At 47.0% G+C, this 60,599-nt stretch overlaps 2 long non-coding RNA genes across 5 annotated transcripts; both read left to right on the top strand.

Annotated features, from left to right (window-relative positions):
* Positions 1 to 6,854: 6,854 nt before the first annotated feature.
* LOC140622026 (uncharacterized) lies at positions 6,855 to 33,797 on the top strand. 2 transcript variants are annotated; one of them, XR_012021753.1, is made up of 6 exons: positions 6,855 to 6,965; positions 8,893 to 8,973; positions 31,852 to 32,005; positions 32,387 to 32,645; positions 32,775 to 32,880; positions 33,418 to 33,797. It is a non-coding gene; the product is annotated as an uncharacterized lncRNA (long non-coding RNA). The 2 variants fall into 2 exon arrangements; XR_012021752.1 differs by lacking the exons at positions 31,852 to 32,005; positions 32,387 to 32,645; positions 32,775 to 32,880; positions 33,418 to 33,797 and adding an exon at positions 15,486 to 15,831.
* Positions 33,798 to 51,305: 17,508 nt separating this feature from the next.
* On the top strand, positions 51,306 to 57,743 carry LOC140622025 (uncharacterized). Of its 3 annotated transcripts, XR_012021751.1 has the most exons (7): positions 51,306 to 51,685; positions 51,794 to 51,907; positions 52,117 to 52,243; positions 52,553 to 52,628; positions 53,853 to 53,885; positions 54,319 to 54,408; positions 57,495 to 57,743. It is a non-coding gene; the product is annotated as an uncharacterized lncRNA (long non-coding RNA). The 3 variants fall into 3 exon arrangements; XR_012021750.1 differs by having other exon boundaries at positions 53,853 to 54,408; XR_012021749.1 differs by having other exon boundaries at positions 52,553 to 54,408.
* Positions 57,744 to 60,599: the final 2,856 nt, after the last annotated feature.

Genomic DNA, 60,599 nt, shown 5'->3' with positions numbered 1-60,599 from the left:
CTTGTAGGTTAAGGACTGTCACCACCCCCACCGCTTTCAGGATTCTAACCTTGCGTGTGTATTTTGTGAATTTGATTCTGATGTGCCTTGGCGATGGTCCGCTTTTGTTGAATTTCGTGGGAGTTCTCTGTGCTCCTGGTTTCAGTGTCTGGGTCCTTCCTCACAATAGAAAAGTTCATATACTTTGTTCGAATAATACTTGTGCCCCTTTTCTCTCTCTTCATCTTCTGAGTCTCCTGTGATATGAACGTTATTGTTTCAATCAGTGGCTGTGTTCCCTAAGTCTGCCTCTGTGGTCCATTACTTTTCTTGTGTTTAGGGTTTCCATTTCGGACTGCATCTCAGTTATAGCATTTTTAATGTCGGCCTGACTACATGTTAGTTCTTTTATATCGACAGTAAGGGAATGCGTTGTATCTTCTAAGCTCTTTTTCCAACCCACCTACTATCTTTATAATCATTGTTTTAAATTCTAGTTCAGACATCTTACTTATATCTAAATTGACTAAGTCCCTGGATGTGAGTACTACCTCCTCTGCTTTTTGGAGGCAAATTTCATCATATCATTGTGTTTCCCAGAATACACGGAAGAAAGAAAAAGAAAAACAGGAAAAACAACAATAACCAAAATCCCCCCAAAAATCTTAGATATTGTGTTTTTTATGCTGCTTTTTAATTATTAATTAATTATTAAGAGAATCTAGATCGCAAAATAATAAAGAAAATTTAAATACAAAGAAAGTAATAAAAATAATAAATATATGTCTGTAATAAATACAATTAACACTTAATAAAAAAAAATTGACCAAAATAAATGAAACATAATTATACAGAACAAAGTACAAAGGAAGCTAGATCCTACTTCTCCCGTTGATCTGAAGCCTTGCAGGCCTCTGTGATCAGTACTCTTGGTGGGAGCCAGTGGTCTGTGCAGGTCCGTCTGGGGGAGGGGCCATTGCGCTGAGTGTCAGGTGCCACTTGCCTTAGTGGAGATGCACCTGCAGGGCTCAGAGTCAGGGCTCTGTGAAGGCTCATCTGGCCTCCACCAGGTGGCGCTGTGCTGCTCCCTGAGCTCTCTGAGTGCTGATGGGCAGGATGAGAGAGGGGGCATTGGGTTCCCTGGCTCTGGATCTGAACATCCCAACCCCCTGTCTGCAGTGAGCCTTCACAGAAGAGCCATCGAGCCTTCTTGTCTCCGCAGTTTGTGTCAGAACCCTGCGTCCACCCTGCCTGTGTCCGAGCTTGCATAGCATGCCACCTATAGGTCATCAGCTGGGCCAGTGCCCAGAAGGCATCCTCCTTATTTTGGGACATCAGCAGGATGGCCACGATCTGGCTCATGCCCCAGCATTGGCCCACCTCCTGCAAGAGCCAGAGCCCGACAGAGGGTAGCCACCGCCGATGCCCCCCTGAGCCCTCCCCACTTGGACATCAGGCTCCCACGGCTCCCTCACAGCCGAGGTTCCCAGAGGGTGCTCCCAGAGGGCGAGGAGAGCAGGGTGGAGGGGCACCAGGATGAGCTATAGATCAATTCAACCCCAGGTCTGGGGTTTGCTGTGACACACTTGCTACTGAGCCCTTGTGGTTAGGGTGGGCCCTCGCTGGACAGGGGACGGCATCTGGGGGCTCATCATACTAGGTTTGTTAACAAGCAGTGAAAATTGTCTAAAATTAAATGCATGACATTCAGAAATACATAAAAACACTGAGGGTGGGTGTCACTTTGACCCATCCGACTCTCATTGGGTCCATGTGTGTCCTGGTTCAGCGGTGGCAGTGCTGGCCAGCTCCCAGATCACTTTCCTGCCCCCACTTTCCGGCCTCCACCCTGTACCCTGCCCTTCACAGGGTAGCCTCACATGTGAGTGTGTCCTGCAGAAACCTCCTTCCTTCCCCGGTGAGGCCAGGCCAGGGATGGCACAGGTGCCCACCATGCGTTCTGGCCTGTGTGAGGGCTTGTGCTCAGCTGTTGATGGGGAGGGGACTGAGGTCAGTCCTGTGCCAGGAGCAGGATGGCAGGTAACCCTGGGTGGGGAGGGGACACGGAGGGTCAACCCTGTGCAGACAGAGGACATTGGCGTTAAGCTCTGGTGGTGAGAGGACATTGGGTGTCAGCTGGGTCTGGAGTCCCTCGGTCCCCTGGGCTCCAGGCCCCCGGGCTGAGCCCCACTCTCCCCCAGATCCTACCCGCTAGGGCGTCGAGAATCCTTCACATGCTGGTGCAGGAGACGAGGCAGCACAAGGTGTGCCAGCTGAGCCCGCCTGCTGAGGGGGCCCAGGTACATGAGCTGCAAGTACCTGCTGTCCTGACGTCCCATCCAGGGCCACACTGACCGCCCTGCTGGCCTGCTGTGCTCCACAAGCACAGGTTCAAGGCGAAGAAGGTTAGAAGCATCCCCAGAGCCCAGCCAGTCCAGGTTCCGTGGACAGAGGGAGCACAGATCTCCCAGGGCGCTTTGCACAGTCCAACATGAACTCAGGCCACCAGTCCCCAGCTGTCACTCTCTCCCAGCCCCGTCCTGGCCCACGGGGAATGGGCTGAGTCCCAGTAAGTCTGTGAGGGTCCTGACCTGGAATTGGCCGAACTTGGAAGTCATAGGGGCAGGTCAGTTTGTGTGCCTGGTGGCACCTGTGCAGGGGCTGGTAGGGGCTGGGTAGGGCTCCCTCCTCCTTTCTGGGGGTCTGTCCCCACTGCTTGCACAGAGCTCTGGGAGACGCAGAAATGGGCTGGCCATGCATTTTAACTCTCAAGACTTTATTGAACTTTCAACAACAAACAGGGGCTCCGACATTAGGGTGCGCACCTTCCCCGGGGGAGCGGGACCATCCTGTCCTTTAGGGAAACCCGAAGTCACATGGGGGTGTGGGTGCTAGAGTCCCCTAACTTGGAGCCTGGGAAGATTCTGAGTGTGGGCACATTTCCTGAAGTTGGAGCCTGAGAGGCAGTATTGTGGACAGCAGACCTGACCTATACCTGCAGCTTAGGGGTCCCTGCTCTGGGCCCCTACAGCTTAGGGGTCCCTGTGCTGGGTCCCTGCATGTCAGCTGGACCCCGGCTTCTGGACCACTGGTTCCAGGGGACTGACTCCCAGAGACCAGGATGTGGAGGAACCTGCCTCCTAGTGTGGGTGAGGATATGGCCCAGTGGCCTGCCCCTGCTGCCCCTGCCCTGGAGTATCCTGAAATTCCCAGCATTGTCCTAGGTCAGCGACCTGGATCTGTGGGGCCCACCCAGAACCGAGGAAGACACATCCTGCTCTGAGAGGGTCGCCGAGCCTTGGGGCAGAATCCAGAACTGGTCAGGGCCACGGCGGGGCTCAATCTATCAATCTGCATTCTGACCTTGGGGGGGCTCAATTCGAACCTGCCTCCCCAGTACCCTGGGAGAGGCCAGCCCAGGTACCTCTGGCTCAGGGACTCTTTTCCTGTTGTGGGGGCGCCCTTTATGAAGATATGTGAGAAGAAGCAGGGCATGGTGTCTGCTGGCCAGAGCCTCGGGGCCCATATCCTTACCATCACGCTCTGTTCCAGAGGCCCAGGTGCATGGAGCTTCCCTGTGGAGGCAGAGGTCAGATGGTTCCAGGATTGTGAGGGGTCTTGGGGTAGTGGGTTCAGCACTGCCCTGGCTCTGGTCTGGCCCTGCCTATCACTCCCCAGAGAGTGGCTTGAGCTGCTGTGGCCTCAGGGCAGGAAGGGTATCTGGATCCCTACAGTGTCATCTTAGTGGGCTGGGTGGACCGCGTGATGGGAGTCCCAGGGGGAATCTGTTGTCTGGTTTGCTCTCTGGCCTGTGATGTGGCCCAGGCAGGTGCCAAAGGGAAGGAGACCCAATGTTCTGGCTTCAGGTCCCTGTTCGGGTGCCACCTGCCTGCACTCTCCTGGTTCCCTGGGAGCATGAGGAGGGAGTTCCCTGTGGGGCATCTGGGCCGGCCAGGGGTCCTGGGCTGAGGGCCCAAAAGAGTTAAAAATAGATCTGCCCTATGACCCAGCAATTGCAGAGCTGGGGATTTACCCCAAAGATACAGATTCAGTGAAACGCTGGGACACCTGCACCCCGATGTTTCTCGCAGCAATGTCCACAATAGCCAAACTGTGGAAGGAGACTCGGTGTCCATTGAAAGATGAATGGATAAAGAAGATGTGGTCTATGTATACAATGGAATATTCCTCAGCCATTAGAAATGACAAATACCCACCATTTGCTTCAACGTGGATGGAACTGGAGGGTATTATGCTGAGTGAAATAAGTCAATCGGAGAAGGACAAACATTTTATGTTCTAATTCATTTGGGGAATATAAAAAATAGTAAAGGAGGAAAGGAGAAAAAAATGAGTGGGAAATATAAGAAAGGGAGACAGAACATGAGAAACTCCTAACTCTGGGAAATGAGCTAGGAGTGATGGAAGGCAAGGTGGGAGAAGAGTGGGGGTGACTGGGTGGCGGGTACCTCGGGGGGCACTTGACGGGATGAGCACTGAGTGTTGTTCTATATGTTGGCAAATTGAACACCAATAAAAAATAATTTAAAAAAAAAGAAAGCTCTGATGGTCAATGACCTTCCACAGTGAGGGGTCAGCATCATCCCAGGTCCCGTGGACACTGTACTTGGCATGCTGAAACAATGGGACCCCGTGGTGGGGACCGATAAGCGCCAGTGACATGGGGAAAGAAGGGAGCAGAATGGCTCCTCTCCCCTGAATCCTGAGGGAGATCAGGACCCTCGGAGATTGGCCGGGCATGAGATGATGGGCCCCTCTGCCAAGTGGGAACAGCCTGACAACCTTACCTGCTCCTACCAGCGATGATCCCAACCTGGGCCTGACCTGACCTGGTGACTCTGGTCCCCACCAGAGCCTCACATGGACCTGGTGACCTTGGTCCTCACCTGGGCTCTTTGGCTACCGATCACTACGAGCTAAGATGGACCCTCACTTCTACTGATGCCTGGGAATGTTCCCAGGGTCTCACATGTTCCTGGTGACTATAGTCCTTGTCTGTGCTGACCTGGCTCATTCTTGGCTCTGACCCCTATTGGGCCTCACCTGGCTCTGATGCCTCCAGCCTTTGACTCGTGCTCTGCTCCTCTGATTTTCATGTCTGCCTGGGCCCTCTCTGATCAGCTTAGACTTGGATCCATGAACTGGTCTCACCTCTACTTCCTGGCTAACACACCATCTGGAAATCTGGTGCACCTGAGGACAATGATCCCCACCTGTCCTTACCTGCTCGTCTTGGCAACAACACCCACTTGGTTGTCATTTGCTGGACTCTGCTATGATCCTCACCCGGGAAATAATTGCTCTTACTCCTTATGATACCATTTGGGCCATACCCTTTCCTACATACCTGAGTATATGCTCACTACCTGGGCCCCATCGGAACCTGGTGACTATGATCCCCACCTGGGCTCATCGGCTACTGATAACTAGGATCCCGGATCGACCCTCACTTGCTACTGATGCCTTGTCCATCCCCAGAGTCTCACTTGTTCCTGGTGACTATGGTCCTTGTCTGGACTGACCTGGCTCATGCTTGGCTCTGAGCCCCTCCTGGCCTGCACCTGCTCTTACAGATGTGGTCCCCACCTCTAGGGGGTGTCTAGTGCCTATGGTACTTATCTGGGCCTCAGCTGATGGTATTTGGCTATGATATCAGCCCTTTCCAAGGCCAGCAGTGTCTCCAGGTCCTCTTGCCTGGTGATTTAAAACAAACACATCCAAGGATGACACTGAATGAAAACCTTCAGAAGACACATGTGTCTGTGTGCACCCTGTGGGCAGGTCCGCATCCGTCTGACTGGAGGGTGAAGACAACACCATACTTCCGAGGGGGACATGCTGGGTAGGAGGATCACTCACGGGAAGTCACTGTCTTTGGCTCGCTGACCTACAGTCCACCTTCCCAGCCACTGTCCCAGTAAATGCTGTCATTAGAGGACACAGGTCTCCACACCTTTATCAGTTACACAAGGGGGACCAGGAACCTGCTGGGAACTGCTGACCTCATGCTTGGGGTGACATCTCCCAGCCAAGGACTGGAGCTGCCATGGCACTGGAGGGGCCTGTCAGAGAGTGTTCCTGCAGGCTTGGGGCAGACAGGAGGTTCGGTTTCTCTTAGGTTCCACAAGCACAACAACCAAAGGGAAAAGCAATGAACTGGGAATCATCCAAATTAAAAACTTGTGGAAGCAAAAGTGTGACCAAACACCCCATCCTGAATACAAGGATTTGTGAATAGTCTGAATGGGGCACTGGGCGGGAGCACGAGGGCCTCCATGATCCAATACATGAAAAGCAAGCCTTCTCAAGGGCCAGGAGGACCCAGAAGCCCTGACCGTCCACTCCGGACCAGAGTGTCGGGCCTTGGTCATCACATGCTGGGGTCCATGCACCTAGATTGCACTGGAATGTCATGGTTTGGGTATGCCTTGTATACAACAGGGCTTACAGGGGAGCGTGGGTCCCAGATGAGCAGCCAGAGCCCTGCCATAGACTCCTTCCCTGGCCTGGGGCAGCAAGGAGGCAGCCCTTACCCCGTGGAGCTGCGGAAGGGTACAGGAGCTGCCTCATGGTCATCACATGGGGTTTGGTGTGTTTTCACCCAAGCCAGGAAGCCAGAGCGCCCACTGGGAACCACAGGCCCCATCCTGGCCCAAGGGGGGCAGGGATCAGCTCCCACTCACATGTGACCTGTCGCTGTGTGAGCACCTACACTTTATACACTGGGGTACTGGGGAGAGTGGGATAGTTCTGGCTCTGTGAGCCACATCAGGAACACAAGGGCCTCCAACTGCCTGAGGATGCAGAGTAGCGCCAGGCAACGGTGGAACCCTGGGGCGCCACAGTTCTGCCCACAATACTGTCCCGTGTCATCACTGTAGGTAGATGGTCCAGTCAGCACTTAGCTCTTCACCCGGAAGGCAAAGGGTGTGAGGGGAGTTCCTGTCACCACGCTGCATGGGAAGGTATGCAGGCACCCTCCCACGTCCTTAGTTCCCACCCTCCAGGCCTCCCACCCTTCTCAGTAGACTAGTGTCCCAGCTGTCCTACCACCTCCAAGGGTTCACAGCATGGATTTTGCACTTAAGAACATTCGAGGGGCTCCTGTGTGGTTCAGTCGGTTAAACGTTGACTCGATTTTGGCTCAGGTCAGGATCTCGAGGTTGTGATGTGGAGCCTCACATGGGGTCTGGACCCAGCTGTGTGGGTAGTGTACTTGAGAGTCTCCCTTTCCCTCTGCCCCTCTCAATGCAAGCTTTGTCAAATCTTTTAATAATCAATATTGAAGATATTTGAGAAATCTTTATCATCTCTGCAGAGGTGCCTTCATATGTATAACAATTGTATAAAAGTCTTTCAGGGATCCACTGTGATTTCTATCAGAAACCCCTAATAATATTTATTGAAGTATAGTCAACATGTAATGGTACACTAGTTTCAGGGCCACAGTTTAGTGGCTCCATTCCGTACATTACTCAGCTCTCCCCACAAGAACTGTAGTCAGCATCAGTCCCTGTACAAAGTTAGTACAGTAGTACTGACTCCATTGCCTAGGCTGTACTTTTTAATTTCTGTGGCTTATATATTTTAGAACCAGATTTTTATAGCTCTTAGTATTCATCTATTTTGCCCATCTCCAACCTACTTCCTTTCTGGCAAGCAGTCAAAGTGATCCACCACATTAACGAGAAAAGGACAAAAACCATACAGTCATCTCAATAGTTGCAGAAAAAGCATTTGACAAAATACAACATAATTTTAGTGGGTTAACAAACAAGGGGTGGTGGTAAAGGAGGTGGGCGGGGGGTCGGGCTGACTAGGTGACGGGCATTGAGGGGGGCACTTGATGGGATGAGCACTCGGTGTTGTGCTATATGTTGGCAAATTGAACTCCAACTAAAAAATATGTAAAATAAACAAAGGGGAGGTGTGCGGGGGGATAGGGTATCGGTGATGGGCAGTGAGTGGTCACTTGATGGGATGAGCATTGGGGGTTATACTATGTGTTGCCAAATAGAACATAAATAAAAACAAATGTAAAAAAAAATCATAGTGGGTTTTGAAGATATTTCCATCAACAGAAAAAAGGCCGTTAGGTAGGCCCGGAGCTGACATCATACTCTGTGATGAAGACCTGAAATAGTCTCCCCTAAGAGCAGGAACAAGACAAGGAAGTCCCCTCTTAGCCCTGGCAGTCCTACCATAGGAAACAGACAAGGAAAAGAAAAGGCATCCACACCTGTAAGGGGAAGTCAAACTGTCCCTATTGGCAGAAGACACAGTAGTAGAAACAGGAAACCCCGAGTCTCCACCAGAAAAGTTAGACTTAATGAGTGATTTCACTTGGGGGACACAAAATGAACATAGAAAGTTGGTAGCCTTTCTATACCAACAATGAACACTCAGAAAGGAAATTAAGAAAATAACTCCATTCTCAGTAGCAACAAAAAGAACAAAATATTAGATTGAACCAAGGCAATGAAAGGCTGTACACTGAAACCTGGAAGACTTTGGGAAGACATCCTGTGCTCATGGGGTGAGAGCCTTCATCCTGTTAAAATGTCGATAGTACCTTGAGCGACCCTCATTTTCAACGGAATTCGTATCAAAATCATGGTGACAGATTTTAGAAATAGGAAAAAAAAAAAACCCTAACAAGTGATTTTGTTCAGGATTACATCATCAAAATAAAAAAAAAAGGATTACATCATCATGAATGGTATTGATATGTCTTAGTATTTTCTGTTTCTGGTCTTATTTTAAAGTTATTAGGATAATAAACTGAATTTTGGAATGCTTGTAACTTTCAATATTTCCCAAAATGTAAGTGTGGAATTAATCTACTTTGACCGTTTGTAATAGAGTTCACCATGGTGTTTTCTGGTTCTGCAGTTTCCTCCTGGAAGCGTTTTGGCGACTGTGCTGTAGCGGGTGCTTCATAGGAATCCAACTTAGGACATTGGTCCTTCAGAGGTAACTTTTCTTCTGCTTGAGAAACATTCTTTAGAATTTCCATTTGTGGGATCCCTGGGTGGCACAGCGGTTTGGCGCCTGCCTTTGGCCCAGGGCGCGATCCTGGAGACCCAGGATCGAATCCCATGTCAGGCTCCCGGTGCATGGAGCCTGCTTCTCCCTCTGCCTATGTCTCTGCCTCTCTCTCTCTCTCTCTCTCTCTCTCTCTCTGTATGACTATCATAAATAAAAAAAAAAGTTTAGAATTTCCATTTGTATTGACAACAGTAGCTTTGGTGTGTGTGGTTATGTTTTAGCATATGTTTCTGAAAATATCTTCCGTGTACCTTTACTCCTAGGAAATATTTTCACTGGTATTTAATTTCTAGGATAGGTATTTTTTTAGATCACATTAAATATACCAATCTAGTCTTTGTGATTTCCTTTGGAAGTGTTGAAATATTCTCAAGAATGATAATATGTCTCAACTTTGAGCTAAATAATATTTTGTCTTCATATTTTTTCTGTTAAAATACACATAAAATAAAATTTACCTTTTGACCATTTTAAGGTCTACGATTCAGTGGCTTTACGTACATTCACAATATCAGGGGACTGTCACCACTCTCTAGTTTGGGAACATTTTCATTATTCCAAAATAAAACGCTATGCCATGTAGGTGGTTCCTCCTCATTCCCTCCCCACCCCAGTCTCTGGCAACCACTCCTCTGCTCTTCATCACTGTGGATTTACCTCTTCTGGGTATTTATATTTATATATGTTTATATTTCATGGAAATAGAATCCTACAACATGGACGCTTTTTGTTTGGCTCCTTTTGCTCGGCATAATGCTTGCAAAGCTTGCCTATGTTGCAGTGCGTATCAGCTCTTTGTTCCTTTTTATAGCTGAATAATATTCCATCACATGAGTGCGCTACATTTTCTAATATTATACTATGTTAACAAACAGGAACTCAAGTAAAACTTTAAAATAACAATTGTTAGTATTGTTGACACCAGTGCACACAAGAGATAAAATGAGTATGGAAATTGATTTCCAAATAAATCGTATTTAGAGCCATATATCCCCTCATTATCTCAGCTCAGGAGATGCCGGCCATGTCTATTCTCGCCCCAGCAGAAGCCTAGAGTTTGATTCTCTAGGGAGGCCTCTGAATGGATGGATGCCAAGCAGAAACCCTAACCCAAAATCTAAATAAAACACTTAAAACTAACCCATTGAAGATACTAGGAGTCCCAGTGACAGGAAGATGCCCAGATCCAAACTCTACCTGTGTATAGACAATAACCCTAACCTAATCTTTATCCTAACTTTCATCTAGCCTATCCCTGGACCTATCACTAACTGAAAACTAAACACGAATCACTAGCCCCTATTCCACACACCTAACCATGACTCCAACCATAACCCTAAACCTAAACCCTAATCCTAATCCTTAACCTAACCTCTGACCTCTCATATCTAACCCTAACCCTGACACCAACCATAATCCTAACCCTAATTCTACCCCTAACCTCTAACCCAAACTCTACCCCTAAACCCTAACTGTGACCAATACCCCTGACCATACCCCCTAGGGCTAAACCCTAACTCTACCCAATACCCTAACCCTAGCCCCTAACACCCAATCCAAACCCTAAAACCTAAGCTTAACGTTCTAAACCTAACCCTAACTGTAACCCTAACCCAAAACTCTAACCCTAACCATTAACCCCTCACACCCATCCCTAAACCCACACTGTAACCCCTACCCCTAAAAATAATCCTAATCCTAAACTCTAACCCTAAACCTCACCTTAACCCTACCCTTACTTACCCTAACTCCTAATCCTAAACTCTAAAACCTAACCCAACCTCTACCTGTAACCCTGCCTCGAACCCAGAACCTATCCTAAATCCTAGTCATAGCCCCTAACCATTAACCCCTAACACCCATCCCTAAACAAAACCCTAACTCCTGACCAAACGTAACACTCAATGAAACCCTAACCAAAAGATGTTAGTCAACTAACCTTCCCCCAAGAGGAAAGAATATCCAATGGAAAAATACAGTCTCTTCAAAAGTGGTGTTGGAAAAATAGGGCAGCACATGCAGAAGAATGAAACCAGACCACTCTCATAAACCATACTCAAAGATCAATTCAAAATGGATGAGAGACCTAAAGGTGAGATAGGAACCCATCGAAATCCTAGAGAACACAGGTAGCAACGTTTTGCCCTTGGCCACAAAAACTTCTTGCAAGACACGTCTCTAAAGGCAACAGAAACAAGCAAAAATAACTGTTGGGACCTTCCTCAAGATAAAAATCTTCTGCACAGCAAAGGAAACAGTCAACAAAACTAAAAGGCAACCTACATAATAGAAGAATATATTTGCAAATGACATAATGATAAAGGGCAGGTGTCCAAGATCTCTAAAGAACTTGTCAAACTCAACACTCAAAAACAAAAAATCCAATGAATAATGGGCAGAAGATATGAATGGACTTTTCTCCAAGGAAGTCCTACAAAAGGCCAACAGGCATGTGAAAAAAGCTCCACATCACCTGTCATCAGGAAATGCAAATGAAAACCACAATGATATGCCGCCTCACACCAGTGAGAATGGCTAAAATTAAAGGATAGGAGACAACAGATGTTGGCAAGGAAATGGCCAAGGGGGAAATTCTTGCACTGTTGGTGGGAATGCAAGCTGGTACAGCCTCTCTGGAAAACAGTATGGAGGTTCCTCAAAGCGTTAAAATAGAGCTACCCTATGACACAGCAATTGCACTACTGAGTGTTTCCCCCGAGATACAGATGCAGTGAAACGCCGGAACACCTGAACTCCAATGTTCACAGGAGCAGTATCCACAACAGCCAACTGCAGGAGGAGCCACGATGTCCTTGGACAGATGGATGGATAAAGAATATGTTATATATTATATATAATAATAATATAATAATTATAATATAAATATAAATATATAAATATAATAATATAATATATATTATATATAAATATAACGATTATATATATTATGAATGTAACTCAGCAATTAAAAAGAATGAAATCTTGCTATTTGCAAAGACATGGATAGAACTAGAGGGTATTATGTTAATTGAAATAAGTCAGTCAGGAAAGAAAATAATGATATGGTTGCACTTCTATGTGGAATTAAAGAAGCAAAACAGATGGACATCTGTGAAGGGAAGGGAAAAAAGAGGATGAAAACAGAAAGGGAGGAAAAAGAGTCTCTTAATCATAGGAAACAAACTGAGGGTCGCTGTAGAGCTGGGGGTTGGGGAAACAGGGTAACAGGGGGATGGGCATGAAGGAGGGAAGGTGATGTCATGAGCACTGGGTGTTATATCCAACCCTTCTTGAATTCTACCTCTGAAACTAGTAATACACTATATGTTAATTAATTGGATTTAAAATAAAATTTTCAAAAAACATCAGTTGACGATATCAGAGTGCATTTCCTTCCAGGCTCTATATTCTGCTCAATCTGATTATGCCAGGACCACACCACTGTGGGTTTGATTTTTGTTAAGTAGGCTCCTTCCCCCATTCATAGCCCAGCTCAGGGCTTGACCTCATGACCCTGAGATCAATACCTGAGGTGAGACTGAGAGTCCTATTCTTAACTGACTAAGCCAGACAGGACCCTAGAGTCACACAGTTTTAATTCTGTGGCTCTGTGACATAGTTTGAAATAGAAAAATGCTGCATCCAGCTCTGTTCTGCTTCTCAGTAGTTTTTGCTGTCCAGGGTCATTTGTAGGGGCAGACGAAAGTTAGGGTTCTTTTCCTATGTCTAAAATCTGCCACCATGATTTTGATAGGAAGTCCATTGAAAGTGAGGGTTGTATCAGCGACTGTCGACATTTTCACAAGAGGAAGGCTCCCACCCCAGGAGCCCCAATGTCTTCCCAAAGTCTTCCGGTTTTCAGTGTACAAGCCTTTCACTGCCTTGGTTCAGACTCATTGTTTTGTTCTTTTTTATGCTACTGAGAATGGAATCATTTTCTTAATTTCCTTTCTGAGTGTTCATTGTTGGTACACAGAAAGGCTACCAATCTTTCTACGTTCATTTTGTGTCCCCAAGTGATGTCACTCATTAGGTCTAACAATTCTGGTTTTCCTGTTTCTAGTACTGTGTCTTCTGCAAATAGGGACATTTTGACTTCCCCCTTACAGCTGTGGATGCCTTTTCTTTTCCTTGTCTGTTTCCTATGGTAGGACTTCCAGGGCTAAGAGGGGACTTCCTTGTCTTTTTCCTGCTCTTAGGGGAGACGATTTCAGGTTTCATCATAGAGTACGATGCCAGCTACAGGCCTTCCTACATGGCCTTTTTTCTGTAGATGGAAATGTCCTCAAAACCCTTTATGCTTTTTATGTTGTATTTTGTCAAATGCTTTTTCTGCCACTATTGAGATGACCGTATGCTTTTTGTCCTTTCTCTTGTTAATGTGATGGATCACGTTGACTGATTGCCAGAGAGGAAGTGGGTGTGAGATGGGCAAAATAGATGAATATTAGGAGCTATAAGCATTTGGTTCTCAAATATATAAGCCACAGAAATTTAGAAAGTACAGCCTAGGCAATGGAGTCAGTACTATTGTAACTTTGTATGAGGACAGATGGAGACTACACTTGTCATGGGGAGAGCTTAGTAATGTACAGAATGGAGTCACCAAGTTGTAGCACTGAAACTACTGTAACATTGTATGGTGACTATACTTCAATAAATATTAATAGGGGTTTCTGATAGAAATCACGGTTTGTCCCTAAAAGGCATTTACAGCGGTTACACATATGAAGGCACCTCTGCAGAGATGATAAGATTTCCCAAATGTCTTCAATGTTGATTTTTAAAAGATTTGAGAGAGCATGCAGTAGGAGGGGCAGAGGGAAAGGGAGATTCTGAAGTAGACTCCCACCAGCCGGGGCCCGATCCCCACGTGAGGCTCCACACCACAACCTCGAGATCCTGACCTTAGCCAATATCAAGAGTCAACGTTTAACCAACTGCAGCACCCAGGAGCCCCTCAAATGTTCTTAAGTGCAAAATCCATGCTGTGAACTCTTGAGGTTGGGAGGACAGCTGGGACACCAGTCTACTGAGAAGGGTGGGAGGCCTGGAGGGCCAGAGGTTAGGAACTAAGGATGTGGAAGGGTGCCTGCATCCCCTCCCACCCGGCATGGTGACAGGACCTCCCCTCACACCCTTGGCCTTCAGGGTGAAGGGCTAAGTGCTGACTGGACCACCTACCTACAGTGATGACACGGGACACTATTGTGTTTAGGGAGCCTATGGTATTTTGGATATAGAGGAGTGCTACTAGGAGGGGTAAGGATCCTATTAAAGTATAAAATAGGAAGTATAGTCCTGTTTTTAGTCGTTCGGTTTGATTTCCCCATCGGGTAATAATAATAAGGGTTGGAATTAGTGTAGCTTCAAATAGGATGTAAAAGAGGATTAGTTCTGTGGTGGTGTATGTTATGACTAGAAATAATTGAAGTATAATTAGTATCGAGATATATAGTTTTTTTCCAGGCTAGGGGTTCTTTTGATAGATGGAATTGACTTGCTATGAGGGGTAAGAGTCATGTTGTAAGTGCTAGTAGGGGTGCTGATAGGGAGTCAGAGAAAAATAGTAATGAGGAATTGAGGGTGTTGTCATTAGGCTGATTGAGATAGGATAGACTGATTAAACTGATTAATAGACTATATATTGTTGTGTTAATTCAGATTATATTAGGTTTTGATATTCATGCTAGTGGAATAAGTATTGTAGTAGGGATGATAACTTTTAGCATTGTAGAAGATTCAGATTTTGTATGTAATTGGTGCCATAGGTATTAGATACTATAACTAGTAAAGACAATCCTCACGCTGCTTCGCAGGCAGCGAATACTAGTAATACAATTGGTATCATGCTGGCTAATGTGAGGTGATTATTTAAGATGGTTACAGATATTATTATGAATAGTTGTAGTATCATACCCTCTAAACATAATAGGATGATATTAGATGGGATCAGTAAATGAGTATGCCTAGTAGGGAGAGGATAAATGCCAGGAAGATGTTAATGTATACTATGGACATATGATAATTATGAGTTAAATCATAATTTAATGAGTCGAAACCATTTGTTTTAGTTTAGACTAATTATCATATTCAGTTAATTCCAATCCTTTTTCAGTTCATTCATAAGCTAGGCTGCGGCTAGTAAAGAGGTTAGTAGAAGTGCCATGAGTATTGTTCTTAGTTTGTTTTGTGATGCTCAGGGAGGCGGGAGGAGCAGTGCAATTTCGAAAAGTAAGAATGTGATGGCCACTAGGAAAAATTTTATGGAAAAGGGTAGACGTGAGGATCCCATAGGGTCAAAGCTGCATTCATAGGGACTTGCCTTGTCTGCATAGATATTTAGTTGAGGGAGTCAGAATGCAATTATTACAAGTAGGGATGCTAAGGATACATTGATTATTAGGGTTAATATTATGTTTATTACTTCTTTTCAGGGTTAATCTGAAACTAACTGATTGGAAGTCAATTGTACTGATTCTACTAAAGAAGTAAGATCCTCATCAGTAAATAGAGACATACAGGAATAATCAGACTATGTCGACAAAGTGTCAATATCATGCGGCGGCTTCAAATCCTAAGTGATGATTTGATGTGAAGTGGTAATATAATTGTCGGAGAAAGCAGACAATAAAGAATGTAGAACCAATGATTACATGTAGTCCGTGGAACCCAGTAGCTATAAAGTGGAGCCATAGACTCCGTCAGAAATTGTAAAAGATGTCTCATAATATTTGGAGGCTTGAAGGAGTGTGAGTATACACCTAGGGAAATTGTAATAAACAGGGCTTGGAGTATGTGTTTGCAATTCTCTTCTATAAGGCTATGATGAGCTCAGGTAATGGAGACTCCGGAGGCCAGGAGAACAGAGGTATTAAGTAATGGGACTTCTAGTAGATTTAAGGGGATAATACCTGTGGGCAGCCAGCAACCCCCAAGTTTGGGGGTTGGGGCTAGACTAGAGTGATAGAAGGCTCAGAAGAATCCTGCAAAGAAGAATACTTCTGATACAATCAATAGGATTATTCCATAGCATAATCCTTTTTGAACAATGGGTGTGTGGTGCCCTTGGAATGTACTTTCTCAGATGACATCTTGTCACCATTGGCACATAGTTAATATATTGGTTGTAAGTCCTAGTGTAAGTAGGGATATTGAGTTATAGTGGAATCACATAATGAGGCCTGATGTTATGAGGAGGGCAGAGAGAGCTCCCATCAGTGGTCATGGGCTTGGGTTGACTATATGGTAAGCGTGGGTTTGGTGGGTCATTAGGTGTTGTCATGCAAATATAGACTCACTATTAGGGTAAAAACATAGGCTTGAATTAGAGCAACAGTGAATTCGAGAATGGTGAGTAGGACCAAAATAATAAAGGTGATAAGAGCTGTGGTGGTACTAATGTTTATTAAGGCAAGGGTAGCCCCTCCAATTAGATGAATTAACAAGTGACCTGCGGTAATGTTAGCTGTTAATCGTACGGCTAGGGCTTTAGGTTGAATGAATAGGCTAATAGTCTCAATGATTACTAGTATTGGGATAAGGGGAAGGGGTGTCCCTTGAGGTAGGAAATGTGCTAGAGATGCTTTGGTTTTGTCCCGGAAGCCAGTAATTACTGTTCCTGCTCATAAGGGGATTGCTATTCCTAAGTTTATAGATAGTTGTGTTGTAGGTGTGAATGAATGGGGTAATAGTGCAAGTAAATTAGTTGAGCCAATAAATAGGATGAGTGACACTAGTATGAGAGCCCAGGTTTGTCCTTTTTGGTTATGAATAGATAATATTTGTTTGGATGTTAGCTGAATTAATCATTGCTGGATGGAGATTAGGTGATTGTTAGCTAGGTGATTAGATGAGGGAAATAAGATACATAGGAATATAACAATTAGTATTACAATAGAGAGTCCTATTATTGAGGGGGTAGTGAAAGAGGCGAATAGATTTTCGTTCATTTATTTTCTCAAGGAGTGTGAGTTGGTTAGTTGGCTTTACTGTTTTTGGTTCTGGATTTTCTGGGTAGTAGTGTTTTGAAATTTTTAATTGGAATATAATGAGTAGAGTTCAAATTATGGATAGAGTTGTAATAAATCAGGTAGATGTGTCTAGTTGTGGCATTTCATTAAGGAGAGACTTAAACTCTCAGTCTTTAACTTAAAAGGTTAACGCTTTATAGCTTCTTAATGATTTAGACTGGTTTATATTATACTACTAGGGCAGATCAGGTTTCGAAGTATGATAGGGGGACTATTTCAAGAACAATAGGTATAAAGCTATGGTTGGATCCGCAGATTTCGGAGCATTGGCTGTAATATAGCCCTGGTCGTATGGCTATTAGGGTGGTTTGGTTTAGTCGTCCTGGGATAGCATCAGTTTTTAAGCCTAGTGATGGCACAGCTCATGAGTGTAATACGTCTTCTGATAAGATAAGTATTCGGATAGTTATTTCTATTGGGAGAACAACTCGGTTGTCGACTTCTAATAGTCGTAGTTCTCCTGGTTTTAGTTCCTGCATAGGGATCATGTAAGAGTCAAAGCTTAGGTCTTCGTAGTCAGTATATTCATAGCTTCAATATCATTGGTGGCCTATCGTTTTCACAGTTAGGGGTGGGTTGTTAATTTCGTCTATTATATAGAGAATTCATAGAGAGGGTAGTGTGATTAAGATTAAGATAATGGCTGGTAGAATGGTTCACACTGTTTCCACTTCTTGTGCGTCTATTGTGCTTGTGTGAGTTAATTTAGTAGTAAGTATTAGTGAAATAATGTAGAGTACTAAAGAGCTGATTAGAAATACAATTACTAATGTGTGGATATGGAAATGAAATAACTCCTCCATAATAGAGGAGGTTGCGTCCTAAAGTCCGAGTTGAAAAGGGCACGCTATAGAGATATATAGGGGTTTCACCTATAATTTGACTTTGACAAAGTCATGTAATGTTTTACTAACATCTCCTAATTGATAAAGACATAATGTTTATGACAGTGGCTTGAAACCAGGTTTAGGGGGTTCGATTCCTTCCTTTCTTATTTTTGGATAACATATGTAGGTTCTTCAAATGTCTGATATGGAGGGGGACATCCATGTAATCACTCGATATTACTTGTGGTGAGTCCTACTATTGCAACTTCTTGTTTAGCTGCAAAGGCCTCTCAAATCCTAAAGATTATAAGTATCACTGCTGTGAGTGAGATGAATGAACCTATAGAGGAGACAGTATTTCAAATAGTATAAGCATCTGGATAATCGGAGCAATGATGAGGTATTCCAGATAGTCCAAGGAAGTGTTGAGGAAAAAAGGTTATATTAACTCCTACAAATATAATTGTAAAGTGGATTTTTGCTCAAGTGTCATTAAGAGTGTACCCTGAAAATAAGGGGAATCAGTGAGCAAATCCACCCATAATAGCAAGTAGTGCTCCTATTGAGAGTACGTAGTGGAAGTGGGCTACAACATAATATGTGTCTGAAGAACAATGTCTAGGGATGAGTTAGGTAAAACAGTGCCTGTTAACCCACCTACTGTGAACAGGAAAATAAATCCTAGAGCTCATAGTATGGTGGGAGATCATTTGATATTTCCTCCATGAAGTGTTGCTGATCAGCTAAATACTTTGACCCCTGTTGGGATGGCAATAATTATAGTAGCAGATGTAAAGTATGCTCGTGTGTCTACGTCTATTCCCACAGCAAATATATGATGTGCTCATACAATAAAGCCTAGGAACCCAATGGATATCATTGTGCAATCCATACCCATGTAACCAAAGGGCTCTTTTTTTCCCTGAATAATATGTAACAATATGAGAAACTATTCCAAATGCAGGTAAAATTAGAATATAAACTTCAAGGTGTCCGAAAAATCAAAATAAGTGTTGGTATAGAGTGGGGTCTCCCCCTCCAGCAGGGTCAAAAAATGTTGTGTTTAGATTTCGGTCTGTCAGAAGTATTGTAATTCTGGCAGCTGATACAGGTAATGATAATAGCAATAGGACTGCTGTAATTAGTATGGATCGTACAAACAAAGGAGTTTGATATTGGGACATGGCTGGGGGTTTTATATTAATAATAGTAGTGATAAAATTAATTGTCCCTGGAATGGAGGAGACCCCAGCTAAATGCAAGGAAAAATTTGTTAGGTCTACTGATGCCCCTGCGTGGGCTAGGTTGCCGGCTAGTGGGGGGTATACAGTTCACCCAGTTCCTGTACCTGCTTCTACCATAGAAGACACTAATAGGAGAAGAAAACATAGGGGGAGCAATCAGAAACTTATGTTATTTATTCGAGGGAATGCCATATCTGGGGTGCCAATTATTAGCGGAACTAGTCAGTTTCCAAAGCCCCCAAGTATAATAGGTATAACTATAAAGAAAATTATTACAAATGCATGGGCAGTTACGATTAGATTGTAGATCTGGTCATCTCCTAATAGGGTACCGGGTTGACCTAGTTCGGCTCGAATTAGAAGGCTTAAAGCAGTGCCTACTGTACCGGCTCATGCTCCAAACAGTAAATATAAAGTACCAATGTCTTTGTGGTTAGTGGAAAATAATCATCGGTTAATGAACACAGGTAAAATGGCTGATAAAAGCACTAGACTGTAAATCTAAAGACAGGGGTTTAAGTCCTCTTTTTGCCATGTCCTGTGGTGAATTACTCATTTTTTTATAATAAATTTATTTTTTATTAGTGTTCAATTTACCAACATACAGAATAACACCCAGTGCTCATCCCGTCAAGTGCCCCTGAATTGCAAATTCAAAGAAGCTGTCTAGCCACTGCCAGGGCTTCTCCACCTTTTTTTTTCTACACAGCGGGAGAAGATAGATTGAAGCCAGCTGTTAGTGTATTTAGCTGTTAAGTAAAATTTCGTGGGGTAGAAGCTCACCAATCTAGTAAGGGCTTAGCTTAATTAAAGTGTTTGATTTGCATTAAATTGACGCAGGATAGAGTTGCATTTTTAAAAATATTTTATTTCTTTATTCATGAGAGACACACAGAGAGAGGCAGAGGCATACACGTAGGCAGATGGAGAAGCAGGCTTCCCAAGGGGATCCCAATGTGGGACTCGATCCTGGAACCCCGGGATCACAACCTGAGCCAATACTAGATGGTAAACCACTGAGCCACCAGGTACCCAACGTTTGGTTTCAAATCTAATTTGTCTGATATAAATATGTGTCCTCCAGCTTTCTTTTGAAGTCCATTAGCATGATACATGATTTCCCATCCCCTGACTTTCAATCTGTTGGTGTCTATAGGTCTAAAGTGAGCATCTAGAAGGCAGAATATAGATGGGTCTTGTCTTTTCATCCACTCTGATACCCTCTATCTTTTGATTGTGGCCTTTAGTCCATGTAAATTCAGAGCGATAATTGAAAGATAAGAATTGAGTGCCTTGGTGTTACCTGTAGAGTCGGTATTTCTGGTGATGTTCTCTGGTCCCTTTTAGTCTTTGTTGCTTTTGGTGTCTTTTTTTCCCCCACTAGAAGAGTCCCCCTTAAAAATTGCTTGCCGGACTGGTTTAGTGGTCATGAACTCCTTTCTTTGTTGTCTCTCTGGGAAACTCTTAATGTCTCCTTCTATTCTGAATGACAGCCTTGTTGTATAAAGAATTCTCGGCTGCATACTTTTCCCATTTAACATATTGAATATTTCCTTCCACTGTTTCTGGCCTTTCATGTTTGTGTGGACAGATCTGCTGTGAACTGAATTAGTCTTCCCATGTAGGTTAAGGACTCTCACCAGCCCACCGCTTTTAGGATTCTAACCATGATTGTGTATGTTGTGAATATGACTCCGATGTTCTTGGCGATTGTCAGCTTTTGCTGTATTTATTGGGAGTTCTCTGTGCTCTTGGTTTCTGTGTGGGGGGCTTCCACACATTAGAGAGGTTTATATAATTTGTTCAAATAAAACTTGTGCCCCTTTATCTCTTTCTTCATGTTCTGAGTCTCCTATGATGTGGATGTTATTGTTTTAATACAAGCCTGAGTTCCCTAAGTCTGTCTCTCTGGTCCATTTCATTTCTTGTTTTTAGGGCTTCCACCTTGGACTGCGTCTCAGTTATAGCATTTTCTATGTCAGCCTGACTAGATGTTAGTTCTTTTATCTCTACAGAAAAGGATTGTGTATTGTCTTTTCCAAACCAGCTCTATCTTTTTCCAAAGCTCTTTTTCCAAACCAGCTACTATCTTTATATTAGTTGTTTTAAATTCTAGTTCAGACATCTTACTCTGCATTGATTAAATCCCGGGCTGTGAGTACTACCTCGTGTTCTTTTTGGAGGTAATTTCTCCACTCTATTATTTTCCCCAGAAAAGAAGGAAGAGAGAAAAAGAAAAAACAGGGAAAACAACAATAACAACAAAAACGCCCCTAAACAAGATCCTGGGTGTGTTTTAGCCTGGTTGTTAATTATTAATTATTAGAAGAATCTAGACCAAAATAAGAAAGAAAATTAACGTACAATTAAAGTAATCAAAAATAATAATTATATGAGTATGTACATAACAATTAAAATTAAGAAATTAATAAAAAATAATTGACGATAATACATGAAAAATAATAAATAATGAAAAGTACAAAGGAAGCCAGATCCTACTTTCTCCTCAGAGGTGAAGCTTTGCAGGCCGCTGTGATCAGTACTTGGTGGGAGCCAGTGGTCTGTGCGGGTCTTCTGGGGGAGGGGCCGTCCCCCTGATTGTCAGGTGCCCACTTGCCTTAGTGAAGATGCACCTGCCGGCTTTTGAGGCGGGGCTCGGTGTAAGCGTTTCTGGCCTCCACCAGGCGGCGCTGTGCTGCTCCCTGAGGACTCCGTGCTGTTGGGCAGGATGAGTGTGGCGGCCCTGGGTTCCCTGCCCTGGAGCCCCCAGGTCTGCAGTGAGCCTTCACAGAAGACATCAAGCCCTCTTGTCTCTGCAGTTTTTGTCAGAACCCCGCGTTCACCCTCCCTGTGTCTGAGCTTTTTTATTTTATTTAAATTTCAGATCAGTGACTAAGTTTCAAAAATCCAAAATTTAGGGCCTCCCCTGGAGCTGAACTCTGCTCTCCCTGCCCCGGAGGGACACCTGCTTCTTCAGTCCGAGTAAAGCAGTCCCATGACTGCACAGGTGTTTGCAGTTCTTGACCGCACAGTACAGAAAGCTGGCCTCTAGACCCACTGCTCTCAGCCGGTTTCCGCATTCCTGCTCCTGGGAACAGTTGGTGCCACTGTCCTTATGACCCCAGGACACTAAGCATACCCAATGGGTCTTGGGGCTGCCCCTCACTTCGCCACGTGAGCACCCTTAATGCTGGTGTGTCCCCTACACTAGCCGACTACTGAAAGTTCTGAATTTGTGCTCTGCTGCTTATGATCCTGTGTATAGACCTGTAAACTAGCTCCCTGCCCCTGTGGGATCTGGAACTGTGTCTCCCCAGATCAACTGATTGATTGATTATTTTTAATAGTTTCTTTTCCTGTAATCTCTACACTTAACATGGGGCTTGAAATCAGTAACGGGAGATCAAGAATCGCTGCTTCTTACCAAACACACTGAGCCGGCCAGGCCCCCTGTGATGGATTGATACCTATTAATTGAACCAGACATACAACGTGTGTCAGGGCAGAAATTGAGCCCATGCTCTCAGGTTTGGTGGAGTCCTTTGGATCTTGATAAATGTTAAAGAAAGCATAGCTTCCCTGGGATCGAGGGAGCAGGGCCAGCACGTTAAAAGTTGACAATATCCTCACCAGTGGTCATTTTACTGAAGATTGATTTAAAATGCTATTCAATGGCAAACATCATAATAGGATTTGGATAAAGCAGGTGGTTCTGGGATTTGAAGGAAGCTAAAGCTCCACCATTATGGACTCAATGTTCCAGTTGGATGCAGAGATAGGCAAGCAAGCAAAGAGTTATAAAACATGGCACAGGGGTGCCTGGCAGCCTTGGTCAGTGGATCCTCATGTCAGGGTTGTGAGTGTGAATTCCATGTTGGATGTAGAGGTTACATAAAAATACAATATTTTAAAACTAATAAATTGATGAAGATATAAAACATGATATCGAAGGTAAGTGCTTGCGTCAGGAAAATACTCGAACCAGACTATGGCTAACCTACAACCTATTCTTACCCACTCCCGCTTTCACTACTTTGCCCAGATGACGTTCCCACAAGTGATAGTCCCACCCGAGTGGGAGTGGGCTTCTTTCATTGTAAGACCTGTGTTTCCTCTCCTTCTGCAAGGAGAGAAGAACTGTGAAGGCACGAGTTAGGTGGATCAGCACAAACCTGGGCAATAATCATTTCTGAACCTGGTAGGGAAAGATGTGCCTCCTTGTGGGACCCAATGTCCTAAAAAAGCCTGTATGGTCATTGGCTTGGATGAAGGGTGGAGGCTGAAATAGAATTATGAAGAACCAAATAGTGGGAAAACCAAAAATAGAAAGAGGACAGATTTCACCATGTATCGTCTTCGAAGGGTTCTGGTGTCCTTTGCTAAGAGGGAGCCCACCGTCTGTAAGATGTTTCCTACCGCTCCTTGCTCACTGTCAGAACCCAGCAGACATATCTCCATGCCTCCTACACCTCTGTGCAGTCGTGATTTGCAGGATCTTCAATGTATTCTCCCGAGTGACCTGAGCATCGAGTATGTAACCATTCTGCTGCCCTTTGACAACATCGCAGGGGATTCCGATTTTTGTTCATTTTGGAGTGTGTGTGTATCTCTCACTGTGCAGCTATGTGACTTTGGGCTGTGCCATCCTAACACCTAACTGGCTGGAATCCACAATCTTTATCACTGTAGGTGCTGGCATCAGGTGGATAGTTGGTACCTCCTCGTCAAACCTGGTCTTGTTCATTGCAGTGAATTTCTGTTGGAGGGTCAGCTCAGTTTGAAAGTCCAACTGGGCCACATTTACATGTCTGACAGTGGGTCCCAGCTGAGTGCCAGCTGCCTCTCCTTCCTCGATGCCTCTCAAGCTGGGAGCCACACGTATGGACGGCCCTCTCGGGGAGCTCCTGAGGAGGAAGCTGCCCGATGGAGGGAGCCCTGGGGATGCCTGTTTGTGGTAGTCAGCATGCGGAGGGGCCTGGGGTTCCCAGCACCAAGGGACCGGGAGTATAGGCCACGGGGAGACTTATGGGTGGGCATGGCCATCTCTGGGACTTTGGAATCAGGATGGGGTCTCCTGGGAGCGGGGAGATGCTGCACTTGATTTGGTCGGCTTTGGGTTAGAGGGGGGTCCTGGGGGCAAGAAGGCAACCAGAGACAGGGCTGAGAGAGCAGCAGGAGTGCAAGACTAGTCTGCAAATGGTGGTGCAGGTGGCCGTTGCTCCAGGAAACCAAGGGCCACCTGGGGAAGCAGTGCCCATGCCAGTGGGGAGGCAGGCTAAGTGGAGGTCCCCTCCTGCCCCATGGCTGGAGTGGCCCTGCAAGGAGGCCGTTCTGAGCTGTAGTCCGGACCAGCGGCCCATCCAGCCCCTAACTTGCATGGCGTGCCTCCCATAGGTCATCAGCTGGGCCAGCGCCCAGAAGACATCCTCCTCAGTCAGGAATATCAGCAGGATGGCCACGATCTGGTTCGTGCCGTGGCAGTAGCGCACTTCCTGCAAGAGCCATTGCCTGATGGAGGGTGTTTACTCCTGAGGCCCCTCAGAGCCCTCCCCTCTTGGGCGTCAGGCTCCCACGGCTCCCTCACTGCCCAGGCTCCCATAGGATGCTCCCAGATGGCAAGGACAGCAGGGTACAAGGCCACACAGATGAGCTATAGATAAATTCGACCCCAGGTCTGGGGTTTGCTGTGACACACTTGCTGCTGGGGACCTGTGTGGTCGGCTCAGGACCCTGGCTAGACAGGGGATGGCATTTGGGGGCTCATCATACTAGATATGTTTATAAGCAGTGCAAATTGTCTAAAATTCAATGCACAACATTCAGAAATACATAAAAACACTGAGGCCGGGTGTCCCTTTCACCTGTCCGACCCTCATTGGGTCCGAGTGTCCTGGTCCAGCTGTGGCGGTGCTGCCCCGCCCCCAGGTCCCCTTCCTGCCCCCACACGGCCCCTGCCCCTGTGCCCTGCTCTTAACGGATCATCTCCAAACCCGCTTGGGGTTCAGCTCACACAGTGACACCTGGAGGCCCCGTCCTGGTGGCCTCCCCATCCCAGAGACCCAGGCGGGAACACATGGGTCATCCCGAGCACTTTACCACATGGCAGTGTTTTGTTTGCCAGCGCAGATCCACCTGGCCGCAGACACCCCGTGTTCTTTACCCAGAAGCCCTTGGGCCTCCCCTGGGGGCCCCAGAAGCCCGCTTGCCCAGCAGCCTCACCCGACCCCAAAGTAGTCCCAGAACATGACCGTGATGTGGTTGGGGAAGCTTCTGCTGATATCTAGATCTATCTGTTTGATGTCCTGGGAGGAGACCTGGGCCTCCTCCTTCATTTCCTGTGGCGAAAACCGGGGAGGAGGAGCCAGCATCAGGGACACAGAACACTAACTGTCACCAACAACCATCCTAAGCAGGAGCACGGCTGGTCACCATGTGAGTGAGTCCTGCAGAAACCTCCTTCCTTCTCCTGTGAAGCCAGGGACAGCACAGGTGCCCACCGTGCCTGTGGGTTCTACATGAGGGCTTGAGCTCAGCTGTTCTGGATGCAGAGGGGACTGAGGGTCAGCCCTATGCCGGGAGGGACATGGCGGGTATCCCTGGGGGGGAGGGGACACTGGGGGTGAACCCCGTGCGGACAGAGGACATGGGGGTTCAGCCCTGGTGGTGAAAGGACTTTGGGGGTCAGCTGGGGCTGGGGTCCCTCGGTTCCTTGTGCTCCAGACACCCAGGCTGAGCCCCAGTCTCCTCCATCCCCTACACATTAGGGCGTGGAGGACCTTCCACATGCTGGTGCAGGAGATGCGGTAGCACAAGGTGTGCAAGCTGAGCCCACTCGGTGAGGCTGTGCTATGACCAAGGGAGGGCCCTGCCTGCTGCTCACTCAGGGAGTCCTGATCAACTCGCCTGCTCAGCCGTCCCCCCGTCCCCAGGCCTGGGTGCTGCTCAGAACAGGGGGTCAACACCCCTGTCCCCTCACCCCCAGCCTCAGGCAAACCTGGGCTCCCAGTAAGTGGGCCTTACTCCTGTGTACTTTGAGGATCATGTAAGCCATGGCTGTGAGCACAGGCTCCATGTCCAGGGTTTAGGTGTCCCAGTTCTTCAGGGCAGGGATAAGGGGTTTTGGGGAGTGGGGGTTGAGAGTAGTTGCCTGAGCAGAGCCCCTTGGGGTCTCCCATCTGCCCATAGCCTCTGCCGACCCCCCCCCCGGGCTACATCCGAGGAGGCACCACAGCCCCTCCTGCACATGCACTCCTCCCAGGGAGATCAGGGCTCCAGGCCACTCTGGGTTCTGATCCTGGCCAGCACTACCGACAGATCTGGGGGCACAGACTCTGCCCCCATTTCTGCCAACATGCCACAAGAACCCCAGGCTGGCTGCAGAATGGCCCGAGGGCTCATCCACAGCCCAGGCTGACCAGGCCTCCCTGGGGGAGCTGAGGCAGGGACAGCTGAGGCAGGGCCTGGGCTGCGAGCCTCAGCCTTTGGGCCCAAGGTCTGGCCTGGCTTGTCTGGAGAGTAGGGTTGAACTCAGCCCTCCCTGGAGTCAGGAGGCCGGATGAGGGAGCAGGGTTCCTCGGGTTCCCTTACCTAACTGATGAAACACTGAAGGAACCACTTGGGATGTAAATGCCTGTGCATGTCAGTTCCTCATCCTGGCAGAAGGGCAGGAGGTGCTCAGGTCCCACGCTGTGGCCCCGTGGAGCCAGGTGGACCTACTTCCAGTGGCCCCGCACAGTCTCAAGGGTGCCCCAGGCTCCCCAGGTGGAGGAACTTGACACCAAACTGGGGCAGCTCAGAAGGGCTGTGCTGGCACCCCCTGCCCTGGGGCCATGGGAATGGAGCCTCTGGGGAGCATCTACTCGCCATGTGCTTCTTCAGCTTGGGGTGAGCTCTGTCTATAACATGCTCACCTAGGACCTCAGCAGTTTGGCGAACCCTGGATTGAAGAAGCCTGAGAAGGCCCCAGACCCCCAAAGATCATGGTCTTCTCCTGCAACAGGCAGGCAGGGGGGCCATCCTGGCAAGGGCCTCCTCCCCCACGCCCTGACCACCAACCCTGATGCAGGAGTCAGACACCTTGTCCTCCACAAAGCAGGCATGGAGGCCCCTCCTCTGGGTGCCCAGGGGCCGTACCCCAGGCCCAGATCCCTTCCTACCCACTTCCAGGGTTTTCTTCTTGGGTCTCTCAGCTCTAGCCCAGGGCAGACATGGCCCTCAGAGAGCCAAAGAGGAAGAGGTCCTGATCTGGGGGGATGTGCCAGCCTCAAGAGAGGCGTTTTGCAACGCCTCCTGAGATGGATGAAGGGGTGTTCAGGGAACTCAATGCAGAAAACTCTGATTGTCCGTGACCTTCCACAGTGACCGGTCAGCAGCATCCCAAGGTTCCTTTGGAGACCATACTCGGCATGCCTGAAACAGAGGGGACCGATCAGTGCCAGGGACATGGGGAAAGGAGGGAGCAGAATGGCTCCTCTCCCCTGAATCCTGAGGGAGATCAGGACCCTCTGAGATTGGCCGGGAATTAGGGGAAGGGCCTTTCTGCCCAATGGGAGCAGCCTGACAGCCTTACCTGCTTCTACCAGAGATGATCCCCACCTGGGCCTGACCTGACCTGGTGACTCTGGTCCCCACCTGAGCCTCACCTGGACCTGGTGACTGTGGTCCCCACCTGGGCTCATTGGCAACTGATGACTATGAGCCAAGATGGACTCTCACTTCTACTGATGCCCGGGGTCCGTCTCCAGGATCTCATTTGTTCTTGGTGACTGTGGTCCTTGTCTGGGCTGAACTGACTCATGCTTGGCTCTGATCCCCTCCTGGGCCTCACCTGCTCTTGCAGATGTGGTCCCCACATCTAGTGGGTGCTCAAGCGTCTATGGTACTTGTCTGGGCTTCAGCTAATGGTATTCGGCTATGATATCAGCTCTTTCCAAGGCCATCAGTCTCCAAGTCCTCTTGCCTGGTGCTGCAAACCACACACATCCGAGGATGACACCGCATGAAAACCTTCGGAGGACACATGTGTCTGCATGATCCCTGTGGGCAGGTCCGCATCTATCTGACTGGAGGGTGGAGACAACCCAATAGCTCTGAGGGGGACATGCTGGACTGGAGGATCACTCAGGGGCACTCACTGTCTGTAGCTGGCCCACCTGCAGTCCACCTTCCCAGCCACTGTCCCAGGACATGCCGTCATGCTGAGAGGACAGAGCTCTCCCACCCCCTTATCAGGAGCACAAGGGGGCCCAGGAGGCTGCGGGAAACTGCTGACCTGATGCTTGGGGTGACGTTTCCAAGCCCAGGGCTGGCCCCGATTTGGCGGTGGATGTGCCTGCCAGAGAGTGTTCCTGAGGGCTTGGGGCAGACCGAAGGTTTCTCTTAGATTCCACAAGTAGAAAGACCAAAGGGAAAAAGCAATGAACTGGACTTCATCAAAATTAAAATCTTATGCCAGCAAATGTGTGACCAAACTACCCACCTTGAATTCAATGATTTGTGAATAGCCTGAGGGTTTGGGTTCTGGCTGGTGGGGAGTGTGGTGAGAGTCTCCCTTACACTCTGCCCCTCCCACTGCACACTCTCTCAAATCTTTTAAAAATCAACATTGAAGACATTTGAGAAATCTTTATCATCTCTGCAGAGGTGCCTTCAAATATGTAATGGCTATGTAATACTTTTTTTAAAAATTTTCATTTCTCTGGAATAAATCCCCAGGAGCACTCTGCTGAATTATGTGGTAATTGTATGCAAAATATATATTTTTTTATAAAACTGCTAAACTCTTTCCCAGGAGTGATTGTTAGATTTTACAAAAACTATGTGGAACCTGTTTTCAAAGCAGATGTCTGGATTCTAGAAGTGTGAGTGTTGGACCCTCAGGTGAGATTAAAGAGCCTTGGAAAAAAACTGCTAAACTCTCTTCCAAAGCAACCGTATTTATATCCGCAGCATGAAGGAGCGTTCCTGTCATATATCACCCTCCAGCAACTAGTATCCTCCTTTTTGGGACTTTAGCCTTTCCAGGGGCTCCTGGGTGGCTCAGTTGCTGGGGTGCCTGCATGGCTCAGTTGGTTAAGCGTCTGCTTTGGCTCAGGTCATTATCCCTGGGTCCTGGGATCGAGCCTTGCATCGGGATCCCTGCTTTGGGGGGAGCCTGCTTCTCTCTCCCTCTGCCTACCTCTACCCCTACTTCCTTGCTCACTCTCTGTAAAATGAGTAACATTTTTTTAAAAAGTAAAATTTCCTACCCATTTCTTCTCCCTTCCCTTCAGAAAGGGAGACAGAACATAAAGACTCCTAACTCTGAGAAACGAACTAGGGGTGGTGGAAGGGGAGGAGGGCAGGGAGTGGGGGTGAATGGGTGGCGGGCACTGAGGGGGGCACTTGACGGGATGAGCACTGGGTGTTATTCTGTATGTTGGCAAATTGAACACCAATAAAAAATAAATTTATTATTAAGAAGAATAAAAATAAAGTTAGGCACTTGTAGGCAGCATATTGATGGATTTTTAAAATATTTTATTTATTTATTCCTGGGAGAGAGAGAGAGAGGCAGAGACATAGGCAGATGGAGAAGCAGGTTCCACAAAAGGAGCCCGATGTGGGACTAGGTCCCTGACACTGGCATCATGCCCTGAACTAAAGGCAGACACTCCATGTTCTGTCTCCCTTTCTGATATTTCTGTCCCATTTCTTCTCCCTTCCCCTCTATTCCTTTCACTGTTATTTGGTCTCATTCCCCAAATGAATGAGACCATATAATATTTGTCCTTCTCCGATTGACTTATTTCACTCAGCATAATACCCTCCAGTACATGGAAGACTCCTAACTCTAGGAAACAAACTAGGGGTGGTGGAAGGGGAGAAAGGCGGGGGGTGGGGTTGACTGGGTGGCGAGCACTGAGGGGGGCACTTGACGGGATGAGCACTAGGTGTTATTCTGTATGTTGGCAAATTGAATACCAATAAAAATAAATTTATTATGAAAAAAATAAAGACACTCAATTTCTGAACCACCCAGACATCCCGTATTTGTTTTTTAATCCGCTCTGATACCTTATATCATTTGATTGGGGCTTTTAGTCCATCTACATTCAGAGTGATTTTTGAAAGTTATGAATTGAGTGCCTTGGTGTTACCAGTAGAGTCGGTGTTTCTGGTGAAGTTCTCTGGTCCTTTCTAGTCTTTGTTGTTTTTGGTGTCTTTTTTTTTTTTTTTTCCTCACTAGAGGAGTCCCCCTTAAAAATTTCTTGCCAGACTGGTTTAGTGGTCATGAACTCCTTTATTTGTTGCCTGCCTGAGAAACTCTTAATCCCTCTTTCTATCCTGAATGACAGCCTTGTTGTATAAAGAATTCGTGGCTGCATACTTTTCCCATTCAGTATATCGAATATTTCCTTCCACTACTTTCTGAACTGCGAAGTGTGTGTGGGCAGATCTGTTGTCTGGATTTGTCTTCCCTTGTAGGTTAAGGACTGTCACTACCCCACCACTTTCAGGATTCTAACCTTGCATGTGTATTTAGTGAATATGACTCTGATGTACCTTGGCGATGGTTGGCTTTTGTTGAAATTAGTGGGAGTTCTCTGTGCTCCTGGTTTCAGTGTCTGGGTCCTTCCTCACATTAGAAAAGTTTATGTAATTTGTTCAAATAAAACTTGTGCCCCTTTTTCTCTCTCTTCATCTTCTGAGTCTCCTATGATATGAGTGTTATTGTTTTAATAAGTGACTGTGTTCCCTAAGTCTGCCTCCGCGGTCCATTACTTTTTTGTTTATGTGGGCCCTTGCTGGGATGCCCCAAGGTCTCTGAGGACTTTCTGGGTTTCAGGAAAGGAGAAGTGATGGCCTTGATGGGTGGGACACTGTGGGAGGGCAGAGCTCCCATGGTGTCTGGGCAAGGGGGCTGGAGAGGGGCTTGCATAGGGCTGCGGTGGAGGGAACCCTGGACTGGGCCGAGATTCCCAGCAGGAGTCCCGCTTCTGTAAGGCCACCAACTGGATCTTGGGGTGCAGAGAGCAGGTCAAGGTGGATCACTTCCTTTGATAGGTTCACGACTGTAGAACTTTCACCTCAATGGACTCACCAAGGGCATGGGTTTTCTTTTTTTTTTTTAATTTTATTTATTTATTTATGATAGTCACACAGTGAGAGAGAGAGGGGCAGAGACATAGGCAGAGAGAGAAGCAGGCTCCATGCACCGGGAGCCCAATGTGGGACTCGATCCCAGGTCTCCAGGATCGCGCCCTGGGCCAAAGGCAGGCGCCAAACCGCTGCGCCACCCAGGGATCCCAAGGGCATGGGTTTTCACATATTCTCTTCATGTTTCCTCGTGGACATGTGGTCCTCTTTGGTTTTCCCAATGGGCTTTTCACCCTTCCCCCGCCCCCTCCTCGACCCTGACCCCCACCAGGATCTCCACTCAGGGTCTTTTCCAAGCCTTGGCCTGGAATCACATAACTAGCTCAAGGCTTCCCTTTCCCTAGATCCCTGACGATCACTCATCCCAAGGGCAGATGCAGAACTGCCTGTGTCCTGTGGAACAGCCCCCTCAGGCTTAGGTGGGACCATGAGTGGCAAAGGGAAGATCATCCCTATACGGGGACATTTTCGACACCCCACAAAGGGGAGTGCTGAGAGCACATCGCCAGTCAATGCTCCTCTGAATGCCTTCCTCCTGTGGCTGCCCTCTTCCCCACACAGGTCCACTTCTACGAGGACCTTGTCGAAGGAGGCACGAGTTGACAGCAAGCCAGAAGGGGGCCCTGCAAGCATTCTTCCAGGAGAACCCTTACCCTGGATCGCTGCCAGAGAACACCTGGCCCAAGAACTGGCCATACCTGAGTCCAGAATCCAGGTTGGCAGACCCAATACTTCTCTCATGGTCTCTGGGGGAGGAGGCACACACACACACGGGGCTAGGACATTGCCCGTCCTTCTGCATAGTCACCTGGGGAGCTCAGAACCTATGGCATGGGAATCTGTGGGCCCTAGGAGCCCTTGCCCTTGGAGTTCCTTCCGAGGCCTTCATTCACTGGATGAGGGAACACTGGGGCCCAAAGCCTGAGGCCTGACGACGGGTTCATGCCCATGGGCTGACTGTCCCCAGAGATCCTGTGTCCTGGCCAATCACTTTTCCCCCATGAAACCCTATGACTCCTCCTACACGGAAGGGGAAGAGACACATAGAGAGAAATAGGTGCCGATCCAGGACGACAATTTTGTCTTTTGCCTCCAGGGGAGAGGAAGCCTGCGCAAGGGTCCAATTGTGATGAGAATGACACCCATTTCCAGCGTCTTCTTGTGTCAAAGTCTCCTCAGCTCCCTCAGGGGACTGCAGCAGGAACCCCATCATCTGTCCATGCAGATGACCAAAGAAGAAATGACTTTTCTACCAACACCATCCATTGTGTGTTTACCTACAGTTTACGCTCCTCAGGGGAGACCAACGCCTTCTTCCTTGTACACCAAAGGGCCATGCAAATACATGTAACAATGTAGGCAATAAGCCAGCTCTGGCTTTCAGTGGGGTGTTAGTTGGTCTTGGGTCCTCGAGTCCCTGCATGTGTGTGGGCTAAGCTGCCCTCCCGTGTTACCTGGCCATTGCTTCTTCTTTTGCCCCTTAGGTCTGGTGCCAAAACCAGCGAAGGAGACAGCGAAGGCAGAGCCGCTGACTGGGCTCCACAATCCGCCAAGGAGAAGGGCCACTGCGTGGACAGGAAGAGCCTCCAGGTGACTCCCCAGCATCCAAGAAGTGTCCCCTCCTGAGCCACTCCTTGACACAGGAATGTGTCTCTGTGTGCTTACCGAGGAGTAGCAAAATCCTCAGGAAGGGCACCATCTCTGCTCTCATGTTCCAGCCACCCTCGTGACCGAGGATGGCGACACCCCACCTGCCATTGTTGGGCAGGCAGCAGGCAGGCTGTTTCTGGGCCAGGAAGGATCTGCGTCTTCCTGTCCTGAACCTGCTAGTCAGGACAGAGGCGTCTTCTTCTATCGACTCACCATTGTTATCCAAAGGCTGGCTCCAGGGGTGGGTTCAGACTCTGGCTCTTGGCCTCAGGGAAGGGAGGCTATGAAGTCAGAGAACAGAGAGAAAAGTGCACTCTCTCTCTCTCTCTCTCTCTCACACACACACACACACACACAGTCACATGCACTCACACACTGTCACACACCACCACATATACCCTGACACCCACTTCTATCTCCACACTGGCTGTGCTACTGGCGTTCAAGCCCTCCTCTCCAACACTGTTTTCTCTTTAGGTCGAGTCCCGAAGGAAGGCAGGAAAAAACTGACATCCATTTCTGCATCCCAAACCAGTATCTTCCTTCAAGCCTTTGAGGAGGAGCGGTTTCCTGGCATTGCTATGAGGGAGAGCCCAGCCAGAAGAACAGGCATTCCAGAAGCCAGAATTCAGGTGAGTTTTTACCATGTGTCATGGGCGTTGTTCGCTGTGGAAGGGACGGTAGCCCTTAGATGTTGTCGGAGAGACATGAACTTCTTGGGGGGTTAACCACGGAGTGTGGAGCAGAGGCACCAGGGGCATAGTGTTGACCATGCCAGTGAGAACCCGTCCAAAGGAAGAATTTCCAAACTCAATGGGTGGTTAACACACATGCTTGTACATATGGTGACCGGACCAGAGTGGGAATACGTCCAAGTTGCCCGCTCTACAGAGAAGCCAAAGTGTCAGGGCTTCAAGAGCTCAGCCCTATTATCCATTGAGTAGGCCCACAAGATGCCGTTACTGTGTGTGGGCTTGCTGTCCTGTGTGTGGAGACAGATATGATGCTGCCCTGGTCCTCTGGACCGTGGAGCAACAACGGATCCTGCCTAGGAGCCACACACGTTGTGTGGATAACCTAATCAGCCTGGATTACAGGCCCTAATCCAGGTGAGGGAGAGGTGTCAGGGAACGCCTGGGCATCAGGGAACGGCAGGGCTTTCTGCCTTAGTTCTGCACACAGCGCTTGCTGGGATGGGAGGTGTAAGGTAGCCTTCAGGGAGATATAGGAAGAGTCTCTGAAAGACTCTCGGTTGGTGCATGCCACTTCAGGTGGCATGCCTCGGCGGTCCTCTGACGCGTCTCGTCAGGGGTCAGAGGAGAACCTCGAGGTGCTAGCCTGAGCTCCTTTTTTCCTCCAGCCAGGAGGGGACAGAGGGCAGATGCTACGTAGCTGTTCTCGATGTGGAAGACTGGCTACCCACACCTTGCCCTCAGCCTAGTACAGATGTGCCTGCAGTCCGGCCAGATAGCAGTGAGGCCAGCCTCTGAGGCAGAGGATGTGGTTTTCCACACATTCACACCCAAGAGTAGATGGGGAAAGAGGTGTTGAGCACAGCTGGAAACAGACCGCAGGATGTGGAGTACAGTGGGTAAAGTGGGGCAGGCCGTCTGCTGAGTCTCAGTCCCTGGAGATTTAACCTTCTGGATCTCCAGCAAACGCAACACACCTGTACGTGCAGCTCGGGCGGGACCCCCTTGAAAACTTACTACACAGCAGCAGAAGGGAAGGCAGCGTCGGGAGTCAGGTCCTGGGCGGCACCTCAGAGCTCAGAGAAAGGGAGGCATCGAGAAGATTGTGGCTTCAGCTACACGGTGTCTACAGAGAGGCTGGGCCTCCCTAGAGCTGGGCCTCGTCATCCATAAGGAGCAGGGTTTTGTGGCCTTGAACTGACGCTCCCCATGCCTCAAACTTTGGACCAGTGGAGGCTTTGCCTCTGGCAGCAGACTCTTCCCGGACAGGGAAATCTCCCACGGACAGGGCAGGAGGAAGCTCTGGGCGGCCCCCAGCTTCCTCAAGACAGAATGCCCTTGGGGGGCACGCGGTGCCCCACCTTCTTGCTTGCTGGTAGTGGCCCCATTTCCTGAGCATGGTTAGCCACTTGTTGGCTCGCCAGGTTTGCTGGTGTTGTTTCTGGAAAAGGACATACAGGGGCAGCAGATGAGCCTCTAACCCTGGGAGGTGGACGCACATTGCCTCGTCCAGTCACCCTGCGGGGACTCAGAGGAGCGAGCCAGGAAGGCACAGAGCCCTTCCCAAACCCCGGCTTGGGGTCTGGGGTGAGTTCTGGCAGCCTGGGAGGCGCTGGGACAGGGCGTTTGGGGAGATACCCCTGGGGATGTCCTGGAGGACAGGGTCTGTGGACATTTGGCCCCACACCCACTCCCAAACATGCCCAGTGCCCAAGACTGGCTCCCACCTTGGCCTCGGGGCCTGGGGCCGGGCAAGTCCTTCTTCCAGGAAGGCAGAGGCACAGAGCCCTGAGGCCCAGGCTCGGCCCCACAGTCCCCCAGGTCTGAGCCCACGGCACTTGGAGGGAAGGCAGGGGCTGCCCGCTGCCTCTGGGGTGCTGGGACAGAGTTGTGGGGGGTCCGAGAAAGGTTGTTGCTGGTGGTAGGCTAGGCGGGACCCTTTCGGAGCCCCCAGGAGGTGCCCTGCCACTGAGATGGACCAGCCTGAGAACTGTCAGCGTGGCCTAGGTGCCCACTTGACTGTTCGGCAGAGGCCCCCTGCCTTCCCAGCTTCCAGCCCGCCTCCCCCTGCACCCTGGGTGTCCTCCCGACTGTCTCCTGACTCCACCCCTCTTGCTGTCACCTCTGCTACTCTGGCCCATGTACCACTTGTCTTGTCAGAGCTGCTGAGCACGACCCACGCCTGACCCATCCAAGCAGCCACTGGGCAGAGAGCAGGGCTGAGAGGACCAGGGGCAGCCCCGCTGGCCCCAAATGGAGTCTCCAGCATTCATGGGGTTGCTGTGGTGCCGTCGACCCAGCAGCCTCCTCCCCTCCAACCAAGGCCACAGGGCTCTTCTCCCTCTCTTGTTTTCAACCCATGATGGCCTCCTCCTCCTCCTTCTCTTCCCTCTTCCTGCACAATTTGGTCAACCCCTTCCTCTGCTGCCCAAACTCCCTCCCTGACCTTGCTTTGTCCCCAGCATCTACCGGCAGCCCCGCAGAAACCTTCAGGACTGTTGGAGCCCTGGCCTGGGGGTGTGAGTGAGGAGCACCTCTCCAATTCGCTCCAGACCAGACCATCCTCCTATAGAAAGCAGGCTATCATCCCAGAGCCCCTCATCTCTGGAGTCCTTGCTGAAGGACAGGACACCCCCCAACCCAATTCAGGAGGCACACACCTGGCCCTCCCCACAGCAGGTATGGAGGCCACTTCTCTGAGTGCCCAGGGGCCGGCTCCCAGGCCAAGCTCCCTTCCTACCCACTTCCTTGGTTTGTCTCCTGGGTCTCTCAGCTCCAGCCCAGCGAAGACATCGCCTTCAGAGGGCTCCAGGGAACGAGGTCCTGACCAGGGGGTATGAGCCAGCCTCCAGAGAGGCGTTCCTACAAATGCAAACCCCCTCCTGAGATGGATGAAGGGGTGCAGAAGGCTGATTGTCTGTGACATTCCACGGTGACAGGTCAGCATCATCCCAAGGATCCCGTGGAGACTATACTCAGAATGCCTGAAACAGAGCAGAACCCATGGTGGGGACCTATCTGTGCCAGGGACATGGGGAAAGGAGGGAACAGAATATCTCCTCTCCCCGGAATCCTGAGGGATATCAGGACCCTCTCAGATTCGCGGGGCATGAGAAGAAGGGCCTGTTTGCCCAATGGGAGCAGCCTGACAGCCTTATCTGCTTTACCAGAGATGATCCCCACCTGGGCCTGACCTGATCTGGTGGCCGGTCCCCACATGAGCATCACCTAGACCTGGTGACCGTGGTCCCCATCTGGGCTCATTGGCTACCAATCACCAGGAGCCAAGATGGACCCTCACTTCTACTGATGCCCTGGTCCGTCCCCAGGGCCTCACATATTCCTAGTGACTATGGTCCTTGTCTGGGCTGACCAGGCTCATCCTTGGCTCTGATCCCCTCCTGGGCCTCACCTGGTTCTGATGCCCCCGGCCAGCTGTCCCCAGGCCTGATGGGGGCATCAGGCTCTGCTCCTCTGATTTTCATCTCTGCTTGGGCCCTCACTTCTCAGCTTAGATTCAGATCCCTGATTGGGTCTCACCTCCATTGGCTAGCTATGCATCTGGACATCTGGAGCACCTGAGGACTTGATCCCCACCTGGCCTTACCTGCTCCTACTGGCAACAACACCCACTTGGTTCTCATTGCCTGGACTCTGCTATGATCCTCACCTGGTACATAATGGTGTTACTGCTTATGATACCATTTGGGCCATACCAGCTGCCATATACCTAAGTATACAACCACCTGTGCCTCATGGGGACCTGGTGACTGTGATCCCCACCTGGGTTCATCGGCTACTGGTGTCTAAGATCCAGGATGGACCCTCACTTGCTCCTGATGCCCGGGTCCATCCCCAGCATCTCATTTGTTCCTGGTGACTGTGGTCCTTGTCTGGACTGACCTGTCATGCTTGCCTCTGATCCATTCCTGGGATTCACCTGCCCTTGCAGGAGGGGTCCCCACCTCAAGTGGGTTCTCTAGCATTTATGGTACTTGTCTGGGCCTCAGGTGATGGTGATCGGCTATGATACCAGCCCTTTCCAAGGCTAGCAGGGTCTCTAGGTCCTCTTGCCTGGTGCTACAAACCAAACATATCCAAGGATGACACCGCATGAAAACCTTCAGAGCACGCATGTGTCTGTGTGCTCCCTGCGGGCAGGTCGCCATCTGTCTGACCGGAGTGTGGAGACAACACCATAGCTCCCAGGGGGACATGCTGGGCTAGAGGATCACCACGGGCACTGACTGTCTATAGCTCGCCCACCTACAGTCCACCTTCCCAGCCAGTGTCCTAGGACATGCCGTCATGCTCAGAGGACAGAGCTCTCCCAACCCCTTACTAGGAGCACAAGGGAGCCCAGGAGGCTAGGGGAACTGCTGACCTGATGCTTGGGGTGACGTCTCCCAACTCAGGGCTGGTGCCCAGATGGTGGTGGATGGGCCTTCCAGTGAGTGTTCCTGTGGCCTTGGGGCACACTGAAGGTTTTTGTTAGATTCGACAAGCACAATGACCAAAGGGAAAAAGGAATGAACTGGACTTCATAAAAATTAACAACTTATGCCAGCAAAAGTGTGAACAAACTACACACCCTGTATACAGTGTTTTGTGAATAGCCTGAGGGAGGATCGGGGTGGGGGGGGGGACGAGGGCCTCCATGTTCTAGTTTTTATTTTTTTTAAAGATTTTATTTATCATGAGAGACACACACAGAGAGGCAGAGACACAGGCAGAGGGAGAAGCAGGCTCCATGCAGGGAGCCCGATGTGGGACTCGATCCCGGGTGTCCAGGATCACACCCTGGACTGAAGGTCGTGCTAAACCACTGGGCCACCGGGGCTGCCCCCATGTTCTAGTATGTGAAGAGCAAGCCTGCTCATAGACCAGAAGGACCCAGAGAGCCCAGATCGTCCACCCCGGACCACAGGGTGGGGGATTGGTCATCACATGTCGGGGTCATGTACCTAGGACAGGCTGAAAAGGTCATGGCTTGAGTCTCCCCTGCACAGAAGAGGGCTCACAGTGGAGTAGGGGTCTCGGATGAGCTGCCCTAGCCCTGACGGAAGCCTCCTTCCCTGGCCTGGGGCAGCAGGGAGACAGCTCTGACCCCATGGAGCGGTGGAACAGCTCCAGGAGCTGCCTCATTGGCATCACACGGGGGTCAGTGCATTCTCACCCCAACCCAGGATGCCAGCACCCCTACTGGGACCCTCAGGTGCCACAGTGAACAGAGGTGTGCAGGGTGAAACTCTACTCACCTGTGACCTGTCGCTGTGTGAGTACCTACACTTTATACACTGGGGTACTGGGGAGAGTGGGATAGTTCGGGCACTGTGAGCCAGATCCAGAGCACGAGTGCCTCCCACTGCCTGAGAATGCAGAGTAGCGCCAGGCAGCAGTGGAACCCTGGGGCGGCACAGTTCCGCCCACAATGGGGTCCCGTGTCATCACTGTAGGTCGGGGGGCCAGTCAGCACTAAGCCCGGCACCCTGAAGGCCAAGGGTGCGTGGGGAGGTCCTGTCTCACGCCGGATGGGAAGGGGTTGCAGGCACCCTCCCACATCCTTAGTTCCCACCTTCAGGCCCTCCAGGCCTCCCACCCTTCTAGGTAGACTGGGTGTCCCAGCCGTCCTCCCACCCCCAAGGGTTCACAGCATGGATTTTGCACTTAAGAACATTTGAGGGGCTCCTGGGTGGTTCAGTCAGCTAAACATCTACTCTTGATTATGGCTCAGTTCAGGAACTGAGGTTGTGGTGTGGAGCCTCAGGTGGGGCTCGGCCCCGGCAGCAGGGGGAATCTGCTTCAGAGTCTCCCTTACCCTCTGCCCCTCTCACTGCATGCTCTCTCAAATCTTTTAAAAATCAACATTGAAGACATTTGAGAAATCTTTATCATCTCTGCAGAGGTGCTTTCATATGTATAATGGCTGTGTAAATGCTTTTTTTTTTAATTTTCATTTCTCTGGAATAAATTCCCAGGAGTGCTATTGCTGAATTATGTGTTAATTGTATGCAAAACTTTTTTTGGACAAAACTGCTAAACTCTTTCCCAGGAGTGAATGTAAGATTCTAGAAAAACTGTGTGGAAACTGTTTTTTCCAAGCAGTTGTCTAGATACTAGAAGTGTGCCTGCCAGAACTTCAGGTGAGATTTATTTAGCCTTGGAAAAAGTTGTTAAACTATCTTCCAAAGCAACCATATTTTTATCCGCAGCATGAAGGAGCTTTCCTGTCATATGCCACCCTCCAGCAACTAGTATCCTCATTTTGAGAGGTTTAACATTTCTAGGGGCGCCTGGGTGGCTCAGCTGCTCCGACGCTTGTGTGGCTTAGTTGCTTAAGTGTCTGCCTTTGGCTCAGGTCATGATCCCTGGGTCCTGGGATCGAGCCACCATAGGGCTCCTGCTCTGGGGGAGTCTGCTTCTGTCTCCCTCTGCCTACCTCTACCCCTACTTGCTTGCTCACTCTCTGTCAAATAAGAAAAATTGAAAAAATAAGTCAATCGGAGAAGGACAAACATTATATGGTCTCATTCATTTGGGGAATATCAAAAAAGGTGGAAGGGAATAAAAGGGGAAAGGAGAAAGAATGAGTGGGAAATATCAGAAAGGGAGACAGAACATGAAAGACTCCTAACTCTGGGGAATGAACTAGGGGTGGTGGAAGGGGAGGTGGTGGGGGTGGGGGTGACTGGGTGACGGGCACTGAGGTGGGCACTTGACGGGATGAGCACTGGGTGTTATTCTGTATTTGGCAAATTGAACACCAATAAAAAGTAAATTTATAATAAAAAAGAAAAGGTATAAAAAAATGAAAAAATATAGCATTTCTAAAAGGTGTGTAGCACCATCTCACTGTTGTTCACATTGGGAACTTCCTAATGCTGGAGGATGTAGAGCGTACTTTTGTAGGCTTGCTTATTATCTGTGTATCATCTTTGTCCCAGGTGTCTGCTCAGATATTCACCCATTGTTAACTAAGTTATCTGTGTTCTTACTGTTATGAGGTTTTGTGTAGATTGAATAAAAAGTAAAGAATTTGAATATCAGATGTGTGTTTTGAACACATATTTTCAAATATTTGAACAAATATTCAGTTTGTGAGTGGTCTCTAGGTTCCCTGGGCAATGTCTTTCACAGAGTAGCAGTTTTAAATTTGTAAAGTTCACATTATGTTTTTTTCTTTTCTGGATCGTCTTTGGTGTTGTGTGTTAAAACGCACCACCACACTCAAGGTCTCATAGATTTTATGTCGTCTTTTTGCTGTTTTGATAGCTGTGTGTTTTAAGTTTACATACAATGTTGAGTGACATTTGGTGGAAGTTGTAAAAGTTTTGCCCACATTTCATTTCATATCCTATGGGTTCCAATTCGTTGTTCCTTAAGTAATTCTGGAGGGGCCGGGATATTGTAGCGCATGTCTGTGAGCCATTGCAAAGCTTCCAGGACTCAGCTGGAGCCTTGAAGGAGGCAGGTGGGGCCCTGGCAGTGAGGACCCCACCTCCTGCAGGGCTCCTGCGGTGCCTGAACACCCTGCACGGGGCGCCAGAGCGCAGGCGCTGCCCCAGGGGGTTGGCAGGTGCAGGGGGCCTTGTCCACCTGCAGGAACAGGAGCTGCCTTGCTGGGGAGGCTTGGGGAGCACGTGGGGGTGCGGCCACTCTGAAAGCAGCCCTGGCATCCTCAGGACCAGTGGTAATGAGTATGGGGGCTGACGTAGGGCCCGACATGCCTACAGAAATTGGGGTTTCAGGATCCGCTGTGGAGGCTTCTGGAGGCATTGGTCAGGTCCTGGCTGACATCAGCAGGGACTCTTCAAAACCATAAGGTAAGGGATAAGTTAGTGTTAATGTTAGACTTAGGGGGTAAGGGTAGGGTTAGGGGTTAGGGTAAGGGGTTAGGGTAACGGTAGGGTTAAGGTGAGGGTTAGGGTTATGGTTAGTGTTTAGAGTTAGGGGTTAGGGTTAGTGTTTAGGGTTAGCGTTAGGTTTAGGATTGGGGTTGGTTTAGGAGTTAGGTGTTAGTTTAGAGTTAGTGCTACATTTGGGATAGGGGTTTAGGTTAGAGGTTTCGGTTAGGGGGAGGGTTTGAGTTTAGGAATGGGGTTTAAGATTTATTGGTTAGGGTTATGGTTAGGGCATTTGGGCAGGGTTATGGTTAGGGGTTTGCATTCGGCTAGTGAATGGGTTAGGTCTGGATTTGGGGTGGGTTACCATACAGGTAGGGTTAGGGTTAAAGGTTAGGGTTATGTTTCAGGTTTTAGGGTGGGGGATAGGGGTTAGGATTAGGGTTGGGGTTAGTGTTATGGTTGGAGTCATTGTTAGGTGTATGGATTAGGGGCTAGTGTTCGGCGTTTTGTATTCAGTTAGTGGTAAGTCCAGTGTTAGGCTAGGTGATAATTAGGATTAAGGTTAGGGTTAGGATTAGGGTCTGTACACAGGTAGAGATGGGATCTGGGCATGTGTCTGGCACTGGAACTCCTAGTATCTTCAGTGGGTTAAAGTGTTTTGGTTAGAGTTTGTCCTTGGCATCCATCCATTCAGAGGCCTCCCCAGAGAATCAGACTCCAGGCTTCAGCTGGCGTGAGAATAGACCTGGCAGGCATCTCCTGAGGTGAGGTAAGGAGGGGATATAAGGTTCTAAATATGATCTATTTGGATTTTAATTTTCCTTACTCGTTTTATCTGTTGTGTGCACCGGTATCATCAATACTAACAATTGTTATTTTAAAGTTTTACTTGAATTCCTGTTTGTTCACACGGTATAATATTAGTTTCAGGTGTACAAGAGATTGATTCAACCCTTGGATCCAATGCCTGGTACTCATCTCCGGTGCCCTCCGTCATCCCATCCCCCTTACCCATTCCCCACTCACCTTCCTCTGGTATTTATTAGTTTCTCCTCTATGTTTAAGAATGTGTTTCTTTGCTGGGACACCTGCACCCCGATGTTTATAGCAGCAATGTCCACAATAGCCAAACTATGGAAGGAGCCTGGGTGTCTGTCCATTGAAAGATGAATGGATAAAGAAGATGTGGTTTATGTATACAATGGAATATTACTCAGCCATTAGAAATGACAAATACCCACCATTTTCTTCAACGTGGATGGAACTGGAGGGTATTATGCTGAGTGAAGTAAGTCAATCGGAGAAGGACAAACAGTGTATGTTCTCATTCATTTGGGGAATATAAATAATAGTGAAAGGGAATATAAGGGAAGGGAGAAGAAATGTGTGGGAAATATCAGAAAGGGAGACAGAACATAAAGACTCCTAACTCTGGGAAACGAATTAGGGGTGGTGGAAGGGGAGGAGGGCAGGGGGTGGGGGTGAGTGGGTGATGGGCACTGAAGGGGACACTTGACGGGATGAGCACTGGGTGTTATTCTGTATGTTGGTAAATTGAACACCAATAAAAAATTAATTTATTAAAAAAAAAGAATGTGTTTCTTGTTTGCTTGTCTCATACCTCCCCTTTGCCAGTTTGTTTTGTTTCTTAAAATCCACATATGAATGCAGTCCTATGGTATTTGTCTTTCTCTGACTTATTTCAGTTAGCATAATTTTAGTTGCTTTTTCCACATCATTGTAAATGGCTTCATTTCATCCTTTCTGATGACTGAGTGATACCGCAGTGTGTATATTGACCACATCTTTTCTGCCCATTCACCTGTCGATGGACACCTGGGCTGTGTTCATAATTTGGCTAGCTCTTGTTGATAATGCTGCTGTAAACATTGGGCTGCATGTCCCCATTCGAATCTGTACTTTTGTATCCTATGGTTAAATACCTAGTTGTGCAATGTCTGAATTGTAGGGTAGTTCTATTTTTAACTTCTAGAGGAATCCCCATAGTGTTTTCCACAGTATGCAACAGGCAGCACCTGTTTGAATTCCTACCAGCAAGTAAGAGGGTTCTCCTTTCTCCCCATCCTCACCAATACCTGTTCTTTCTTGTGCTGTTAATTTTACCCATTATAACAAGTGTCAAGTGATATCTCATTGTGGTTTTGATTTGCATTTCCCTGATGATGGGTGATGTTGAGTGTCTTTTCCTGTGTCTGGTGGCTATCTGGATGTCTTTTAGAGAACATGTCATTTCGTGTCTTCTGCCCATTTTTAATTGGGTCATTTGTATTTAGGATGCTGAGATTTATATTTGCTTTATATATTTTGGAAACTAAGTCTTTTTTGGATATGTCATTTACAAATATCTTTTCTCATTTTGTATATTGCCTTGTAGCTTTGGTTGTTTCCTTCATTGTACAGAACCGTTTCGACTTGATGAAATCCCAATAGTTTAGTTTTGCTTTTGTTTCCCTTGCTTCAGAGGCATATCTAGAAAGATCCAATGACCAATGTTAAGGATATTACTGTTTATCATTTCTTCTTTTTATGGTTTCAAATCTCACATTTAGGTCTTTAATCCATTTTGAATTTATTTTTGGCATACGGTGTATGAAAGTGATCCAATTTCAGTCTTCTGCATGTGGCTGTCTAGTTTTCCCAACACCGTTTGTTGAAGAGACTGTCTTTTTGCCAATGCATATTCTTTCCTGCTTTGTTGAAGATTAATTGAGCATAGAGTTACAGGTTTGTATCGTGTTTCAGTTTTCCATTCTGTTCTATCGATCTGCGTGTCATCTTCTTGTGCCTGCACCATACTTTTTTGATCACTAGAGCTCTGTAATATAACTTGAAGTCTAAAATCGTGATGGCCCAGCTTTGGTTTTCTTTTCCAACACTGCTTTAACTTTTTTCAACCTTTTGTGGTTCTATAGAAATTTTAGTATTATTTATTGCAGCTCTGTGAAAAAAAATGCTATTGCTATGTTGATAGGGATTGCATTAAAAGATTTTATTTATTTATTTATTTATTCATGAGAAACACAGAGAAGGAGGCAGAGGTACATGCAGAAGCAGTCTCCTATGGGAGAACCTGATGTGGGACTTGATCCAGGATCCCGGGATCATGACCTGAACCAAAGGCAGATGCTCACCCACTAAGCCACCCAGGTGCCTTGCTGATCCAATGTCTTTGCTAGTTATGGGTCTGTTCACATTTCTATTTCTTCCTATTTAAGTTTTGGTAGTGTGTCCATTTCTAAGGATTTGTCCATGTCTTTCAGGTCTCCCAGTGTGCTGGCATATAGTTTTTCATCGTATTCTCTTTTAATTGTTTTCCTTTGTGGTGTAGCTATCCCCTCTGTCATTTGGGATTTTATTTATTCAGGTCCTGTCTCTTTTTGTTGATAAGTCTGGCTCGGGTTTGCTCCATTTTATTAGTTAGTTTGAAGTACCAGCTCTTCGTTTCGTTATTCCATTCTAGTGTTTTGTTATTTCTAATTGTGTATTTGTGCTCTCAACTTTATTATTTCCCTTCTCCTGCAGGCTTTATGCTTTGTTAGCTTGCCTTTTCTAGCTCCTTTAGATATACGATGAGGTTGTGTATTTGAGACTTTTCTTGCGTCTTGAGGAAGGCCTGTATTGCTATGTAATTCCTTCTTGGGACTGCTTTTAATGCATCCCAGAGGTTTGGATAAATATATTTTCAGTTTAAATTGTTTCCAAATATTTTTTAAAATTTCTCCTTTAATTTCCTGTAGCCTCATTCATTCTCTATTAGGGTGTTGTTTAATCTCCACATATTTGTGGTCTTCCCAAAATTTTTTTCCTTAAATATTTATTTATTTTTAAAATAATAAATTTATTTTTTATTGGTGTTCAATTGGCCAACATACAGACTAACACCCAGTGCTCATCCCGTCAAGTGCCCCCCGCAGTGCCCGCCACCCAGTCACCCCCACCCCCACGCCCTCCTCCCCTTCCACCTCCCCTTGTTCGTTTCCCAGCGTTAGGAGTCTTCCATGTTCTGTCTGCCTTTCTGATATTTCCTACCAATTTCTTCTCCCTTCCCCTCTATTCCCTTTCACTATTATTTATATTCCCCAAATGAATGACACCATATAATGTTTGTCCTTTTATGACTGACTTATTTCACTCAGCATAATTCCCTCCAGTTCCATCCACGTCGAACCAAATGGTGGGTGTTTGCCAATTCTAACGGCTGAGGAATATTCCATTGTATACATAAACCACATCTTCTTTATCCATTCATCTTTCGATGGATACCGAGGCTTCTTCCACAGTTTGGCTATTGTGGACATTGCTGCTAGAAACATCGGGGTGTAGGTGTCCCAGCGTTTCATTGCATCTGTATCTTTGGGGTAAATCCCCAACAGTGCAATTGCTGGGTCGTAGGGCAGGTCTATTTTTAACTCTTTGAGGAACCTCCACACAGTTTTCCAGAGTGGCTGCACATTCCCACCAACAGTGCAACAGGGGCCCCTTTTCTCCGCATCCTCTCCAACATTTGTGGTTTCCTGCCTTGTTAATTTTCCCCATTCTCACTGGTGTGAGGTGGTATCTCATTGTGGTTTTGATTTGTATTTCCCTGATGGCAAGTGATGCCGATCATTTTCTCATGTGCTCGTTGTCCACGTCTATGTCTTCCTCTGTGAGATTTCTCTTCATGTCTTTTGCCCATTTCATGATTGGATTGTTTGTTTCTTTGCTGTTTGTTGAATAAGTTTTTTATAGGTCTTGCATGCTAGTCCTTTATCTGATACGCATTTGCAAATATCTTCTCCCATTCTATAGGTTGTCTTTTAGTTTTGTTGACTGTATCCATTGCTGTGCAAAAGCTTCTTATCTTGATGAAGTCCCAATAGTTCATTTTTGCTTTTGTTTCTTTTGGCTTCGTGGATGTATCTTGCAAGAAGTTACTGTGGCCGAGTTCAAAAGGTTATTGCTTGTGTTCTCCTCTAGGATTTTGATAGAATCTTGTCTCACATTTAGATCTTTCATCCATTTTGAGTTTATCTTTGTGTATGGTGAAAGAGAGTGGTCCAGAGTAAGTATTGAAAGATTTGAATTTAGCGTCATCGTATTACCTGTTTAGGCCCTGTTTTGTTCATTGTTTCTTTGGATTTCCTTTTTGTTTTACAGAGTTATTTCTTGCAAACTACATATTCTTTCAGTTTCTGCCTCGGCTGGTAGCTCTTTATTGCTCCTTCTATTCTCAATGACAGACTTGCTAGATAAAGTATTCTTGGCTGCATGTTCTTCTCATGTAATAACCTGAATAGATCATGCCAGCCCTTTCTGGACTCCCAGGTAGGTCTCTGTGGAGAGGCCTACTGTTAATCTGATATTTCTCCCCATATAAGTTAAGAATCATTTGTCTCGTGCTGCTTTAAGGATTTTCTCTTTCTCTTTGAAATTTGCAAGTTTCACTATTAAAAGTCGAGGTGTTGAACAGTTTTTATTGATTTGGGGGCAGGTCCTCTCTCTCTCTTTTGGCTATGAATGCCTATTTGCTTCCCCAGATTAGGGAAGTTCTCAGCTATGATTTGTTCAAATATACATTTTGGTCCCCTCTCCCTCTCAGCCTCTTCTGGAATGCCAATTATACATAAATTCTTCTTTGTAAGGCTTTTGTTTATTTCCTTTAGCCTTTCCTCATGGTCTCTGAATTGCTTTCCTCTTATTTCCTCAGCTTCCTTCCTACCATCAACTTGTCTTCTATGTCATTCACTCTCTCCTCCACCTCATTAACCCTAGCAGTTAGGTCCTCCAGTTTCGATTTCATCTCATTTAATCTATTTTTAATTTCGGACTAATTAGATATGAATTCTGCAGTAATGAAGACTCTAGAGTCCTTTAAGCTTCTTTTCCGGAGCCACCGGTAGCTTTATAATTGTGCTTCTGAATATTTTTTCTGACATCATATTGAAATCCATATTCTTTAACTCTGTGACATAGAATTGAGTTTCCCGGTCTTTCTTTTGTGGTGAAAGCTTCCTTGTAGTCATTTTTTCCAGTGCAGAGTGGCTGTATGAGCAGGCTGTGTCAATAATATCAACCACAACCTAAGCAACATACATCATAGATGACCCTGAAGAAGTCAGAGAACGGAAAATGAAAAAAGAAGAACACAACAAACTAAACCAAAGGGCCACTAGAGTGAAAAACAAATTTTAAAACAAAGTAGTCAAAAAAAGTCCAAGAACCACAAAGAAGAAAATAGAAAAAGAAAATAAGTAAAGAAAAAAGGAAAAAGAAAAAAGAAAAAAAGAGAAAAGGGGGTCCTGGCAGATGGTGGTGGTGAAGAAGCGATAGTGGAGAGCGAATGTAATCTACCTGAGGGGTCCCAGGTGGCGATTCTCTTGGTCCTGAGTGTATTTTGTTCTGTATGTTAGAAAATGCTCACCCCAAATTTATATAAACCAGCAATACTTATAGAAATGCCATCATTGACTAACAAAACATAAATGATATAAAAGAGAGGGGCAGGGGATCCCTGGGTGGCGCAGTGGTTTGGCGCCTGCCTTTGGCCCAGGGTGTGATCCTGGAGACCCGGGATCGAGTCCCATGTCGGGCTCCCGGTGCATGGAGCCTGCTTCTCTCTCTGCCTGTGTCTCTGCCTCTCTCTCTCTCTCTCTCTCTCTCTCTCTCTCTGTGTGACTATCATGAATAAATAAATAAAATCTTTAAAAAAAAAAAGAGAGAGGGGCAGAATGGGAAGAAAGAGATAACAGAATCTCACAGAATGAACCCTGGGATCACGACCTGAGCCACAGGTGGACACTCAACCATTGAGCCACCCAGGCATCCCTCTTTTCTTTTTTCTTATCTGTCCCCTTCAACCCTTCTGCCTATGCCTGTTCCTTCTTCTCAATCTTCTGTTTTTTTCCTGCAAAACAGGCCTCTGGAAAAGGTGGAAGAGTGGGTGGTGGTTTGGCATTCGATTCTGGTGGGTTCTGGTGTATGTACTTAGGAAGGGGGAATGGATTTCGGATTGCAGCATCAGCCTACTTCCCCCTCTTCTTCAGGATTTTGAGTGTTGGGAAGTGCTAATTCAGTTGCAGAAGCCATCCTGAGTATGCCACGACCCTCAGCGCACACACACACACACACACACACACGCACGCACACCCTGGGCATCACCTACACTCTAGTCTGGCCCTAACCTGTTAACTGTCCAAGCTCCTGGGCCTTAACCCTCACACTAATATCGGTGGTGCCCCCGACCAAGTCGCAAGGCCTGGCTATGACCTTCGAAGGATGGGGGACTAGTGAGTGACACCATAAATTTTGGCCTCCCCCGGTTGGAAAAAAGACCATTTGTATGAGGGGTAGATAGGAGGAGCCAGAGATAGACTAAGGGTTCCCTGAACCCAGGCCAATGTTCAGCGCCTGCCTGAGCCTCGCTCTGAGTCTCGTCCTCAACTCACCTGTCCCGGCAGCTCTCCACACAGTAGGGAGATAGGACCATCCAAGCTCGTGGGCCCTAACCCTAACCCCTAACTCAAACCCTAATCTTAAACCCAACACTCACTACTGGCAGATATGTCCCTCCAACTTCCTGGGCTCTAATGTTTTCCAACACACTATTGAGATAGTTTCTAATGTCAACACACAAGAGTATAAGTAAAACCCGCTTCCTGTGTGCGATGACTTCTTTCTTAGAGTTAAAAGTATGTCAGTTGACATACACACGCACACATATATTTGGTACAGGTTATAAGGATGCCAGCAGAAAGCTGCATTCTAGTAACTCTTGTTTCTCAGAGTTAAGTATATATCACGTGCCTTACGCTTTCACACCTCCTTTGGAGAGAGCTCCTCAAGTGCTATCACTGGTGTGGTGCTGACTCTGTGCCGGTACTAAGTGCTTCATGCACATTACCTAGGTGCTCCTCCTGACAACACTATGATCTGCCTGTGAGGATTACTCCCCTTTGTGCAAGTATAGAAAGGTGGAGCCTTTCCTGACAGGTATATGGAGGAGCTGGGAGTTGACCTCTGGTTCTGCTTTGCTCTGTGATGTGTGTTCTCAGGACAGCCCCCGCACAGTAACAGGAGAAAGGAGGCTGTGCTGAAAAATGGAATCCCTATGCAGCCAGTGAGACTCCTGAGCCAGGGGTTCGATGGGCCACATACATGTGGGATGTGAAAGAGGCCAGCTGCATCAACACCGGTGGCCCTGTGTCTTTGATGGCAATGCTCTCCTGTTGATCTTCCTCTGGGCAGTGTTTCCAACACCTCCATTCTCACTGAGAATCTGATGCTTCACTCCATTTAACACATGGGCTCTAATAATCCCAGATGAGAGATGCTGCCTGTCCAATTGTCCCTCAGAGTGGGCTCACAAACTGCCACTCATCCTCCTCTGCCTTTGTTTCTATTACTGAGAAGGAAATTTGTCTCTTTTATCAACTTTCTTCTTCTTGTTTGACAATCCCACAATGCTATATGTTGGCAAAATTGAACTCAAATAAAAAATAAAATAATAAACAAAAAAACAGAAAAACATGTATGCCATGAACTTAATGTAGCTTATGAAATATATAAATGGTTGATTTGTAGATGGTAGGTTTTTGATCACGCGTATTGTATATCAATAAAGTATATTCTATTTAAAAGCTGCAAATACAGAAAAATGAGCACAGGACAATGTAGTCTTCCCTTTATACCCTCCCATTTTGCTGCTGCTATTTTATCTCAGCCATTTCCCATGAGACAACTTTGCTCTAACAAAATATTCTCATCACGTGCCCAGATACTTAAAGGATTAAAATCAAATTTTCCAAAACATGGAAGAGCTTTCAAAAAGGTAGTTTTCAGGGTTAATTTATTCCTCCATCAGTTTTTAAAATCTCAGGCAAATTAAAAATTCTTCTGCATCCACTTCAATTTTATTTCAATGATTTTTAAAATTAGAATCGATTCTATTTAGGCAAATGGTTGGATATTTTTATCCATATCATTATCTACTGACTACAGACAGGGTCTGCTGTTTTAAGTTTTGTTTAGGTGTCATTATTTTTACCAAGTCAACTTTTCTGATCTTATGAATATTACAATAATGTTTGCCCCAGTTTTATTGATATGATTGACATAGAGCCCTGTGTATGTTCAAGGTAAACAGTGTACAATTTTACATTCCTGTACTGTGACACAATTACCAGAGTAAGTTTAGTTAAACACCATCATTTCTTATAGATACAAAAATAAAATAAAAAAGCAAACTAATCACTAAGCACCTCTGAGCTACAGAGGGATACCTATACCATAGGTCAGGATTGCTGGAAGCCATTGTGAAGGTTGCAGCCCTCAGAGACCAAAGTGAGGCAATTGGATCTCATTCTAAATATAACAGGAAAGAATTGGACAGTTTTATTAAAGAAGATGACAATGTCTGCATCTTGGAGCATTTTCACCAGATTGTGTGCCCCCATTAAAATGAGGCCAGACGGAAAGTGACTATTGTGATATTACGTTGCTGGAACCCAGGCCACTTTTGAGCAGTACTTCATGTCACATTCCACCCCTTCTTGTAAATCTTCCATCCTTAAATTTCTACCTCAGATATACAGGATACAGGCCCACACGTGTTATAAACATCATCCATAGATACTTGATGATGTCCCTAGGAAACAGATTCTAGCCTGGCCCCCACTGTGCAGGTTAGGAAACTGAGGACTATGTGAGAGACACAGTGGGTTAGGCAGGACACGGAACTGGGAAAGCAAACAGAGAAATAAAGGTCTGAATTCAGCTCTGTCTCCTCAAAGGTAGGACTTTACGTGCATTTTCAGAGAGTAGTGGTTATGGCATTTTTGGCTCATCGTGTACAGTTAAAGAGATGACATTGAGGTAAGCAGTCATCTGCCAAGAAGGGGCTCTGGATAGGTCTGACTGAAGGAAGGGGCCCAGGTGCTAGAATCTTGAGCAGGTGACCTCACTTCCTTAGTGACAAGCCCACAACTAACTTAGAACTCTGGTAACCAGGAACCTACAATCTAGACCTTCCCACTTTCTAGCTCACTTAACTGCAGATGGTCAAGTGTACAAGATGTTCTGTTGCTATACTCCTACTTTCTGGCACTCTGGGCTCAGGAGAGTCCAGAATGAGAGACTTTCACGTCGCTGTCTATGTCAGCTTAGCCTTTACTCTGAAGCTTCTGGTCATGTGGCAGGAGACACCAACAGGTACCACAAGGCAGTGTGGGGCAGCCCATTGGAGAGCAGACCACACTGTGATCGCACCTCAGCAGGCCCACACCTCTTATCTCTCATTGTGTGTGTGTCTGTGTGTAGAGGGGATAGAAGAGAGGACCATACCCTTCCTGGGCAGAAACCAGCTGCCAGGTGTTGGAAGCCTGACATATCTTTTGTGTTCAGACCCAAGGTCATAACAGGCAAGATGAGAAGGTGAGTGTTGGGGACTACTAATAGTGTTGCTCAACTACGACTATGTTAGTCATGAGCCCAAGAATCTCTTTCATCTGGCTTCCTCCTTGCCAGATATCTTTTCAGCGGCCCCTCTTGGCCTGAACTGTAGAACACAATTTCTAACGGTAGTGTCCCCTTGCAGCGATGTCCAGGGAAGACCCTAATGTCTCTTGGCCTTGTATATACAGGGCCCTGTATTTGCAGAGCTGCACCCAGGAGATCTTGGAAGAGATGGTCTGTGCCGTCAACTACTACAACTCCCTAGACAATTTTATCAGGTGCACCAGGCATACAAGGATCAGGGCTGTGAGAATGGTAAGAGGGTTGTCCACACAAACAAAGAAGGCCCCCACACAAACATGGAGAGAAACCTGGAGCCCTCCCATAGTGTTGCCACATGAGTGTCACACAGGCCCAAATGCAAAGAGATCTTAACCTCCACACCTATCCACCAGCCAGCCATATGTTGAGGTGGGAAGGCACTCTTCACTTATGTTGGAATAGTGCAGAATATATTTCGTGTTTTTCAGGGCGTGGGGGGGGTTGTTTTGTTTTGTTTTTCACAAAGTGATGAGTATCTTTGCATTTTACTACTGTTTTTACTATTTCACCTTCTCGTCTCAGATATCCTGTGTAGAATCCAGCTCCACTGTCACTGAAGAACTTCTCCAAGACCTTACAAATCATCACACTAAAGAAGGTGATTTACGGAGAAGGACAAACCGTATATGGTCTCATTCATTTGGGGAATATAAAAATAGTGAAAGGGAATAAAGAGGAAAGGAGAGAAATGAGTGGGAAATATCAGAGAGGGAGACAGAACATGAGAGACTCTTAACTCTTGGAAATGAAAAAGGGCTGTGGAAGGGGAGGTGGGCGAGGGGTTGATGTGAATGGGTGACAGGCACTGAGGGGGGACTTGACAGGATGAACACTGGGTGTTATGCTATATGCTGGTAAATTGAACTCCAATAAAAATAAATAATTAAATAAAAGCAAAGCAAAACAAAACAAAACAAAAACCTAAATGGGTTTGTGGGTGAGCATGGGCGCACAGATACATACACCACAATTTTCTAAAGCACGCCTTTGAAATGATTAGGAGGGCTCTGATGTTCTTGGAGGGTGAGGGAAGGGTAAATGAGGGGAGGCCACCCAGGGTCCTAGTCTCTCCCACGTGGGAAGCAGGGGTTGGCCTGAGGGTTGAAATGTTTCCTATGGAGGAACCCTGTGGACACAAGAGAGCAGGGACTCATTCCTCCCCCACCCGATGACACAGGGTGTTGTCCACTTCCTTGGCACCTTCCTTGCTGACCTGCTGATGCTGGACATTGCAATGGAGGGGTACCTGGAGGTGCGTGAGCCTGAGCACTGGGCAGGAGGGGCCAGAGTCCTGACGTGTGGGAACAGAGAGCCCCTGGACTGAGCCCTGAGCTCTCATTACTTGGCAAACCTTCCCGTCATGACAGCCTCACAGATGCTCCTGTGAGCTAGGGTTTCTTGCCCACCTCATCTGAGTGAAGGGAGGCTGCACTTAGCTCACTGGTCCTGGGATCACGTCTGCTGCCTGAATACAAAGCCGCACGAGGTTTGTCTGGGTTGACCTCAGCCTCTCCCTTTGAGGTTGCCTGTGGGGGCAGAGTGAAGTCCAGACCCCCACATCAGCGAGCACTTAAGGATCCTAGCAGCTACTGCCCACCTGAGGCATGGCTTCCCCTTCCTGTGCTACAGGACTCCCGACCAGCCGCCCCTTGTCTTCCTTTCCCTGGACCCCATAGCAAGGCCTAGATCACAGTCCTGCCACCATTGCACACATGGCCCCGTTGTGTGCCTGGCCTTAGTGCAGCATGAGAAGAGCTGGGTATTAGCAGCTAGTAATAACCAGGGTGCTTTTACTGATGGACTTTGGTTGTCTGCTTTCCAGGGGAATGAGATCAACCACCAGAAGAAGAATAAGGTGAGGCTCTGTATCACTTCCTATAGGGAAGTTTAGGGCTGTGGTTATCAGAGATGTCCCTGAGAGGAACAGTCCTTGCCTCCATCCCTTTATTCTCACATTTACGGGAATAGTTTGATAAGAAGTGCAGTTAGGCAGGTGCAGGGGGCCTTGTTCACCTGAAGGAACAGGAGCCTCCGCACTGGGGAGGCTTGGGGAGCATTTGGGCTCATGGCCACTCTGAACAGCAGCCCTGGCCTCCTCAGGCCCCTGGTTGAGGCTTTGGGCATAGGTGGGGCCACGTTCACACTGACAAGATCCTCCAGACTCCCTGGAACCCGCTGTCGAGGATTCGGGAAGTCATGTGGCCGCGTCAACACAGGGGCGAGTCTGGCCTCCTCAGGACCCATGGTGGTGAGTATGGGGGCTGACGTAGGGTACTACATGCCTACAGAAATTGGCCTTTCAGGACCTGCTGTGGAGGCTTCTGGAGGCATTGGTCGGGTCCACGCCAACATCAGGAGGTACTCTTCAAAACCACAAGGTAAGGGATAAGTTATAGTTAATGTTGGAGTTGGGGGTAGGGGGTAGGGTTAGGGGTTAGGATAAGGGGTTAGGGTAAGGATAGGGTTAAGGTGAGGTTTAGGTTTAGAGTTAGGGTTAATGTTTATTATTAGGGTTAGGGTTGTGGTTGGGTTAGGAGTTAGGTGTTAGTGTTAGGCTTTAGCGTTAGTGTTACATTTGGGTTAGGAATTATGCTGTGGGTTTGGGATGGGTGTTATCAGTTAATGGTTAGGGTTAGGGGCTAAAACTAGGGTTTGGGATAAGTTCTGGGTTGAGGTAGGGTTACAGGAAGAGGTAGGGTTAGGGGTAGGGGGTTAGGGTTAGGTTTTAGGGTTTAGAATTAGGGGTTAGGGTTGGGTTAGGGGATTTTACCCCAAAGATACAGATGCAGTGAAACTCCAGGAAACATGCACCCAAATGTTCATAGCAGCAATATCCACAATAGCCAAACTGTGGAAGGAGCCACGATTGGATGTCCTTCGACAGACGGATGCATAAGGAAGATGTGGTCTATATATACAATGGAATAGTACTCAGCCATCAGAAGGGATGGAGATCCAGCCTTTGCTTTGGAGTGGATGGAATCGAAGGGTGTTGTTCTGAGTGAAGTAAGTCAATCAGAGAAGGGCAATCATCATATGGTTTCATTCATATGAGGAACCTAAGAAATAGTGAAAGGGATTATAGGGGAAAGGAAGGGAAGTGAGTGAGAAAAATTAGAGAGGGAGACAAACCATGAGAGATCTCTAACCCTGGGCAATAAACAAGGGGTAGTGTAAGGGGAGGTGGGTGGGGGGATGGGGTTACTGGATGACAGGCACTGAGGGAGGCACTTGAGGGATGATCACTAGGTTTATACTATATGGTGGCAAATCGAACTTCAATTATAAAAAAAAAAGGCCCCTGAGATCAGGAAGAGGTCAGAACTGATCAGGGCCTTGTTCACATAAAAGATACAAGGATTCTCCTTGATGACTGTGGAGGAACCCAGGACAGCCACCTTTCCAGGGAGGCAGAACTGACGTGAGCAGACATTCTTTCTAGACACAAAGGTCAAAGGTGTGGGAATAGGAAAGCCCAAGCTTGCTTGAGGGTGAGCTAGCTCATGGGTGAGATGCTCATGTGTGTGTGCTTGGGGATTGGGTGGGTGGGCACCCTATTCCAGAAGATCCAGTCACCAGGCTCAGACACCTGGACACCAGTGTTCTTCATTCCTAATCATCAGTGCAGAATCTATTAGAAATGTGGCAATTAAAGTTCACTCACGAAGCCTCTACAGAGCCACAAGGAACCACCAGCAGGATGGGGGACATCTCCTCTACTACAATGGTTCCAGAGCCATTGATGTTCTGTAATCACTATTGATCACCTCATTGTCAACCCAGCCATGTTGCTAGGTGCGTTTTCAAGACTTAGCTCTTTTAACTTAATCTTTATGACTAAACCTTGTCATTCTGCTTTAGAAACTGAGAAAACCAGGACTCGGTGTTTTAGCATCCCAACACCATTTATTTCTTTGTGTGTGATATCAAGCACCCTTCTTGCCCCCTGTGTTTCCCTCACCATATCAGAAAACAGCGATAAGTCTCACAAAACCCTGTATTTCTTTGGTGGGGGGGCAGGGGGTGGATAAAATGAGTTAGTACATACAAAAAGGCTTGCTCTAGAAACACTTGCTTCCTTCTGGCCTTGACAGCCCTAGAGCCTGTCACTTCCCATTCTCTTAGAAGTCCAGTATCCTCTTACCTGTCGTTCCTTTACGAAATCATTTTCATGGATGGATGGCCCATGTCAGAAAGTACCTAGGCTGTCAGGAAGCTGGGTTTATATTAGCCTCTTGGCTATACTCAAAAGGCTTCCCTGGCATAGGCCAGCTCCTTGTGTTTCTGAGGGAAAGTTGCAGACTTTGTTTGGGGGGTATGACACTGACCTGCCTTGAAATTCATCTGGTTTCGTATATAGAGTATATAGAGTATCATGTAATCTGAAAATATTGAAAGTTTGACTTCTTCCTTATATGTCTGGTTGCCTTTTAGTTCTTTTTGTTGTCTGACGGCTGTAGCTAGGCCGACCAGTACCAGGGTTGAATGAAGGGAGTGAGAATGGACATCCTTATCTTGTTGTTGGTCTTAGAAAGTTCTCTTTTTCCCCATGAAGTAAGGTTGATGTTGTTGCCTGTGGGTTTTTCATATATGAGCTTTCTTATGACTAGAGCTCCTCTGTTGAGGACTTTTTTCATCAATGGGTGTTGTACTTTATCAAATGCTTTGTCTGTGTCTCTTGACATGATCATACAGCTTTTATCTTTTCTCTTATGGATATGATGTTTCATGGTGATTGATTCTTGCTCATTGAACCACCCCTGCATCCTGGGAAATTCCAGTGGATTGTGGTGAATGTTTTTAATGTTTTGCTGGATTCTATAGGTTAGATTTGTGTTGAGAATTTTTGTACCTATATTCACCAGAGATATTGGTCTGTAGTTCTCTTTTTGTGTGCGATATATTTATCTGGTTTTTGTATCAGGGTCAGGGTAGCCTCATAAAATGAATATGGAAGTTTTCCTTCTTTTTTATTTTTTTGAATTGTTTGAGAAGAGTAGGTATTACCACTCCTTCAACGTTTAGTAGAATTTGCCTGTGAAGCCATCTAGTCCTGGGTGTTTGTTTGTTGGCAGTCCCCTGTCCCAGTGCTCAACCGTCCCTAGACCCTGCAGCTTCCCCACCCAGACTCTGCATGCATCCTGCCCTTCTCTCTTGGCCCAGGAATGTAAAGTCATGACGCAGATCATGCTGTTCCAGGTGGCCGCAGATAATTACAACATAGAGCCCAGGGATCCACTTAGGGCCTGGTGTCAGTCTCAGGAGCAGTTCTGTGAGGAGGAGAGTTGAAGCCCATCAGAAGCTGGGTGAGGGCAGGGGTAGACTCCGATGATCCTTCTTTGTTGGCTCCAGGGGCAGCCTCCAGCCTTGCTGCTGGGCACCAGACTCCAGCTCCTGGGAAAATACCAGGAAAGATTCCAAATTGAAACTCCCACTAAACTCGCATGTGTCCCTCTGTCCTTAGCTACATCCTGTCCTGCCAGCTGGAGCCCTGATCCAAGCTGGCCAGCAGAACTCCAGAACAGGAAGAACTGGCCACAGTCAACCTCAGGGCTGAGCCAGTGTCCAGTGGCAACGCAATGTGCATGGGACCCATCTGCTCAACACCTCTTCCTCCCATCTCTTTACTTATTTGGAGGGCCAATATTTCATTGTCTGAAATAATAAATGGTACATTTTAATATTATTATATTAAAGCCCCTTTTATTTTAGAGTCTAGGAGTACGGTTTGGTTCTTTTACTTCCTATAGTAATCTAAAAGAGGTAAAGACTCTCATATTCATTTTTTATTTTTTATTTTTTAGCCTTTATTTATTTATTCATGAGAGACCCAGAGACAGAGAGACACAGGCAGAGGAAGGAGCAGACTCCCTGTGGGGAGCCTGATGCAGATTTGAACACAGGGCCCTAGGGTCACAACCTGAGTCAAAGGCAAACTCTCAACTACTGAGCCACCCAGGTGTCCCTTTCATATTCATTTTAAACTAAAAAATCTTACAGAGTCATCAGCTCCTGTATGTAGAAAGAAGGAGAAGATCCAGCCCTCCTCCCTAGCTACTGAAGGACACCCCATTACCCCCTTTCTCAGAGGACAGTATAAGGAATTTGGGCAAACAGCAGAGACCAGAAACCTCCTCAGAACTCCTGAGATTTAGAGGTTGGGGGTACTTTCAAAGGAATAGCAACAACCACTGAATTGGGTGTCTTTAAGGGTACCACTTCCAGAACTACTTCCTGCCCCAGGACAGTGACTGCCTTTGTACACTTGAAAGAAAGGAGGACTTTTTCCTGATTCTTTTGCTGATGTGGTTTATTTTGACTTGGGTTTTGGGGTTTCTTTGACGTTCCCAGTATTTGGAACATGTGGTTGTCTCGTTCAACCTCTGGAATTGCATCAAAACTAAAGTGGGGAAAACATGTAAAAAAAATCCTGCATGGGAAAGGCATGAGGCCAGGGGAAGATAATTAGAGGATGGAATAAAGGCAGGCAGGACTTTCTATCCTCAGTCTCGCTCTTGGGGCCCCAGTTTCACCCCTGACTAAGACTAGAATCCCTCTGGGATCTTTGTCAATTATCTTCAGAATTACTTTTCCCTCTTGGTTTGTATGTAGGGGAAAGATATTCGCGTACCTTGAAGGCCACAGCTGGGCCAGGGTCCATGAATTTCTGTGCTTACTTCTGAGCTAGGATTTCCCACCTTCCTGCATTTCCTTAGGCAGTTCTCTTGAAGGCAGAAATTCCCTGAAGACTGCAGCCTCTTGGTTAGATACATAATAGCCACTCCACTCTTCCCTGCCTGGGACCTGATGGATTAGGGTTTGGTTTGCTCTTGCCAGGATAATGGCTTGACCAGAGAAACCCCCACACTCTCCGTGCTGGACAATGTAACTTTTTTAAAAATTATTTATTTATTTATGATAGTCACAGAGAAAGAGAGAGAGAGAGAGAGAGGCAGAGGGAGAAGCAGGCTCCATGCACCGGGAGCCTGATGTGGGATTCGATCCCAGGTCTCCAGGATCGCGCCCTGGGCCAAAGGCAGGCGCTAAACCGCTGCACCACCCAGGGATCCCCTGGACAATGTAACTTTTAGGTCTTTGTTTTTCTGGTGTCTGTGGTCCCAGACATTCTCCAGTACACACACTCAGCCTCAGTGTACACACTTACACCGACTTGTCTGAAATTGCTAACTGAGCTTGACCCCATAGGTCTTGTACTTCGGATATGTCATGGAGAGCATGAACCTTTCCTGTCAGGAGCTTTGAAAGATAATGAATGAGAGAGGAGGATACAGGGGGATTCCATGAGGGGAATGCCACCAAACTAATGACCTGAGTAATCAAATGGCAATAAATATATTCCTATCAATAATTACTACGAATGTAAACGGACTAAACACTCCAATTAAAAGACATAGGGTGACAGAGTAGATTAAAAAACAAGACTCATTCAATCAACAACAGCAACAACAACAACAAAAGGAAACAAGACTCACTTACATGCTGCCTACTAGAGACTACTTTCAGATCCAAAGAAATCTGCAAAATGATAATGAGCAAGTGGAGAAAAAAATGTATCATTCAAATGGTTGTCAGAGTAGGAACACTTCTATCAGACAAAACAGACTTTAAAACAAAGAGAATGTAGTAAGACAAAAAAGGACATTACATAATAATAGCGGAGACAACACAACAAGAAGATATAACAGTTTTAAATATCTGTGCACTCAACATAGGAGCATCCAAATACATAAAGCAGTTAGTCACAAACGTAATGGAATTAACTCATGGTAATACAATAATAGTAGGGGACCTTAACACCCCTCTTAGTTTAATGGAGGGATGACCCAAACTGAAAATCAAAAAGGAAACAATGGCTTGGACTGATGCACTGGGTTCAACACACATATTCTGGACATTCCATATTCAAACAGCGGAATACTCATTCCTTTCAAGTGCACGTGGTACATTCTCCAGCATAGGTCACATATTAGGCCACAAACAAGTCTCAACAAATCCAAAAGTATTGAAATCATACCAGGCACCGTTTCTAGAAATCAACCCAAAGAAAAAAACCTGGAAAAAATTCAAACACGTGGAGGTTCAAAACCATGCTACTAAACAATGAATGCATCAAAGGAAAACTCAAAGAAGAAAGAAAAAATTACATGGAAACAAGTAAAAATGGCAAGACCATGGTCCAACATCTTTGGGATACAGCAAAATGGGTCCTAAAGAGGGAAGGCTACAGCAATACAGGCCTATCTCAAATAAGCCACATAAACTTACACTAAAGGATCCAGTAAAAGAACAGTAAACAAAACCAAAAACCAGCAGAAGATAGAACATACTAAAAATTAGAACTGAAATATGTTATAGAAACAAAATTAAAAACCAGTAGAACAGATGAATGAAACCACACTCTAGTTCTTTGAAGATCAAAAAGTGATAATCTTCTAGCTAGACTCATTAAAGAAGGGGAAACACTCAAAGACACAGAATCACAAAGGAAAAGGAGAAACTACAACCAACTCCATGCATACATAAATGGTTGTAACACAATATTATGAAA

The sequence above is a fragment of the Canis lupus genome, chromosome 31 (genome assembly GCF_048164855.1).
Source record: "Canis lupus baileyi chromosome 31, mCanLup2.hap1, whole genome shotgun sequence".
In the NCBI taxonomy this organism is placed as follows: Eukaryota; Metazoa; Chordata; class Mammalia; order Carnivora; family Canidae; genus Canis; species Canis lupus.
Note: the sequence above shows the minus strand (reverse complement) of the source record. Positions and strands in the feature narration are given on the sequence as shown.